This window comes from Ananas comosus, linkage group 11, assembly GCF_001540865.1.
Source record: "Ananas comosus cultivar F153 linkage group 11, ASM154086v1, whole genome shotgun sequence".
In the NCBI taxonomy this organism is placed as follows: Eukaryota; Viridiplantae; Streptophyta; class Magnoliopsida; order Poales; family Bromeliaceae; genus Ananas; species Ananas comosus.
In genome coordinates, this window is record NC_033631.1 from 6,951,605 (window position 1) to 7,023,693 (window position 72,089).

A 72,089-nucleotide genomic window follows, 5' to 3' on the forward strand; every position below is an offset into this window, starting at 1 on the left:
TTAAATGTCGACCCAGGGCCCTCAACTCGCCATTTGCCATCACTCGCCTCTATGAGTATGTCATGCATGCGTGCGAATGATCTACTGATAAATGAATGCGTGGCTCCTGTATCAAACATAGCCCTGGAGCGAACTCCGTTAATTAAAACCATACCTGTCACAAGACGATGCTCATCCGCCTCCGTAGGCTCCTCGGTTTGAACCTGAGGGGCAAATACCCGTCCGCTTGGGGCTGATCGCGCCATCTCGGGCTGGCGCGGCATCATCGCATGTCCCGCCGACACGGCCGTCGGTGGAACTCCTCTATAGTGGGCCGGAATCGTCGGCGCCAATGCAGTGGATGGGTTAGGTGAGGCTCCTCCTCCCGGACAATCACGTATGAAGTGCCCTGGTTGCCCGCACTTGTAGCACTTGCCTTGGCGCTGCTCACAACGCGACACCAAGTGGTCTCCACCATATATGACGCACCGTCGCGCTCCACTGCCCTTTGGCTGAGTCCGCGGATACTTCGGGGGCTTTTTGGAACCTGCTTGTCCTCCCGAACCGCCGCCTTGACGCTTCTTGCCTTTGTCCTTGGACTCGGCCAACATCTCGTGCTTCTCCCGAACATGGGCGTCACCGTGTTCCGCCCAAAGTGCTCGGTCGAAGACCTCCGCGAAGATCATGAGCTTGAGTATCTGCACGGCCTTGTAGATCCCCGGCCGAAGTCCTCGCAAGAACCAATCGGCCCGGTCCCGGTCATCCCATACCATATCTGGGACACAGTCAATGATGTGGGAGAACTCCTGCTCATACTCCGCCACTGAGCGGTCCCCCTGCTCCAACTTGCGGAACTTCTCCTGGAGCTTCCACTTTAATGTGTCGGGGAAATAATTGGTGAACATCGCCCTCTTGAATTCCTCCCACAACATCGGCGGAAGGCCGGGAAGTCGATCCCGTTTGACGCGCTTCCACCAGACCTTCACCGCTTTCTCCAAGTAGTGGGTGGCTAGATACACCCTATCTCTCTCCAAAGTACGCAGATCTTTAAAGAGAGTTTCCATCGAGTCGATCCATGACTCGACCATCGCCGGCTCCACCTTCTCCCCCTCGAAGATGGGCGGGTTGAACTTCTTGAACTTGATAAGAACCGCCAACGCGTGCTCTCCTTCCATGTCTTCGGCCATCACATCAGGTGTCGCTGATCCCGACGCCGCCTGAGGAACAACTGCCGGCGGTGGACGTGCCGTCATCGAAACCGCCGCTATACCCTCACCCTCTGTCGCTTCGGGTACACGAGTCGAGGGTGCGGGTACCTCACGTCCGTCCGTTGCCGTTGCGGCCGCCACCGTTGTAAGGGAAGTGAATTCTCGAAATCCGAGGATTAGACTTCGCTAAGAATCGACTGATTGTCGAGCGTGTAAGCTTCGAAAAGTCCGAAGGTGATCACAATGCATAAGGTGCATTGAGGAGGTGTCCGCGAGAGCACCAGTGCAAAAGCTGCACTGGAGCAGAAATGCTCTCTGGGATCGGTCCTTGGTAGGGAGGGACCGGTCCCATCAGGCTGGGCTGCGGGGGTCTCTGATGAGACCGGTCCCTGGCAGGCAGGGACCGGTTCCCGAATGTTGGCCCAGCGGGAGAAGCCGAAATTTGGCTAAGTCCCGAAAGTGTTGCTCTCGGGAATCGGTCTCTCGGACAAGGACCGGTCTCCCGGGGACCGGTCTCTTAGGCAAGGACCGGTTCCCGAACGCGAAATCCCCTCTGCCTAATTGTGCAGCTCTCGAGGACCGGTCTCCCCGACCTGGGACCGGTCCCTCACTGCGAAAATGCCCAGTAAGAGGCTGTGTAATAAGTGGAAAGTTGAGGGGTTTATTTGCAAAGTGGCGTATAAGAGAGGCTAGGGGACCCCTCTCCCTCTCAGTTGCTCTCTTTCCTCTCTCACACTCTTTCTCTCTCTCTCTCTAGAAAGGAAAAGAAGGAGAAGGAGAAGAAGAAGAAGGAGAGGAAGGAAAAGAAGAAGAAAGAGAAAGAGAAGACTAAGAAGAAGAAGAAGATCATCTTCTTCTCTCCCTCTTCAAGCTTGGAGCTTGGTCTTGAGGTAAACCTCAAACCCTTTAATGGTGGATTTTGGAAGCTAGTGTTTTATAGCTTGGAATTGGATCAAATGGAACCTATTGAAGCTAGGGAGAAGGTTCGAGCTCGAAATCGAAGCTCGCACCGCGGATTTCTCCAGTATCGAGATCTAGGGCTTCGATTTGGGATTTTGGCAAATCTAGGGTTTTGATCTAATTTGAATGGTCGCAAACCTAATTGCTAGGTCCCTGAGCGCGTAGGCGGAGACGGTTCGTCGATCCGTCGAGTAGGTGCGATGTTATCGCCAAGAAGACCTTCGGAGCTTCGTTTTCGCTTAGAAGGCCAACGAGGCGTCGAAAAGTTGGCGAATCGCATACAAAGAGTCGCGGCATTACCACGAGGTGGGGGAGTGCCATCCCGAAGCAGTCGGGCTACTCTTTATGTCTGAGTAACACTATCGATTATTTACATATTGTGATATAGTATTATAGGGTGTTACATGTGATTGTGCATATCCTTGCATGCTAGTGATGTATAGGTTGTGGATACCATGAATAAAAACCTAGTATGCATGAGTTAAATACTATGAGATAGTCGCCCTATATATGATGAATATGTTATGTGAATATGAACCTAGTGTATTGGAAACTAGTGTATCAGGAACTTGTCAAGAGAACGAGTGGCATCTAGTTAACCCTAAACATTGAACGAGTGGCATTAAGTAGTGCAAGAGCGGCATGAGAACAATAGTATAGTTGAGATACTATATTGCTATCACCCCTGGTTGAGTAGGGTATTCCCAGTTCATGAGATTTGATCGAGCTCACTTAGCCTGTCTGCACCTGTGGAGGTAGCTCCTCACAAGTAGTGCACTCCGGAGTTTGGCACGCGAGGGGGCCAGTGTAGTGCCCTTGGACCAGTGTAGTGTCCGCAGGCGGTCTCGGGGTAGGTAAATAGCTAGCCACCTCCCCTATGAGACTTAGAGATGTGAGACTGTGAGCGAACCTTGCGTTCGCCGAGAGATTGGGTAATCAGATAGATGACCTTGTTGTTGAACATGGTAGTATGATAGCCAGCCTTTCTATTATGAGTTCCATGCATGCATTCCACTGGATTGAGGCATTGATAGATCGTAGTTGTTCATTACCGTTTCTGTTTTCAGTTTTATACATCTATCTATCTGCATATCTATCTGTGCCTGCTTAAGACCTAGTGGGGAGATCGGCGGAGTCGGCGGCCGAACCCACTGGGAACTATTAGTAGTTCTCACTCCACCACATTGCAGGTCCGAGCTCGAGCGTCCCCGGTGAGGATCGCGGCAAGGGCGTAGCGCCCTAGTGACATTGGTAGAGGCTACTTCCTTTATGCATTAGTTACACCCTGTACTTATTTTGAGAGTAGACGATGTATAGGGTGAGGTTTGAGTGGATTGTACCTACGTTTTGTATAAATGTGAAGAATGAATAATTGTAAAGTTAAATGGATCATAGATAAGTACATCTCTCTTTTGTCACTTGTATGCTTTACATGTATTGCTTGCTCTTGTTTGTTTAGCACTGTTTGTGCTCTCGCTATCATTGTATGATCATGTATGTAAACGAGTGTGTTTCCTGGGAACTTGTGTACATGATCTCGTCGTTTGAGCCTTGGCGGACAGGGGAGACTCTGTCCGTTCGGCGTCCGTTCGCCGCGCTCGATCCGGACCAAATTGGTAGCGGGCTCGGGGCGGGGGCGTGACAACCGTAGCCTGCCGCTCCAAAAGCTCCTGGAGTCGCTCAAAACGGCTCTCCTGGCGCTGCACCACATTGGTTAATGCGGTCACTTGCGCCTGCAACCGATCCATCACACTCGATTCAGCCTGCTCAGGCACCTCAGGAGACGGTGCCGGGGCGGATCTACGTGTGTAGCGTCTTGGAGACATTAGTCCCTGAAACGCAAATACTTGGTCAGTCATCTTAACCAATTACCTCGTCGCGACTATGACTCAAACTGATCCAACAGCGAAATCGGGCGGAAGCACACAAGTGCACTCATTCTAGACTCTTGGCATCATGTCGTCAGCCGCCGACACAACCACCTCGAGCCAAGAACTAATACCACTTGAATCCATCTCTAGCATCTACTAGAGATATATCACAAACTTCAACCCAATCGAATCACTTCCGCCACCGGTATGGGTTCACGTTCCACTCACACACCTATAGCCTTAGGGTTTACCAACCTAGGGTCTTCTAGGTCATTCTAGACTTTCTCTCTTTACTTGCTCTTATTGCTCTGATACCACGTCCTGTCACGCCCCCGCCCCGAAACCCCTACCAATTTGGCACGGTTCGGGCTCGACGAACGGACGCCGAACGGAGAGCACCTCCCCTGTCTGCCCAAGGCTCAACAATAGATTGAGTATAAGAATTAACCCAGGATTTTAAATTCTATACGTACACAATCAACAGGGCACAAACAGTGCCAACAACAAAGAGCAAGTAATCCACAAGATACACAAGTGAAATAAAGAGAGTTTTTACTAGCTATTACATTAATTGCATTTTGTATACAATTACATTCTTTTCCTCAAAATGAATACATAGTTTCATCAAGTACATAGCTCCCCAAAGTCCTCACCTACATAAATCTCTCTCAAATAACATAGGTGTGCTAATGCAAAAGGAAAGCTACTACTCTACCAATAATCCTCACTGGTCGAGTGCAATGCCCTTGCTGTGGTCTTCGTGCGGCAAACCTGTACCTAGCCCTGGAAATAGAGTGGGGTGAGAACTATCTTCCATAGTTCTAAGTGGGCTCGGCCGCCGACTCCGCCGATCTCCCCACTAGGTCCAAGTGGGCACAAGTAACAACGAGATAGATAGATATATATATTAAAGCTGTAAAGACATAATAGGAAAACTAGGCTACTATGCCCATAATCATGTGAAATGAATGCATGCATCATTTAGTAAAAGTTTACTATCATGCTAACAAGTTCGATCCATGTTCGATAAGCAATGTTCGATGACAATGTTAACTTTTCATTTACCCAATCTGTGGCGAAACCCTTGGATTTGCCTACGCCTCACATATCCATCCCATTGGGTAAGGAGGCTCTATATGCCCCTGAACCCCGGACTGTCTGCGGACATCAACTCTGTCCTAATCGTCCGACACTCCGGAGTACTCGACAACAATCCTCTCCATGTAAGGATATGGAAGGCTTTACCATCCCGAATAACAGACCGTGAGCTTGATCTATCCTCTCCACGTGAGGATGCCCAACGAACTAGGGCCAACATTTCTCTCGGAACTCACCTATTCCGATATTTATGCATATTTACTTAGCTCTACTAAGTTCATTGTTCACGAGTCATTTTCTAGGGAATCAACCTATCCCTAAGTTCACGAATCTCTAGTGTCAAATACACTACATAATGCCACTCGTTCTGTTCTTTAAACATTTAGATGCCACTCTCTATATCACTAAATAACCATCGAGTTTAACTCTTTCCTTTAGCATTATAGGATCCATGTTCTGACCCAATCCTTACCTATCTATTTCACCAAGTATTCCATATACACTAGGTTAACATTTAGAAGCATAAGGAAAAGGTACTACAATGCAATCCTACAATGTAACATGCAAGAGATAAAAATCATGTATTTCTAAGGCATAGAAAAGAGTTCGGTTGCTTCGGGATGACACCCCCCACCTTTTGAGGTATGAAGGTTCTAGAAATGCTTCCCAACGAACGTTACGACGAGGTCTTGACCTCCTTGGTCCAAAACGGCGCTCAATCGGCTATATTTCACCGATAGCTTTTCACCCATTTGACGAACCGAAAATCCGACTTCACTCCCGCGTTTAGACACCTATCAATTAGGTTTACAAGCCACTAAATGAGATCAATCTCATCATTTATCAAAAACTCCTATTTGGGTGCCCTAGGGTTCACATCTTGCAATTAGCACTATAGAACCCTAGCTTCTAGCTCTCTTCCACTATTAATGGTGCTAGAGATTCATTTGACCTCATCTCAAAAGCCAAAAACCCAAAAACCCTAAGTTCTACCATTAGGGTTCAAGAGCTTACCTCTAGGTTAGCTCTAAAGGGATGAAGAGGGAGAGAGGAAGGTGGTGGAGATGATCTTCTCCAAGCCCTCCTCCTTCTTCTTCTTCTCTTTTCCTTCTTCTCCTTCCTCTCCTTCTTCTCCTTCTACTTTGCTTCAAGAGAGGGAGAGAAAGAAAGAGCTTAGAGTGAGAGAGAGAGAGAGAGAGAGTGAGGGGAGTGTTTGGGAGTAGATGAGAGAAAGAGAGAGAGCTTTTTTCTCTAATACCCTCCATCTAATGTGACAAATGCGAATAAACCCCTCCACTTTGCACCTCTCAGCCTAGACTGCCTGGGCAGATTTCGCGCGGAGGGACCGGTCCTCCCGATGAGGGACCGGTCCCCGAGAGCCTTCAGCCGAGGTTGCGCTCACGGGAAACCGGTCCTTCAGTCGGGGGACTCGTTGCATTGCGCGTTCGCTGCAACCCCAGCTACGGGGACCGATCCTTCCCTGCCAAGGACCGGTCCCCGAGAGCAAACTCTGCGCAGACTCTTCTCTGCCAGAATTCTTGCTTACGGGAACTGGTCCCCACCGCCAGGGACCGGTCCCGAGAGCAGAACTTGCCAAATGCATATTTTTGAATCTTTGCTCTCGCGGACTCGACTCCAAAACACTTTTTGTGTTTTGGACATTTTTAGCTTTTTCGAAGCCTACCCACTCGACAATTAGTCAATCCTGGACGAAGTATAAATTTCGGATTTCGAGAATTCACTTCCTTACACTCCTATTCTCCTCTGTGGTTTTACTCTCTACCTTACAACTCTTCATCTCTCTCTAGAGACCCACTTGTAGTTGGCTAGTAAGAGAAAAGGAGAACCCAGTTGCCAAAATTAATCTGTTAGAGGACTGAGAAGGCAGCGGTGGTGGCGCGGCTCCCATGGAGGATGGAATCATCGTTGAGTGCGAGAGCTGTGGCCGTTCGTTCTTTTCCCCCTTCTACACGATGGGAATCTGCAGAATGTAAGGCGGAGAGGCGGAGGGGTTGTTAGCAGAGAGAGGTGAGGAGGGCGTGCGTTGGCGCGAAGCCTAGGAGGGAGGAGAGGTGGCAGGCTAGGAAGGGAATATGGAAAGGAGGACCGCGGCAAGGCTAACAGGCAGACGTGAGAGAGAGGGAGAGGGAGGCGAGCAGGCGAAAGAAGGAAAAAAAAAAGAAATATTGAGAGAGAGGAGATGGAGGGGCAGATAGGATGGAGGGAAGGGGAATCGATAGAAAGCAGCAGTTCATCACAGTTAAGAAGAGAGAGAAATTTGATCCCATTAAAAAAATTATTCTGTAAATTTATAAAGAAGGTGGGTCCCATTTTCTCCTTGAAATAAGGAGAGAGCTTGAATTCCATGGAAATTCATAATAGTTTATAGAAGAGAGCTTGAATTCCATAAAAATTCATAATAGTTTATAGATATTTAATTAATTAATTAATTATATTTAATAGATAGTTAATAGATTTTGGTTTCTACTTACTGGTCCCATTCAGAGCGGATCGGGGCCAACCCGGCTCCGTTTGCATCCAGTACCCTTTTCATCTCGTTTCTCCTTCTATTTGCACGGGACGGAAGCGCGACTCGCAGCGAAAAGGACTCTAATAAAGCCCTAGACTAGACTAGAAGAAGAACAGCATCGGAAATGGCGAGGCTGGGCGCCCTCTTCTTGGCCGTGATCGCCGTCCTCCCTCTCATCTGCAGCTGCTTCTCTGCCGACAGCCCCACCGACCGCCGCGTCCTCGTTCTCGTCGACGACCTCGCCCTCCGATCCTCGCACTCCCTCTTCTTCAATTCCCTCCAGTCCCGCGGCTTCGATCTCGACTTCAAACTTGCCGACGATCCCAAGCTCTCCCTCCAGAGATATGGACAGTACCTGTACGACGCCCTTATCCTCTTCGCTCCTTCCACTCAACGTAAGATGCCATTCATTTAGTTCTTTATTTTTCATTTTCGTTCCTTTAAGGGCGCGTTTGGTTCACGCTATAATAGATTACTACGAATAAAAGGATGTCCAAGGATTTGATTCCCACTCATCCTATTACTAGGAATGTAGCATTTCGATGTTTGGTTCGCGTAGTCATGTTATCTGAGATTACCAGTAAGATAGATTAATCTGTTTGTTTCATTAGTTAATTTAAGTAATTTTAGTAGTAATATAAACAAAAATTGCATTATACTCAATATACTAAACAAAAATAACATGCTAATATACCTTTTTCTATACATACAAATTGATTACTAGTACGAACAAACCAAACTGCTGATATGAAGTAGTACAAATTGGCAAGTTAACAACAATAGCAAAAAATTAAATAAAAATTAACAAATCTAATACTTTTAAACAAAAAATAACATTTGAAAATTAACAAGCCTACAAATACTTCAAGTTAATAGCAAAACTCTATATAAAATTAAAACTAACCAGTTCAAACAAATTCGACACATTTATTGCAAATTAACTACAAAATTTGCATCACAATATTCAAACAAGCTCAAAAATTATAATATTGAAACAGTAATAGCTTCATCATTAACAAAGACAATTGTTAAAAAATAAAAATTTTTAAGTATCATCAAATATCCATAACAAGTCCAAACAAGAAAGCAACATCTAGCGTAGAAAGTAAATAACAAATAAGTTCAACACTTCATAGACATTGAGAATATAAACAAAATACCAAAGTTTGATATCCTCTAGTCATTGCAACAACTTTATCTATGTGTAGTTAGAATATACTCAATATATTCCTTTCTAAACTCCGTCGGAATTCCGTAAAATCCATTCAGTTTGGTTATATCAGATGTTAAGATATCGTAAGCAACCATACGATCCTTATTGACAAGCCCCTCAACCTTCAAAAGCTCTTCAAACAACTTTTCCTTTCGAATTGCATCAGTTGCCATAAATTGGAAACAACCGGTTAACTTAGAGATACTTTCGCTAGCAGTTCCAAACACGCTGTCAATGGAGTGTAATGTCGCATTAAAAGATTCATTGATCGAGTCATCGGTAGCTTAGGATCTTCTTTTTCTTGTTTTTCTCGATTGACCAGCACTTGTATTGGTTGGTCCTAAACCGCTGCTTTCATCTGCGATTGCCATCTCCACATTAGGATTTTGAGCAGATGCTCTTTGATTGGTTTCTTCGCCTTCAATATTTGCGACGGCATCTGCAGGAGATTCTGCTACAATACCGGTTGTTCGATCCTTTCCAAACACTATCGATAACTCCTCGAAATAGGGAAAAGACTTGCCTCTCAACCCGCCAGCATTCGGATGACTCTACAGCAATATTCAAGATGTTAGACTTTAACTTGAAAAAAGAGGATGTATTTATTTTAACATCTTAAAGCTATTGAAGTATAAGAATAAAACCAAAAGAAAAGAAAAAAAAAAATTACATACCTTAACCTAGTTATCATAAACATTCTTATCACATTCAAGTATTCAACACATTTGTTCTTATCGCTCCAGCCGAAACCACTTGCGCTCGGTCCAAGCATCTCAAAAATTGCATTGTATTGTCTCTTCCATAACTTAAATCGAGATTCAATATAAGGCACTCCTTTGAGCTCACAATTTGGAATCTTCTCATGCATCCATCTTTCCAATTGCTGTAGATAACCATTTCTAAATGTTCCATTGTCAGCCCTCCGTTGTCCCGAATTAGCAAGATCTAGTAGGCACTCAATTAGTTTTTCGTCCTCGTGCTTTGTCCACTGGTGCTTAATTCCTTTATTTTTTGATTTTGATGTTTGTTGTGACGACACTTCCTCCATCCTAATAAAGATTTGATCATATAGATATATAAGAAAAGATAAGGCAAAATAGATAAATCAAAATTAAATAGGAAGTATCTAAAGAGTAAGATTTAATTATAGTATCAAAGTAAAAAGGAGTATAAGTAAATAGATAAACAAAAAGTACATGAAGATGACAAGTACATCAAAAAGAGTGCCTCGTATTTATTCTAACATCTAATACTAAAGGGTACATTTAACTCCTCCATTCATTCCATATTTGTAATGCTAATTCATCTCGCTGGGTATTCCAAGTATCAGAAGTTTCAATATATGTTATGTTGTCTCCTTGTATTCCATTGGTTGGGTCAATTTCACCAAGCTCATTCTCATATGGATCAATTGGCATCTCCCTACGAATATGATTGTGAAGAAGAACACATGCTGATATAATTCTACATGCAACCTTTAGGTAGCGTTTGGTTCGGGAACAGGGGGGAATAAGCCCTTGTTCCCCCTTTTGTTCCCAAACACCGCATTTGGTTCCCGGGAACAGTAGTTCCCGGATTTCTGGAATAAGCTGGTATAAGGCTTATACCACTGCTGTTCCACTCTTTTACCGGAACAAGCTTGTTCTCGAATGAGAACAAGCTTAATTAAAGTCTAAATTTAATTTTAATGACAGTAAATCATTAATTAATCTAATAATAAATATATTTAAATTATTATTTATTGCTTAAATAATAAAATAATTAATTAATTTATTATTTATAATAATTAGATAATCGATATTATTATTAATTTATTATTTATAATTAATTATTATTAATTTTTAATAATAATTATTATTAATAATTTTATTAATAATTATTCATTATTATATCTAATAGATTAATAATTCTTATTATTAATAATCATTAATTAATATTTAATTATTTAATTATTATTAATTAATATTTATTATTAATAATAATTATTAATTAATATTTAATAATAATAATAATAATTAATATTTATTATTTTATTATTATAGCTAATCGGNCTCATTTGAGCTCACAATTTGGAATCTTCTCATGCATCCATCTTTCCAATTGCTGTAGATAACCATTTCTAAATGTTCCATTGTCAGCCCTCCATTGTCCCGAATTAGCAAGATCTAGTAGGCACTCAATTAGTTTTTCGTCCTCGTGCTTTGTCCACTGGTGCTTAATTCCTTTATTTTTTGATTTTGATGTTTGTTGTGACGACACTTCCTCCATCCTAATAAGGATTTGTTTATATAGATATATAACAAAAGATAAGGCAAAATAGATAAATCAAAATTAAATAGGAAGTATCTAAAAGAGTAAGATTTAATTATAGTATCAAAGTAAAAAGGAGTATAAGTAAATAGATAAACAAAAAGTACATGAAGATGACAAGTACATCAAAAAGAGTGCCTCGTATTTATTCTAACATCTTTATTCTAACATCTAATACTAAAGGGTACATTTAACCCCTCCATTCATTCCACATTTGTAATGCTAATTTATCTCGCCGGGTATTCTAAGTATCAGAAGTTTCAATATATGTTATGTTGTCTCCTTGTATTCCATTGGTTGGGTCAATTTCACCAAGCTCATTCTCGTATGGATCAATTGGCATCTCCTTACGAATATGATTGTGAAGAAGAACACATGCTGATATAATTCTACATGCAACCTTTAGGTAGCGTTTGGTTCGGGAACAGGGGGAATAAGCCCTTGTTCCCCCTTTTGTTCCCAAACACCGCATTTGGTTCCCGGGAGCAGTAGTTCCGGGATTTCTGGAATAAGCTGGTATGAGGCTTATACCAGGAACTGCTGTTCCACCCTTTTACTAGAACAAGTGAGAACAAGCTTAATTAAAGTCTAAATTTAATTTTAATGACAGTAAATCATTAATTAATCTAATAATAAATATATTTAAATTATTATTTATTGCTTAAATAATAAAATAATTAATTAATTTATTATTTATAATAATTAGATAATCGATATTATTATTAATTTATTATTTATAATTAATTATTATTAATTTTTAATAATAATTATTATTAATAATTAGCTAATCGATATTATTATTTTATTATTTATAATTAATAATAATAATAATAATTTATTTAGAATTAATTATTAATAATTATTAATAATAATTATTCTTAATAATTAGATAATCGATATTATTATTAATTTATTATTTATAATTTAATATTATTAATTTTTAATAATAATTATTACTTATTAATAATTATTAATAATTATTACTAATAATTAGATAAGCAATAATTAATTATTAATAATTAATAATAATTATTATTATTTATAATTAATTATTAATAATTTATTTATTATTTATTTTAAGTAATGTATTGATGTTAATTAATTAGATAATATGATTTTAATTTCAAATTATAACTCTTATTCCTCTTGTTCCAATCTAACCATCCAAACATTATTACTTTATTCCTAGGAACAATCTAATTTTCATCCAAACGCAAAATTGGTCTAATTCCTGCTTATACCTGAACTTGTACCTATCCCTGGAATAAGCAGTTCTTACTTATATCCGAACCAAACGCAGCCTTAAAGGGTAATAAGACTTTCCTCTAAGTATTGCCCATCGTCTTTTTAGTAATCCAAAACATCTCTCAATGACATTTCGAGTGGACGAATGTTTGTAATTGTAGAATTCTTGTGGAGTTTGCGTCTCCTTATTTTGCCTCCGCTCACTCAGATGATACCGTTGACCTCTATAAGGCGTGAGAAACCTTTCACCATTTGGATAACCAGCATCACAAAGATAATAATAACTTACATTGCATTAAATAAATTAAATGATTGTAGATATAAATAATTCTATGAACACCCTATTAGACACTTACCTTGGGAACCGTTAGCCCATTTGATCTTGAGATAGCATCTCTAAGCACCCTAGAGTCTAAGGCTGAACCCTCCCAACTAGGCAAGATATAGATAAATTGCATATCTTGTGAGCACACTCCTAACACATTCGTCGTAAGATCTTTGTTTCTATTTCGATATCTAGCCCTATCAANTCGATATTATTATTAATTAATAATTATTAATAATTATTACTGATAATTAGATAATCTATATTATTATTTTATTATTTATAATTAATTATTAATAATTAATAATATAATTTATTTATTATTTATTTTAAGTAATATTTTGATGTTAATTAATTAGATAATATGATTTTAATTTCAAATTATAACTCTTATTTCTCTTGTTCCAATCTAACCATCCAAACACTATTACCTTATTCCTAGGAACAATCTAATTTTCATCCAAACGTAAAATTGGTCTAATTCCTGCTTATACCTGAACTTGTACCTATCTCTGGAATAAGCAGTTCTTACTTATACTCGAACCAAACGCAACCTTAAAGGATAATAAGACTTTCCTCTAAGTATTGCCCATCGTCTTTTTAGTAATCCAAAACATCTCTCAATGACATTTCGTGTGGACGAATGTTTGTAATTGTAGAATTCTTGTGGAGTTTGCGTCTTCTTATTTTGCCTCCGCTCACTCAGATGATACCGTTGACCTCTATAAGGCGTGAGAAACCTTTCGCCATTTGAATAACCAGCATCACAAAGATAATAATAACTTACATTGCATTAAATAAATTAAATGATTGTAGATATAAATAATTCTATGAACACCCTATTAGACACTTGCCTTGGGAACCGTTAGCCCATTTGGTCTTGAGATAGCATCTCTAAGCACCCTAGAGTCTAAGGCTGAACCCTCCCAACTAGGCAAGATATAGATAAATTGCATATCTTGTGAGCACACTCCTAACACATTCGTCGTAAGATCTTTGTTTTTATTTCGATATCTAGCCCTATCAACTATAGGGACATGAACAAGGATATGAGTTCTATCTAGTGCACCAAGACAATTCTGCATATTAAAATTGTGTGTTGTTATTTGCGTATTAAAACTAGCCATATAATTTTCAATTGATTTATGAAAAAAAAGAGTTAATACCTTAAACCACTTCTGCCTTTCATCAGTTGAGTTCTCAGAAATTGGTTCAGACTTTCTTAGTAAAATTCCATGGCATCGCAAGATAGCAATTAAAACAATACTAAAATGTCTACTTATTGTTTCCCCCGATCTGACAAATTGCCTTTTAATTACCCTATTCTTCACATCATGTGCAATAATATGTAGAAAGAAAGAAACCATTTCCTCTATTGCTATATTTCGGGTCCCGCTTAATCTCCTAGTGGTCGATAGAAGGTCACAAAGTGCATGAAATGCCCTTCGATCCATACGATTGTTCTCATAACATGCCAGATCATTGTCATAGATTATTCTCCTAATATTTATATGTCTTATGAAGTGCCTTTGTAATGTTTGTCTTCCTCCCCAACGGTGTCTCATGTGTTGTCTAACATAAAAGAGTACCACCACTAATTTTAAAAGTAGCAATAATCTAATCATCTCCATGTATATCATTATAATGCTCACGACCACGGGCATGAATTCATTTGAAGTTAGATCCATCTTCAACACAACTAAAATAAAGCAAATAGAAAAAAAAAAATTCAGTCAAACTAAATTAAAAAGCAATTAAATAGTACTTTTTAACTCAACTTTCTTTTGTTACTATCAGAGAATTAACTTATTCATCTGTTCAAATTAACTAAAGTAAATACTTTTCTAGCATATTCAAAAGCATGATGTCAATTACCTAGGAATATCAAATATGCTCAAAGGATACTGAATCTTATAGATAAAAGATCAATTAGCTACCTATGTGTATGAAAGCTTCTACAACTTGACCACTCAACCTAGACAAACTACTTATATAAAAGTACTCCTCTTTCTCTCTCTCTTTATATATATATATATATATATATATATACATAGCCATGTATTGAAGTATGTATAAATGTATTTTTTTATGTAGTATTATTTCCATAGACATAAGTTAGCCATAAGAAAAACTTTTTCAATTCAATTGGCTTAATGCCATAATTTTATTGGGACCAGAATATAGGATAATCCACTGATTAACTATCTTAATATAGCGACTGGGTCCATGCATAGTCGTTACTAAAATATTTAATCAACTTTCACATTTGTACATTGCATACGATTGCTTCACATGTTTGGCTAAGTTCATTTCTGGAAAATGAACGAAAGAGATACCTTGCTATCTTTCTCTTAAAAACAAAAAAATCTAGTTTGATATTTATACTAAAGTAAGTATGCCATCTTAGAGAAAGGAATAAAATGATTATTTTATGATTAAAAAAATTAGATGTTTGATGACTGAAATACAACTTATGTGAAAGTTCAAGAACTAATTTAGTAAAAAGTACAAGAAACTACTCACAAATCCCGAAAATACGGGATCTGCGTACGTATACATTTACGTAATTATATATATATATTTGCAAATGGTATCTTAGATAGCCTTTCGAAAATCAGGAAGAGGTTTGGACAATAAATATTATAGTGACAAAATATTTTGAGAAATGGAAATGTTCAATCTAAGAAACTAAATAGACAGCAAAATCTATATCATAAAACATATCATTGACATTTACTACTGTGACCCTCTGATTTTACCTCATGTTATTCCCAATTAGTGATTGCGAGCAAACAGAAGGAAGGAAATTACAGTAAACTAAACAATTAATACATGCATTTTCAGAATTACAGTATAAATCTAAACTAATTAACCAATAAACCTATCCAAATCAAAACTAATAGAATATAAACTCATTTAAACAATAAATCCCTTCAAAATCAAAGCAAATAATGCACTAAACCAACTTAAACAACATTTTATAGCATCAATACAAACTAGAAAAATTTTGCTCATGGCATAACAATAAATCCATAAAAAAATAAAAAAAAAAGAATTGAGATCTGAAATGGGAAAAGCAAATGGAGAAGAAATTACCTCACGAACCTTGTTCTGGAGCAAGGAAACCTCAGAAATGGCGAGCAATGCCCCTGCGATTGGTGGAGGTGATCATGGCATGGTGCCCTAGGTCGAGATAAGAGGTCGGGGAGAGTCTTGCATGGTGTGAGAGGAGATCAGGGACGGGTTGGTGACAGGTTGGTGGGAGGGAGGAAATAATAGGTCAGGTTAAAAAAATTTAACATTACCCCAATAATTACTGTGAGATACCTACCCTCTCCCAAGGGAATAGGATTAGCACCTTTGGATTAATCTCATTACCAAGTGAATTTAAGATTACCGAATAGATTACTTAATGTATTTAGCCAAACACCGTCATATTTTCTCATTCCGATTGGATTACTGGGTATCTTAAAAACATAATGCGAACCAAATGCGTAACCAGATCTCTGCTCGCTAGATCTGTAGGATCTGCTACGGTGTTGTAAGGTTGATATGTATATATATATATTTTGGGAGCTCTTTGTAGGTTTGGGTGGCTCGCTGGACCAAAATGCGGTTTTGGAGTTCGTGGATTCTGGGCGTGATTTGATTCTGGCAGCAGACTCATCTGCCTCTGATGTTATCCGAGGCATTGCCACGGAATGTGGTGTAGATTTCGATGAGGCAAGAGGAGTTTTTTCCTCTTCTCCTTTTTTGATTTGGCTGTTGATTTGTTCTCTTCTTAGTAGTGTTTTTTATTTATTAACATTTTAATGTTTTCTTGGTTGGACCAAGGATCTGGAAGCGCTGGTTATTGACCACACCAGCTACGCAGTCTCGGAGACCGAAGGGGATCACACTCTCATTGCCAGTGATGCCCTCATCCACTCAGATGTGATTTTGGGGGACAAAAAGATTGAAGTAAGTTGATTTTACTATTTCGTCTGATTTTCAATCTCTATGAAATCAAAAGCTTGTTATTGCCATGTATGGTAATATGGATATATCAAGCGAGTCATTAATGCTTCGTTTGAATGGAGAGGCTAGCAGAGAAAAGAAGAGAAACTAAAGGAGAGAAAATGAAGAAAAGTAAGTAATTTTCTCTCATGTTATTTGGATGAAGGGAAGGAAAGAAGAGAAAATAACTCTCTCCCTTTCTCTCCACTTTGGAGAGAAAAGAGATTCACTGTTGTGGAAGGTCATTTGCTCTTCATTTCTCTTCTTTTCTCGCCTCGTATTTCAATCCAAATGAGAGTGATTTTTTCTACTGACTTTTCGCTCTTTTTTTTCTTTTTTTTTTAAACTTCTTTTCTCTCCATCCAAATGGAACGTACCAGCAAATTATAGCATCCTGAGGCCAAATTTGGGACTGCGGTGTCTAAAAGCACCGGCTTTTATGTGTTGGAAGCCCCAGAAAAAGGCGAAAATGCTTTCAATCTTGCCTTCTTTAATGCTACAAAATGATGGTGGGACCACTACTGGAGAAGCATGTAACTGCTTGCTTCTCTAGCCAGCCTTTGTGTCACACAACCCTATATTGGTTGAACCAACCATCGTCTCGTCCTCACCTTGGGACTTTTGTCCCGCACGAAACCACCTTAATCTAGCTCATGTAACCATAGACAAACCCTGCTTTGTCTCCAACGTCCTCTTCGATGGAACATAGATGAGATTATATTACTAGTGCAATTCCTCTCATGCGATTATTATTATTGCCAATACAATTATATTTTTGTGTTGCTTTTTAATTCTCCACAGCTAATGGCAAAATATTGCATAATGTGCAATCCTTAGTTGGAAAATGCATATATATGTCATCTAATTGTTACGGAATAAAAAAGGGTATGATTACTGTTGTATGTTACCCTAATTAGTACTACAAATTTCATATGCGAAATATGTGTTCACGTCTCTTAAGAATCTTGGATTCTTATTGAAGAAAATTTTTGAATCTAGTGTGCTGTTGACATCTGATTCTCTATTGTTAAATCATGTTTTGTGACCATACATTATCGTTTAGAAACTAGACTAGCGATTGTATACTTCTTTTCTCTTTAAGACAACACATTTTCAAAGAGTTCTCCTACAATTTGTGTTATGTATGTTGTTTCATTTCACTCCTTTAGGCGTGCCTTTTGTGCTGCTTTTTCTCTCTTTCTGATAGAAATATACTGTGAACAGGCTCCTATACTATCTTTGGAGAATTATTATGTATTTTGTTTCATTCCTTGCCTTTAAGCATGCCTTTTAAGCCGCATTTTTCCTCTTTCTTATTGAAAATATACTGTTAACAGGCTCCTATACTATTCCGAGGAACTGGGCATTCTGTTAATCCTGCTAATAGTTTGGTAAGTTCCAAGCCGCATTTTTCCTCTTTATGCACTTCATGTTATTTGGTAATTTATTTGCTTGTTCTTAATGACCATTTGCGTTTTTCCTTCTTTATTCTCTAAATCAGGTTCTGAAAGTTTTGTCTGCCTCACCTTCAGCATATTCAGCAAATCCAAAGACTAAGTTGTCAAGTCCTCCATCTCTCACTGGATCGGCAATATCTCTGGTTTCAATCATGCAGGTAACTCATTGTTTTGTTTACTTCTGGACACCTAAAGGTTCTCTCACGCAATGCTGTTTCCATTCTTCGTGCACTTGCTTTTAGTCTCAATGTTTTGGGATCATCTATTTGAATTTTGTTCCTTCATCCAGTCCAAAATGTTTACATGATATTCTAACCAGTCCAAGTACTGATAAATTAGAAAATTTGCTTTAGTTAATTGACTTTAGGGTTGTGGTAAATAGCTGGTTGTCTTACCTCTATAATATGACGAGTGTGATCCCACTATATACTATACATCTCTCTTGTTTAATTTTCATAATAGTTGTTTACTTCCCTTGGTCCTTTGCTTTGAACCATTACAGGTTAAAGCTTAGCATTACTTTCAATTTTCAGGGATACTTTGTATGATTTTATTTCCAGTTTCCAAGGCATCATGTTCTAATATTCATTACTGCAAGTTGGATGGCCATAGATTTTATGTTGAACTTAACCTTTTAATCTACTTACGTAAGAATGCTTTCCTTTGGGTAGATCAGGTATAGTCCTTTGGGTAGATTTGGTGTAATTTGTCTTTCATAAAATGTTAACTATAAATTTGGGACCTAAAATTCACAATAAGGGCATGTTTGGTTCAAAATGGGAATCGAAAGCGGAAGAGGAATTGAAATGGACCAGTATCGAAAACGGAATGATAAAAACTCTAATTTGTTTGGTTCGTAAGGGGAATTTGAATTGGAATCATGTTCAATTAAAAGTCAAAAAATTTTTTTAGTTAAAATTTAAATTTACTATTGAAATTCGTAATCAAAATTTGAATCCAAATTTGAACTCATAATTTGAACTTAAAATTTGAATTTACAACTCAAATTCAAGTTCAAAGTTAAAATTTAAATTTATAACTTAATTCAAATATCAAACTTAATAATTTTGGGTGTGGAAAAAGGGGAATGGACTTAAAAAAAAAGAAATTTAATTTTGAATCCATTATTTAAATTCAAATATAAAATTCTAATCTAAAATTAAATATAGATTTATATTTGAATTAGAATAATTGTTAGTGCAAAAAAAAGTTCTCTTCTCAATCCCTTCCGGAATCAAAGTTGAATCCCACCTCAATGGGGGGGAATCATTTTTGGAGGATTTGATTTCCGCCAGAATGGGAATTGGAATGTCCATCCCTCAAAACAAACACCAGCAATTGGATTGGACCATTCCGATTCACATTCCAAGCATTAAATCCTTCAAACTGGACGTGCCCTAGAAGTTACTAATCAAGCAATTTTTCTCCAATTCCTCTATCTTGAACTAGTTAGAGAAGTTGAGCTGTTTATTTACGGTACAAATTAGTTTTGATGCTGTCAGTAGTTGATGCAACTCGTTCTATTTGCTATCTATCAAGCTGCAAGCATGTATATTGATATGAGGCATATGTATATTGATATGAGGCATATATATATGCATTAAAATTTGGATTTTGGATAACGCATACCTTTGGAAAGTTAGGGTTGTCTGTTAGTGAATATACATTTGGCATGTACTGTATATGTACGAAATGATAGGAGTGGATGGATGGGTTTATTTATTGTGTATATGCTTTTACAAGTAAATGAGTAAAACATATAATGATGTTTCACAGCATTGATAATGATTTTTTACATTAACTGTAATGCAAGATATTGACTATAATATAAAGAAAGAACAACATAAGAGATTGTGATCTACAAATAATAGCTGTAATAGTTGAATGAAATTAAAAACTTTGTCCTGTTTTTCAAGTCTACAGATCATGATAATAGCAAAATCAATACCTATCAGAATATCGAATTTCCTGCCTTAGCCAGAGCTCTTGATGTATATTTGTAGAATCCTTCTATATACCTTGGCCTTTGTGTACACCGGTTGCTGTAACACAAAAAGTATTTGAGCCAAATCTGTCCTTTAGCATTTATCTTTAATAGTTTGGATAATTGAAAGAAGTATCAAGCACATACATTGAAATTTGTCAAGTAAATTATTGTTCCATTCTTATTACATACAATCTGTTTTATCTTTAATAGTTGGATAATTAAAAGAAGTATCAGGCACATACAATTGAATTATTCAAGTAAATTATTCAATAAATAACCTTCTAGAACAGGCCAAACTGCGTGAATTTGTATAGAATTTTTTTTGACTATTTCGATAACGTTTGACAACTCTGATTTTCATTTGCAGAAGCTTAACCTATAGTTTCACAAGGTTATTTGTTTTCAATTGTTCATTTTATGGCTCTTTGACGGACTTAATAGTGAATTTCAAAAATCACGAAATTCGATTTCTGGATATTTCAAATACTCTTAATTAAGTTCAACGGTGCTGATTATCAATTTGGAGTTTGGATCATCGAAATTATTTGATAGGAAGAGGCCTCTGTCCTCTTAAGAGGATAGTAACTCCTCTCTCTTTCTTTCTCTCTCTCTCTCTCGCTATATATATATATATATATATATATATATATATATATATATATATATTATAATTAAATCGTCCAACTAGTAACTTTCGTTAGCACAGAGCCCTTAGTGCTAACAAGTTGTTTTCGTTGATGAGACATCCGAATTGATGATCGACTCCATTAGACATGATCTACACTATTGGGTATAGAAACCAAATATCATGTTTTTGACATTATTTGACTGTAGAATGAAAAATGAACAGCTGAAAGCAAAAGTCTCATAAAAAGTAATGATAAAAGACTTAAATTTCAGATTAGAGGTGTTGATTTTATTCTAAATAGTGAAAAGAATTTTCTTTCAAAATTTTGTTAGATTTGGATTGTTCTACACCATTAAACTTACAAATGCGTCACATCGGCTTTTAAAATTATCAATTTTGGGACCTTTTGGTCATTACTCAAAGGATGGCCAAAGAACATAAAATTTGGTCTCTATATACCTCCAATAGTGTAGATCATGTCTAATGGAGGGCTCCGTGCTAACGAAAGAATGCTAGCTAGACTCTCTCTCTCTCTCTCTCTCTCTATATATATATATATATTTTAATCTGAAACATTACGACTTTCAAAAATAATCTTTAGTAGTATGACATTAGTTGTATCAAAACTAACGATCAAGCTGTATGTCTCAACTATCATGAGTTGACCGCATGAATCCTTTTTCTGCTGTTATGTTTTATGTGATACCGGATTGATATGTCTACTACAATAAGCATTAATTTGTTTGCTGCTTGGGTTAACTCAAGATAGACTAATGCATTATGGCACTTTAAGTGTATAAGTACTTGTAGTCAAGCAAGACGGTGTAAAGCACTAAAAATTTCTTCTAGATCGAATCTATGTTTCTTAATTATTATTTGAGACAAAACTATCACTTCTGAAGTATTTTATGTGTTGTTCTGCTTAGAATGCATGTTGAGAATCATAGTCAGAGAGACTAAGTGTAGCATTAGTTAGTCCGAAAGCTGTTGGAATGCCAATTTCATTAGTAAAATGAGTGTTGGACTTAGCAAGTAAACCATGTGGCGGCATAGATGTATGTGGACCTAAACATGTTAATGAATCTACTGGCATATGTTTAACTCAATGCTGCTTTTGCTGGGCTGATCGTCATAAGTTGAGAATAACTTGAGGAAAATCTAGTACTTAAATGAAAAGACCTAATGTGAGATACCTAGAAAGCAAAAGCTTGGGATCATTTGCTTGTTTAATAATAATTTATTCAATCTGGTCCTAGAGTGTAGCATATGCTTTGCATCAAGGATTAAAGTACCGGCCCGTGCCGTACCGTGCCCCTAAATAAGGGGCACAATACAACCCCTTTATCGCAGGGAGTAGAATACCGCGATACGTATCACGGTACCTTGCGATACATTCAGTTGGGCACGCGGGTGCCACGTTACGTACCGCGCGAGCTGACTATATCTTAATATTTGTTATTATTTTCCCCCTTTTTTATGTAGTTCATGAGTTTCTCTCTCTTTTTTGTTTTTTGGTTCATTTTGCTTCTATACCCTAACTTCTTCCCCCCTTATCATTTGATTTACATATAAAATCTATTTTTATATTAAGCTAATCTAAAATCTAATCAAATTTAAAATAACTTACCTAATCTAGGTAATTTAATCTAGTTATGGAATTGGAGTCTAATCTAATGTGCTGTAGATTTTAAATTATCAGATCCAATATCTAATCTAATCTTTTCTAATCTAGAATCATGTAGCCTAATCTAATTTAATCTAATTCAGAAGCCTAGATTACATTAAACTAGTTTAAATATAAATATTATGATTTAAAATTAGATTTGATTCGGTGATTTTATATTTTCTAAATTTACCTAATCTAGATTACTTACTCTAATCTAATATAATGTCTAACTTAATCTGATATAGAATTACTAAATTTAACGTAGTTTGTACTTATATTAACCTAATCCGATATCTCATATAATCTAATCTAATCTAGAATTACCTAACCTAAGGTAATATAATCTAGAATTGGCTAGATTAGATTAAATTATTTTAAAAATAAATATTTTTTATTTACTGTTCGCTTTGATTTTGTTCTTTCTATATTATCCAAATTACTCTAATCTACTATATATAAAATCTAATTTAGAATTACTTGATCTAATCCATATAAGCTAATCTACTCTAAACTTTAACTAATCTAGCTATATATAAATAGTTTCATATAGAATTAGCCAAGAATATATTAGGTAATTTTACCAAATATAGTCGTAAAATTAAAGCTCATTATGTAATTTTAGATTAGCAAATTGGTAAATCTGATATGAGATAATTATTACTCTGAACTTCTAAAATAACATCATAAGACCTTATTGGGACCAAAAAAAATAAAATAGGGCTATGCCAACGTGTGCCATTAGGAGGCCACGCGTGCTTTTCGGCACGCAAGCGTGCCATGTTGTTCGGCACAGAACCGTGCCAACTACCTACTGGCACGCCCCTGTGCCACGACACTTTAATCCTTGCTTTGCATGGTTATGCATGGTTAATTTTTAGTTGGACCAGTAAACAATTTATTTTGTATTGTACTTGGTTTAGGATGGAAAACTAATGAGCCGTGTATTTCATTCCTTCAGGCAAGAAACAATGCTCGAGTGTTGATATCGGGATCTTTGGATCTATTTAGCAATCGGTATGCATCTATAGCTTTTTCTTGGATTTGTATGGGCCTATTTGGCCTAGCTTTTGGAGAAGTGATTTCAATTGAACTTATTTTGGTTTGGAGAATTGCTTTCAGCTAAAAGTTGTAGAGCGACTAACCGAGTCTGGTAGAAAAGTGATTTTTTTGAAGTGATCTTGTAAAGTGTTTAGCAAATTTTCTAAAGGGATTATGTAAAATTTGAAATTTAAAATTTTAAAATATAAAATGTGAAATTTTAATTTTAAAATTTGCAAATTTAAAATTTAAAATTTTAAAATTTGAAATTTAAAAAGGCTTTTTACAAAAAGAAATCCAGTAGTCTTGCGGTTTTGCAAAAATGGGCCATATTTTTTATTTTTGCAGATTCGGACCAAATGAAAATAGACCAAAATACTCGTGCCCTAAAAATACGATCTCTCTTTCCTCTGCCCTCTCCTCAAGGGCCATGTCTCCGCCACTGGTGGTAGTCTTGAGCGCTCATCCTACCTCCACTGTCTCCACACCAACTCCTTCGTTGCGTTTGCGTCGTGAATGCCTTACGATTGAGAGAAACACAACGAACTTGACTCGCTCGTCGTCGTGGCTGCTCGGTGCTTTGCTGGAGACGGAGACGAAGGTGTCAGAAGAGGGCGACGATCGCTAGTTCAGAATGCTTTGGAGGCATGTTTGCAGCGAGTGTGAGTCGTGTGACTGACGACGACGAGGTGGTGGTGATAGTGAGAGGGAAAAATCTAGTCGACAACGCTATGTTGAACTATTAAAAAGTTACACTATTTGAATACATGTTGCATTGTTTAGCAAGAAAGTTACACCATTTTACAGTTTAATATACGCATCAAATAGTGCAATTTTCTTGCTAAATAGTAAAACATATATTCAAATAGTGCAACTTCACGTCATTGGCCAGATTTTTTCCTTGCTACTATTGTCACCACCTCGTCGCAGTCGGCTACGCTTGTGAAACCTGCTCGCGAACTTGCTTCAGGAGCATCCTCGACTAGTGATCAACGCCTTTTTCCTTTACCATCTCTGACTCCATTTTCGGTGATGCTTTGAGTTACGCCACCGCTGAGAATTGCCATGGTCATGAGTCAAGCTTCGTCATGGTTCTTTCCCTCATGTAGTCTTGTGCTAAGTAGAGGAGCGCAATAGCGACGTTGGGACGGTGTAGTGAGAGGAAGAAAGAGGATAAAGAGAGCAAAGAGAGATAATAGGGATATTTTGATCATTTTAAAAAAATTTTGGCTGAATCTGCAAGAAAGATAGGCCAATTTGAAATCTAAATTAAAATGAAATTTTGCAATTTGAAATTGAATATTAAAATTCAAAATTTTGAGGCCCTTTTGCAAAAAAAAAGCCTGCTAGTTTGCGATTTTGCAAAAGTGGGTCACATTTTTCGTTTTTTGCAGATCTGAATCGATTTTTTTTCTTTCAAACTGACAAAATATCCTTATTCTCTCTGTCTTTGCTCTCATTCTCCCCTTGTTTTTTCTCACTCCATTGTCCCTGTGTCGCCGCCGCACTCTCCTACCTCACTTACGAGTGAGAGGACAATGATGAAGCTTGACTCACTTGTGGCCGTGGCTGTCTTGGGGTGGTTTGACGAGGTCACCGTGGTAGAAACGACGGTGGCGCCGTTAGGAGCGTCACTGGAGATGGAAACGAAGGTGGCAGAGGTGGGGGGTGATGATCGTTGGTCAAGAATGCCCCTGAAGTAGATTCGTAAGTGGGTTCACGAGTGCGACCGACGATGATGAGGTGGTTGCGGTAATGAGAGAGAAAAATCTGGTAGACACGTGATGTTGCACTATTTGGAAAAAGTTGCACTATTTAGCAAGAAGGTTGCACTATTTGTTTCGTATGATAAAATGTAAAATAGTGTAACTTTCTTGCTACGTAGTGCAATATATGTTCAGTAGTGCAACTTTTTTTTTTCAAATAGAGTAATATCGTGTCATTCGTAAGATTTTTCTCTGTTATTACCACCACCATTTTGCCGCCGTCGGTCACGCTCGCGTAGCAAACACGCTTCGGAAGCATTCTCTACTAGCGACCATTGTCCTCCTTTGCTACCTTCGTCTTCGTCTCTAGCAAGGTCTGAGTAGTCACGATGACGAGCGGGTCAAGTTTGTTATCTTCCTCTTGCCTGTGAGGAACACCATGACGCAAATGCGATGGTGTGTGGAGACGGCGGAGGAGGGATTAGTGCCTGTGGCTACCGTCAGTGGTGAAAAAATAGGGCTACCAATAGGGAGCAAAGGAAGGAGAGATAAGATGTTTAAGGGATCGAGATATTTTGGTCCATTTTCAAAAATTTTGGTTCGAATCTACAAAAACGAAAAATGTGGTCCAGTTATGCAAAAATGCAAAACTAGTGTATTTTTTTGTGCAAAAGACCAAATTTTAAATCTGAACAAGAATTTTAACTTTTAAAATTTGAAATTTGCAATTTGACGTTTAAAATTTGAAAATAGAAATTTAAAAATTTTAAATGTTTAAAATTTAAGTTTTTCTTAAGTTTAAAGTTTGAAATTTAAAATTTTGAAATTTAAATTTTAAATTGGAAATTTGAAATTTCAAATTCAAAATTTGAAAGTTGAAATTGAAATTTTGAAAATTTGAAATTAAAAAATTTAAACTTATTATTTTGAATTTAAAATTTGAAATTTAAAATTCAAATCCGAAATCAAAATTTAAATTTGAAACTTGAACTCAAAAAGCAGAATTAGATGTTAGGAAGCAGGTTTTAGCTGCTTCTAATTTTGAGGCCTCTAAAATAAAAAAATTGATTCTGAAAATCAGAATTAGATTTTAGAAAAAACGTTTCCAAATGCTCTATTAAAAAAAAAAAAAATCACTTTTCACTCTAGAATCGCTTACTAAAAGTTCTAACCTAGTTATCTTTCCAATTTTTAGATTTTCGAAGTCTGTTGTGCAGAAGGCTGGGAGTAAGATAAAGTAAGTACTTAACCTTGTATCATTTGCAGATTATCTATTTGTGCAATTATCATTCTTTGTTGAAATCATGGGCTCGAAATTAAGATTTGATATCAAGTTAGCTCTCTATTGTTTTATACTGCTTGAGATGAAGTTAGCTCTCTATTGGTTTTCACCTGGCATTGTTTTGGTACTTTTCTAATGCCATGTTTAAGTGGCATTTTGCCAATGCTTACATAAATGTAACTTGATGTTGCATATATTCTGTTCACTTGTAGAGCAGTTTTATAGACCTAGTTGAACTGGTTAGACTATTTAGTTTTTGAGATATTTTTAGTTGTATGGATGGCCATTTGTCATTAATAATTACACTATTGAAGACTAGAAGTTTATGATATTTGGATTTTAATGACGTAGTATGGGAGGAAAACAGAGAGCAAATAGTCAGATTTAGGCTAATAAGGACTATGAATAAAGATGGAATAGTTTGGATTTTAAGAAAACCACTAGTTTCTTAGATATATTGAAAACATGATATAAAACAGCCATAATCTGATTTGCATCCCTTCTATATTAGGGTTACAAGGTGCTATTCAATACCAGCCCGTGATTATGACTTATTGGCTAACTTTAAATCCTAACCATCAAAATATAATAATAAGTCACATGCTAGTCACACGACAACTAACTAAATAAAATAAATAAAACAATTGAAAAGTAAAACATAATATTAAAGCTCCTGTGTCAATCTCCTCAGCTTGGAAAACTCGACTTAGGCGAGAAAACCTTCACGACTTCATTATACATGTCCGAATCAATCTTCATTAATTTATCTTCAGTTATCCAAGTGCTCTCACTAGCTGGTTTTCCCAACCATTTCACTAGAAATCTTCTATACTGGTTGCCCCTTTGAGATTTGACTTCTTTAACATCTAAAACATCTTCAATAACCTCGGATTGAACATTTGGATACTGCTGAAACTCATTTGAAATTTTAGCCACTTCTCTATCAAAACCCTCAAATGAATTTAGATCGGAAACATTAAAAATGGGATGGATGTGTAAATCTTATGGTAGCTTAATTAAATAAGCATTTGAGCTTATTTTCTTCAACACTTTGCATGGTCCAAATTTCCTTGACTTGAGCTTGTGGTATGTGCATTTAGGAAACCTTTCCTTCCTCAAGTGCACAAGGACCAAATCCTCCCTCTCTTCAAATTCCTTGAAACGACAATGTAGATTGGCCGCATTTGCATGAATTTCATTGTTGGTTTTCAAGACAGCCTTAACTTCCTTGTGAACTCGTCGGATATGATCTGCAAATGCCTCTCCATCATCACTAACTCTAGCTCCCAGAGGCGAAGGAACTAAGTCAAGTACATGTTGCGGTTTGAGTCCATATGCAGCTTCAAATGGCGTCTTCTTGATTGTCCTATTCACTGAATTGTTGTAAGCAAATTCAGCCTGAGGAATAATCAAGTCCCAACTCTTTGCATGATTCCCAACAACACATCTCAACATATTTTCCAAACTTCGATTAACAGCTTCGGTTTGTTCATTCGTTTGTGGATGACAAGTATTAGAATATTTTAAATGAGTCCCCATTTTTCTTCATAAGGTCCTCCAAAGTGTCCCACAAATTTGACATCTCTATCCGAAACAATGGAAGATGGAACAGCATGGAGTCTCACCACTTCTTTGAAGAATAATTCAGCAATATCTGTAGCATCAGAAGTTTTCGAACAAGGAATGAAATGCTCCATTTTCGAAAATCGATCCACTACAACAAAGATAGAATCATTTCCTTTGGCAGTCTTTGGAAGTCCCAAGATAAAATCCATGTTCAAATGAATCCATGGTGCATCTGGTATAGGTAATGGAGTATACAATCTGGTATTTTGTGAACTACCTTTACCAAATTGGCAAGCTGAACACCTTTTTCCGAACCTATCCACATCCTTGAACATTTTTGGCCAAAAATAGCGATCTGCAACCATTGCTCCCAAGCCATTTCCATGAAGTTCTCTAACAATTTGCTCTCCCAAAGATCCCTCTTGGGATGCACAGTTGGTTGCCTTTGAGGTGATATCCGTCGTGTAAATGATAAGGCAAAGTTTCAAGCCTTGCTGGCCCTTCCAATTCAGCAATTATTTTACTGAAATATGGATCAGTTTTGTATTGATTTTTTAGCTCTTCGAAACCTGTTACTTGATTACTCATCACCTTTAGTAGAGTAGATCGCCTACTAAGTGCACCTGCCACAATGTTAAACTCCCCCGACTTGTATTTTAATGAAAAACTAGTGTAGGCCCGCGCTTCGCGACGGGTAATTTATTTTCCATAATTTTTTAATATTATTAATTTTAAGTTAAAATGTATGGAATTTATCTAAACTATGAACCATCTTGAATCGGCTATTCAACCTTAATTTTGATTTTACTGCCAACCTTTCAATTGTTCAATTTGAGTCACTTAACGTTACTTTGAATTTAAATTTTAAGCTATTTACTTACTGTAATGAATTTATAGTTGCGGAAATTGTATAAAGTATATTAACTAAACATTTAAAGACAAACAATACATTCAAATTTGAAGTTTAAATGCTGTTGGCTGACTTAAATCAAACAATATTGAATGAGTAGTAAAATTAAAATTTTAAAATGTTGGGTGGCTGATTCAAAATGGTTCATAGTTCATATCAGTATGTTTTTTACCCTAATTAAAATAGGAACTAAAATTTTAAACACTAAATCCTTAACTCTAGCTCTAAACTCTACATTAATTTACATAATAAAGCGTATCATAAAGATTAAATGCAATGTCTGCGGATTCTTCCACTGACAAAAGGGGAAAAGAAAATACAAAACAATATAATAAAGCTTAAGATATATAAAAAAAGAAAAAAATACTACAGAAACATAAAATTAGTTTCATTTATATTATGAAATATAAAATGAGAAATCAGGGACATGCCTTTTGAAGCTTGATCCATAACGGTAGAAATGTACTAAATTTAGACATAATTTTCCTCTAACATTAAATAAATAAAAAAATAATTGACAAAATATTTTTGAAAGTATAAAATTTTAAAATTAAAATTTTCAAAGTTAAGACCCAACAAAAAATATAATTGAAAAAATCAAAACCAGTAGCAGTGCAATACACTCATTTCTGAAAAGATACGGATGCCAGGCTGGAGCACATACTCTCCTTTCTCTCTCTCTCCAACTCCCATCACCTTTATCTCTACCCTCATTTCTTCGTCCTAGAGTCTTTCTCCTCCGATGCCTCCACTTTCCAACCCACCTCAAATCTTTCTCACTCCAAAGCCAACGAAGCTTTCGTCGCTACCTCCACCATTGCCTACCTTGCTTTTTTTTTTGGATCTGGTGTGTGTGGTAGTGGATCGTGGGTGGTGTATGGTTGTGGGGTTTGTGAGGGCGCTTCGTTGTGTCCTCCGATCGGCTTCTCCCACCTTTATTATAGACCTCCAGAAAGGACCAAATTCTAGATCTGCACCGGTGATCGGCAATGCAGCATGTGACGGTGCAGGACATCAGGATTTGGGGCGCCAGCTTTGAGATTTGTGGTACGGTCAACGAGATCTCCAGGATTGCGAGATCGGCGGGATGTGACGTTGCGACAGCATGGATCGCGGTAGATCCCCAAATCTCGAAGGATCCTGTCAAGATTGAGAGAGAGAGAGAGAGAGAGCGAGAGAGAGAGAGAGAGAGAGAGCCTGTAACCGGAGGAAAATAGCACTCGAAGAGCTGAGGAGTCAACACGTCATAGGTAGAAGACTCGACATTCATGTATTTGTTTGATTGAACTCATCAAGGTAAGAACTCCACTTGGCATGACGTGCATTAACTTTCTTCTTAGAACTCAAGTACCTTAAAGCTTGATGATCGGAATAAACCACAAACTCCTGATAAGCCAAATAATGCTCCCAATGCTGAATAGCTCTCACCAAAGCATAAAACTTTATGTCATAGGTGGAATAACGTCGTTTAGCATCAGATAGCTTCTCGCTGAAAAACTCTATGGGCTTCCCATCTTGACTAAGAACTGTCCTGATTCTAGTATGAGATGCATCACACTCCAGAATACATAGTTTTTCAAAATCAGGTAATGAAAGAATCGTGCTTTAGTCATCATAGTCTTAATGTGTTCAAAGGGTCTTTGGGCTGATTTCAACCATTCGAAACTATCCTTCTTCAAACATTCAGTTATAGGACTCATAACGGAGCTGAAATTCTTATGAACCTCCTATAAAAAGAAGCTAACCCATGGAAGCTTCGATCTTCTTTAATGGTTCGTGGTATAGGCCACTCCCTAATGGCCCGTACCTTTCCCAGATCAAGTTTTATGCCTTAAGCTGAAATAATAAACCCCAAAAATACAACTTTATGGTACATGAAAGAACATAAACATATATAATCGATTCCAATATTGTAAGCGGCCGTTTGGTTGGGGGATGGAGGGGATAAGGGGTTATCCCCCCTTCTTCCCAAACACAAAAAAAAGGGTGGGATAGCTATCCTATTCCTTGTGTGGGAATAGGGGTGGGAAAAATTTATAATTTGTAATCTTAAAGTTAAAATTTTATAATTTTAAATTTTAAATTGATATTTTAAATTTTTTAAATTTAAAATTTGATATTTTAGATATTTAAATTTAGATTTAATCTTAAACTTAAAGTTTAAAATTTAAAATTTAGAACTTTGAATTTTCGAATTTGAGATTTAAAAATTTAAATTTAAATTTTGAAATTTGAAATTTAAAAGTTATATATTTAAATTTAAAAATTTAAATATAAAATTTAAAAATTTAAATTCAAATATAATATAAGGGGCAATATCATTATTTTCTATTTATAACTACCCACTATTTTTCTTATTCTGTTTTATCTATCCAAACGCTATTTTTCTTATTTCCGTAAACAACTCAATTTTCATCCAAACGCAAAATTGGTCTATTCTAGGCTTATACCTGAATTTATAGCTATCCCTAGAATAAAAAGTTCTTGCTTATACCCGAACCAAATGAAGCCTAAAGAAGTAAGAATCACTATGAAAATGTTTAGATAATACCTATGCATCGTGAACTCAACTGGTGAAAAATTTGAGCCTTCGCTTTGAGTTTTCTTTCGATTTCTTTGCAGAATCTTCTAGTCTTCAGATATCAAAATCATGAACTGAACCCTTTTAAAGACTTCGATTCAAACCACGAAATATGCTAATATAAAATCTGTAATAAAAAGGATTAATATGGCTGATTTTATATGATCAGGCTACAAGTCATATAACATTGGCCTTTTTGCATAAAAAATCCTCCGATTTTACATTCTTTCAAAAATAGACAACCATTTGGATTTTGCATGTTTGGCCCGAATATTTAGTAAATTGATCAAAATGCCCTTATTTTCTCTCATTTTTTTTTCTTTTATTCATTTTTCTTCTCTTGCTCCCGATTTGCCTCCCTCGTTCTCGCCGTTTCTTACTCTTCCACTCTCACTTCCTCTCCCTTCTCTTTCGCCATTGCCCCCACATTGACACCATGCTTCGCTCTCTTACATCGCCCACATCTCCGACGTTTGCACGTTTGCTCGAATATGGCACAGATCGCGACTGTGCGACAGCAATGTTGACGAGAGCACCGTAGGATTTGAGGATGATGAGGAAGGAGAGCACGTCGGGGCGGGGTCGGCAGCTATAGCACAAGACGAGAGAGGGGGTGTGATAGCTGGAAAAGATGTAGATGGTGAAAGAAAAAGAAAAAGAAAGAATAAAAAATAAAAAAATTAATTTTCTTCGTTTGTAAAGATCATCATCTGTCGTGAGTCGTGGCCGCTACAAAAAAAGTCAAGAAGTAGAGAAGAAAGAGAAAGAAGACGAAATGGCATTGTTTGAGATGAAATTGCACTCGTTGAGCCAAAAGTTGCACCATTTAAATTATTTGAGACTAAGTTGCACTATATAAAATAGAAGTTGTACTGTTTGAGATTTAAGTTGCACTGTTTGAGACTTTAGTTGCACTATTTAAGACCAAGTCTCAAACAGTGCCACTTAGACCAATTTGCATAAAATGGTGCAACTTAAAGTCTAAAATAATGCAACTGCTTTATGTGGTGCAATTCAGTCTCAAATAGTTTTAAATGGTGCAACTTTCGCTTCAAGGAGTTAAACTTTTGTTTCAAAGAGTGCAACTTTCGTCTCAAATAGTGCAACTTCGTCTTCTTCTTTCTTCTCTGCTTCTTGGCCTTTTCTGTAGCAGTTACGACACATGATGGTCTTCCCAGGAGAAGAAAAATATAATTTTCTTTAATTTTTTTTTACCTTTGAAATCATTTTTCCCTGTCGTGCCCTTGTTCTCTTACGGTGCACCCGCTGCCTCTGCCCCGGCGTGCTCTCTCTCCCCGTCGCTCTCAAATCCTGCGGCACCTTCGCAATCTATGCCATGCGCTTTGCCGCCAGCTCACCTCCGCAATCTCGGCCATGTTCGAACCAATGTCGGCGGCGGTGTAAACGAGATAAGAGAGCAGAGCGTGGCATTGATGTAGAGGCAGTGGAGGAGGAGGAGGAGGAGGAGAGGGAGAGGATGCAAGAGAAGGAGAGGAAAAAATGGCGAGGAAGAGGTAGACGAAGCAGGAGCGAGAGGAGAAAGACGAATGAGAGAAAAAAAGGAGAAAAAAAGGAATAAGAGTATTTTGGTTAGTTTTTAAAAATTCGTGCCGTATCTGTAAAATCTAAAATGCTGGCTCGGTTTTGCAAAAAGGCAAAACTGGTGGATGTTTTATGCAAAAAGGCATATAACTTTCAATGGTATGATGCTCTCTTTCCGCTCTTCAGGCAATCTTCTTAATGATAGAAACAATTATAAAAAAATTCTCTTGTATTAGTGTAGTAATATTAACATACTCTTGCCTTATATGATGGAGATGATTTGTAAAAGTTGTTTTGACTACTACCATATGTGGAACAGAGTTGGTATACCTATTTTTTGATAATTCTTCTGCCAGTACAGTGCTACTAAGGCCTAACAGAGTCCAACTTAACCTTCCTGATTTTTCCGCTTGGTTCTTTCGGGGTCCATGCTCATAACAGGGGTGCAGCATGACTTCTTTGGGACTTTAGAATTTAACACCCCAGATCTCACATAAAAAGAAGAATGTCTTTGAGAATGTTGCATTTTAAGCGTGTTATCTCACATGGTGAGAGCATTTTAATTGCTTGCTAACAGCCTAACCGATAAGAACACATTTGCTGCTGTGTGTTTATAGTGCTATCAATGATATAAGGGCCCAACGGCATGGGCCATGCCCATCGTGATGTACTGTGCTAATCAGTGATATGACCTCTGTGCCAATGGCACAGCTAAAGATCTCTTTTTTTTTTCATAATTAGTTAGTAATTACATGAGTGTAGTATAAGATATTTGATAAGAGATATATTAAGAGCAAGAAGAATTTACTGGTGCCAAAGAAAATGAATCTTGTTCATGCCAAAATGGATGACACATAAGAGTTATGTCAACGGCACACATTGGCATGGTGGGATATGATTCCAAAGAAATTTAACTTTTTCCTGCTGAAGTGTGACAAGGCACAAGTATTTTGTCAATGGCCCACATGCATGTTGAACTGTGACGACAAGTGCCTAGTACAAACTCGTTCCGTGGCACTTTGTATGGTCGTCAACAAATTGCTTTTTAAGTTGCTGCTAATGAAATTAAATCATCTTTTAAATTTATCAGGTGCCTAAGTAAATTGGCAAGGTTTAATCCCTTGTAAGAGAAACTTGAATGCTTAAATAATACGTTTCTTGCAAGTTTAAGAAAAGAAAAGTATTAATGTGTAGCTTCTTTTAATTGCTTACTGATGTGGTAAGGGACACGAAAAAAAGATCATGGGAGGACAATAGGCAAATGAAAATCACTAGAGAATCAAACAATCAAGTAGTAACTACTGAAGTATAACAAATGATTGCATGTTAGCAGAAATGATTTTTGCTTACACTCTATACAAAAATAAGACGTTAACTGCCTGATGTACACATTTTTTTATCTGTTAATCTTATGTTTGACATAGTTTCTCTAATCAAAGATGTTTGTATATTCTGATACGAATTTGCAGATACGAGAAATCTGGAAACGAACAATTTGTGACTGAAATCAGCAAATGGGTCTTCCACGAAAGGGGCCATCTCAAGGTGAAACATTTAACATGACAATAACTCGTCGGTTATCCGTTTTGTTTTTGTCCCCTTATGTGTATCTTGTCCCCCCTAGATTGACTGTATGCTAATTAAAATCGTGCCAGACAAAATCGTACACTTGGGAGTTTTCTACCAATTGACAATTGCAAAATTAATCAAGGACATTGCTGGAACCTAGGCACCTTTAATTGCATAAAACTTGAGAAAAACAAATAACATTATGACAAATGACAAGAGTACAGCTTGCTTTTGATCTCTTATAATTTTGTGGTAAATATCTTCAATTATTAGTTTCCAATTGATCGATGAATGTTACATTTATGGTTTTTCAGGCTGTCAATGTCAGCCATCGCAAAGTTGGAGAAATGACAGAACCTGCAATGTACCGTATAAATGATGATTTGGTAAATGTCATAATAATGGTCGTGACAAATGATATCATGAAAAAAAGAAGATATTTTCTTCTCTCTTATTTGATTCCTAACTTTGATATTTGTTTTAGGAATACTCTGTTGAAATCTATGAATGGTCTGGAACAAGCTGGGAACCTTATGTTGCTGATGATGTTCAAGTTCAATTCTACATGATGAGTCCCTATGTTTTAAAAACATTGTCGAATAACCAGAAGGTATGTTTCAGTGACACTAACACGTGTATTTGGAGAATGATTGACCTTCTCGTAGTAACACACTCATGATATTTTTTTATAGGGTCTTTATTCGACATCCTTTAAAGTTCCAGATGTCTACGGAGTTTTCCAATTTAAGGTTGAGTACCAAAGGCTTGGATATACCAGTCTCCGTCTCGCAAAGCAGGTTAGCTATGCTTTTGAAGTTTTTACTTTTCAGCTTAAAAAAAGTTGGTTTTGCAGCATTTAGCTGTGGTTTCTCTGCATAGGTCGTAATTGTAGGATGAAATGGCATAGTTTTCAGATGCTGGAATTTGGTTTCAGCATATGCCTTCATGCAAGAACTAATTGGGCACTGATTATTCTTTTTACATGTTTTACATCCTGTCTTGAGAGGTAGAAGGATGCACATGAATGAAGATTTTTGTTGGTCACTTTGTAATACGAAAATGGAATAGATATGGTTGATGCTGTTTTTTTAGCAAGTTAATCTAAACCACGGGCCCCTCTATTTTAACTTGACTCACTGGTATTTCTCTCAAATTTAGGGTTTCTGAGTATGGAACCCCTCTTCAGCATTTAAATTCCTTCTACAAGAATAAATCTGAAAAAAGGCTTTCAAAGTATGTATATAGAAGATTAATCAACACTTCTTGCTATTATGTGATTAGGTTTCTGATCTTCATGATGAGATCAGGGTTTCTGACGTTGACATAGAAATTTTAGATATTTACATCCATTTCTTTTGAGTGCAAATGGGCTTTTTGCTGATATAATGGTAATTCTGTTATCTGAAGTAACATTTCGGACATTAAATATTTAAAATTCATTACTAGATATTTTGCCATAAAAGGGGTTTAACAATCTTCTATCTGGATGATTGCATTACTACGAGGCAGGAAGATGGTCTATATGTGTTATGCCCTGGGCATTTTTGGAAAGTATTTTCGAAAAATCCTTCCATTTTGAAAATAAAGTCTTGCGGAAAAACGTATAATTTTTTTTTCGTTTTTTACACCTTGCCTGAGACGTACATAAACTCACCATACGCGCAGAGTTTTCTCTATCCACACGGATAGTCTTTCTTGTACATGCACGGCGTAGGAGCACAGGTACACAACCACAAGTGACCAGAATAAAGAGGAATTAACAACAGATACAACTACTACAATTCAAAACCATACCTAGGAATTTACTAAACCACTACAATAGGAAAAACCCAAGTAAAACTATCTCAAAACTAAGTCACATAAACAAATGATAACAATAAGAAAGTAAATCAGGGACGAGTAACAAGGTCCACAGCACGAGTCAAGGATTAAAGTGTCATGGCACGGAAGCGTGTCTGTTGTAGCCTGGCATGGTATGGCACAGGCATGCCTCGGTGCTGACACGTGGCACGCTTGCGTGTCGATGGATACGCATAACCTCCTAGTGGCACGTTTTGGCACAATTTTTTTTAGTTTTTTTTTGTTTCCAATAAACTCTTATACTATTTTGAAAGATTTAGAAAAATAATTATAAATATTGGCTATGTATAGTTTATTAGTTATCACACTCAGCAATTAATATAGTAATAGATATTTTATATATGTAAAGTAAAATATAATTAGAGAAAATTATTTATTAAAAAATTGATTAACTTTGAAAATATTTTGATTTTACCTTTTTTCAAAAATTTAAAAACTTTAAAATACAAAATTAGAGAAAATTATTTTTTCTTAAAGTTTTCATGGGATTTGCAAGATTCAATAACATTGATTCGATGAGAGATCGCATGATGACTAGATTAACTAAAATAGCACTATTGCTCCAATAATTTCTTTTAATTTTGAATCTATTAAAAATATTTATTAAAATTTTGAAGAAAATTTATTTTTTATTAAAATTTTTAAGAAAAATTGTGAGATCTATCAATAAAAATTAATAATAAATCATATGACGAATAATTAAGCAAATTCAAATATCAATTGCTTAAATTTTTTTATTTTATTTTATTAATATTTTCCATCTTCTAAATCCAAAAATAGATTTCTCGAAGTTAAAAAAATTTTGTCGTAAGTCTCATACCCATTGCTAGATTTATTGAAAATAATTAAAAATCGGACTACATAATAACTTAATCAAGTAGATCTATTTTTAAAATTATGTAAACTATAAATAAAAATTTACATAATTTTAAATTTCTCCAAAACAGGAACTGTACAAGTTAGAAATATTCAAAATCTATGAACAAATTTTAAAATTGTAAATTTTTTATTTATCTAATAAGTACATCTTCAACTTGAAAGTAGAAATAGAAGGAAATAAAAGAAGAAATTAGAGAAAAAATTATAATAAGGGAGGAAAAATAGAAAGAAAAAAAACGAGAGGAAGAGATAGTGAGAAGAAAAGAAAGGAAAAGACTAAAAGAGAGAGTTGAAGGGAAGAAAAGATAGAATAGAATGAGAGAGAGGGATAAAAATAAATCCAAAAGTAGGCACAAAGCAAAAAAAATGGTTAAAACTTAAAACGCTGCTGCGTGCCCATATAGGCACGCAGTGGCATTGTGCCGCGATACCCTTTGGGTATCATGCTGTCTCGCAAGATACCTTTTGGGTATCGTGGCACGAGAGGTCTAAGAAAGACCACCCCTGTATCATGCCCCTTAATTGCTGGCACGATACGTATCGTTCTGTGCCGACCGGTATAGTAGATACTTTAACCCTTAGCACGAGCTATCTAGCCGCTAACTATCCACGTCCTCACACCCACGGTAGATACTTTAATCCTTGGCACGAGCTATCTAGGCGCTAACTATCCACGTCTTCACACCGCGCCTCGACTCACACTGTCAGCAACACCTGTAAAAAGTGGGGTGAAAAACATATAAATATGTTTTCAAGTGAGGGCAACTAGCCGGCAAGGGTAAGCCGAACTCACCGTTCAACAAAGGAGTACGATAAACGAATAACTGCAGATATAGTGTAATCAACTATAGTAGCATTGTGGGTAGATAGATAAATATCATAAAGTGGTATACAACATAATGCCGCTACTGTAACCATAAATCAAGATACTAAACATGATGGATACAACCAACCACACTAATAAGAGAATCATCGAATAACTGCCATGAACAAATAAATCAAGAGATACTGCTACTGTAAACAAAGTGGTATACAAATGCAATAGGAACACCAACTACGGTAGTAAGATGATAAACTACGAAATATCATCAATCACTAAACGAGGAATGCCACTACTGTAATCCAAATAACTACATGAACACCATGCATAACTCATTAGACATTTGCTATGCATCAGTTGGATATGTGATTACTTTGCATCAACTGGATATGTGAGAAGTCCAAGGTATACCCAATCATCATGATCTGCCATAATGACCAGGCCTAAGCTTGCACGCTAGGTCGCAAAGACCAACAAATCAAGTATCACTCCGGAGGGACAATCACCTGCACCCATAGTCGCTAATTCTGTCTAAACGCAGTGTATATCAAATCTGGGGGTGAAGAAGTCAGGGTGGCGAACCCTGTCTATGAAACAACACCCCCAACTAGGCTGGCAACTGAAGAACCCAAGGTTGTGAACCCTGTGTAAGACTCTTACAGTGCCGTCACAAGCTATTGTTACATGTGTATGCTCAAAGCTCCAATAACCGAGACTCAACAGTCAGACCAATGTCCGTAGGCAACAATAGGAGCCAAAAGGTAATCTCAAGAGATGTCAACGAAGACAATAAAGTCCATACTCTCCAAGTCGATTAGCATGCTACACTACACGAGTATATAGGAAAGTGACAATAATGCAGGTAACCAAGGTGAAGCATGCTGAGACCCAATCATGACAGGAATAGTCATTCGACCCCTAGGGTCAATTGTGGAAATAAACATCGATCAACTAGGTCAATCTCACAGAGCAAATCGCCGACCATATGGTCAAGTCTCACAGGAGATAAATCAACCAACTAACATAGTCATAACCCGACGAGGAGTAAACACCGACGTATCAGATCCTATCATGTACAGGTGGATAGTCCACTAGATCACAGTCTACTATACATGCTGTATAATATTCATCGATGGGAATCAGTCATGAAACAAATAGATAGCATGATACAGGCATGTACAATAAGAGCACATACAAGCATAGCACCATGGTAAGTTGTACTACTCAACCGCTATATAGTATAGATCAAGCATAGAGGAAACAGAGTAAGATATAATTTTACCGACTTAGGAATGGAGCACCCACCTCACCAAGTATCCGAGTTCTCGACTCGACCGATGTATCTAACCGTCACTTGTACAGAAGATACAATCACCAAATATCATATAATTAGAACCCTACGTGCCATCTATACTAACCAATACGTTCAATCCACACCAATGTGCACCACGACACAACCGGAACTCTAATTTCGCAGACCGGGTTATCGAACTAAGCCCAAGGATTAACCGATTCAACAAAGAGTCATAACAATGCTATTACTGTCCTTAGAGGCACAACTTTAGGTGTTGGAATGACCGCATGCCAAGTGCTTAACGAACTGGATAACAACTACTGAGCAAAGCCACGATGGGGCCTAAAGTCACTACAATAATCTGAACACCACTATCCAGCACTCCCCATGACACATCAAGCATCGAAAAGCTAAGTACATAGTGTAATCGCACATCACATCAAATAAAGCAATGAAAAGGAGATTTCGGGTAATTTACTAAACTTCCACAATCCGAAAGTGGACCAACAGTGCACGCCTGCACGGGGATCGATGATGTGCCGCTGGCTGCAACAAAATAGAACCAAAATCACGACGATGATCCACAATGATTGGAGAACGAGAACAAGCCGTGCGGAGCCGACTTGGGTACACCACGTTTGCAACTCCTCAGGTTGTCCGAAACACACCAGCGAGGTGAGCACAACGTATAGGAATGCTAGACGATCAACATCCTCACAAGGACCGCGATCCCCTGCCACCGAGTTGACCGGAAAGCCAACTGCTAAAAACAAGTCAATTAATCGAGCATTTTGTGAGCGACATGGAAAATAGTAATCCGAAACACATTTACTTGAATTTGGGGGAGCGTGGCACCACATAGAAGTCGAGGGATGATGTGCTCACAAGCGGAGGGTCGCTGGAGGCCCCGATTGGTCGAAATAGTGCCCACGGCCGAGAGCAAGGCCCAAGCAAGCAAGTCGGGGCAGTAGCAACAGTAGCTACATACAGGGGGTTTTGCAAGCTTAATAGAGAACTGGGGGAGGTAAGCCTGGAGGAGGGGAGGCCGGAGCGCACGCTGGCCGGCGGTGGCCATGACGGCGGCGGTTGGAGGAGCAAGCTCAACCACCACAAGAGCCAATAATGGCCACAACAGCAAAATAAATCAAAGGAGTTGCAGGCTTGGTCCAGGAAGCATTGAGGGAGGTGGAGAGAGAAGGCTGGATGGCAATGGAGGAGCGCCGGCGATAGCGACAGGAGAAGCAATGGCCCCAGATCGGGCCGCACACTGTTGTGCGTGCGCGGCGTGGTTGGGAAGGGTGGTCGCTGGGGTTTTCCGGCCTGGATGCGGCGGCGGCGACCACGGCCTTAACCCAAGTGGAAGGGTCAACTCTCTCTCTCTCTCTCTCTCTCTCTCTCTCTCTATATATATATATATATATATATATATATATGTATGTATTTGTATATGTATGTATGTATGTATAGAGAGAGAGAGAAGAGAAAGAGATGGGCGAAGGGAGGAGGTTTGTTGCAGTGCAGCGTTGGAGCAAGGAGGGGGTGGTGGCTGAGGCTTGAAGAGAGGGAGGGGATTAGGTTATAGGGTTAAATATAATATATACACACACGCACAATACATATATATATATCCCACTTTGTGCAACAATTGCAGCTTTCACCTCTGACTGTTCCCCCTATGCGCCCTGCTCCAGAGCACAGCACATTTTGCAGAGGAACCCCTCCTATAGTAAAATTTCACTGTTTCACATTTAAATTGTCAGGCATTTTGTGAAGTGATCCCTCGTTCAAATTTCTCTCTTCTACTTCCCTTTAGTGCCATTTTGCACAAAAATGTCAGAATTTCATGAAACTTGAATCCACCTATTCCTCTTTGGGTCTATTTTCACATTAGTCCTGCTTGTGGAAATTTCAGTATTTCTTCCATGAATTGATAACCCCTTCGCGCATTGCCCCTTTTTCACAAGTTGCAAAAATTGCAATTTAATCCCTCATGTTCATAGTTTCATATCCAAAACTCACCGATAGGTGTGTTTTGCTCATAAGTTCCCCCACCTCAAAAATTGCCCACTTTGACACATGAAATGTCTCGCTTTTTGAATGGAAACTCTGTTTCAATTATTTTGCACGCATTCAATTTATATCCTCAGAACATCAGTTTATCACATGAAATTTCACCGAGGCCCCCACATGACCTACAGCACTGGAAATCCATGAAAGTGACCATTTTCGTTTTGATGCAAACTGCTCTGAAATCTGTGATAATACACTCTCTTTTAAGAAACTCACTGTTAGATGGCCTGGGTTCTACGATGTGTTAATTTGAAATCTCCCTTATTAAGCTTTTTCTGTTTATGTTGAAGATGTTATAACAAACTCAATGGAGGAGAACAGGTCATGCTAAGGAAATTTATCAGGCTGCAAGTCAAAGTTATCATGCAATCTCTCTTAAGCCTCGTTTGGCATCATTGTTGTTTTTCTTTTGATTTTTTAAACACCAATTCTATATACGTCGATATACCAATAAAAAGGCTTTCTTGTTTTTGTTATTGGTTAGATTGCAACACACCTAGCCAAGTCATGGATGACACGCGCACACACAAATCTTGGTAACTAAGAAAGTTCCTTCCATGTTTTTCCTTTTTGTTGTCAAACAAACACCATGGATGTAAGGATTGCAAGCGTTCTACCATCCCCTCCTACGGTACTTCATATCGAAATTATATTTGAAAGAAAAAAAATAAAAAAAACAACAACGATGCTAACTGAGGCCTTATATTGTTGTTTCTTAATCAGTGATTCATGAACAAAATCAATTAAAGAGATTCATTTGTACGTCATAGTTAAACTTAATTGGTCAGGGTATGTGCTGCTTGCTGTACTGAAGAATATCCACATAAGCAAATTGTTGCTAAAAATGAAGAAAAAGATCCGTAAGAAACCATTAGGCCATTAGAGAATTTTTTAAATTTAGAGCATTACTTGATTCTTGAACTAGAGAAGACTCCATGGAATGCTTTGTTCGTATCTTGTGAGAAGTTACCAATCTAGTTGCTAATCTATTCTATGGGAGCCATTTATATATCTAAAGAACTCAAGCGAGGTATCTGAGGAGCTATTTGGTTGCAATAATACTGGCAGACTGTAGTATGTGGGTATGGGCTGATCGGACCAAGATTTGATTAGATTGGATAGCCCTCAAATTTGTCACCACATATTGTAGGTGAAAACTGAGAAGCTTTAAAGAAGACCTATCTCTCAGCATATCATGTTTTTAGACGAAGTCGTATGCAGGTGGTAAAAGTTACCAATTATTGTGATGCAGTAAGGAAGCTCTCAGTAATTTTATTCTATCTAGTTTAGTTTTGGTCTGGACTCATCATCATTGGTGGTCAATGATAATTAATCATCACTTCTAGGTTATTTTTCCTTTTGTTTTCCTAGATGGCTGCCCTTCCCCTGATTCCTTTCATTGTGCGACTCTTTCATATATGGATTTCTTGCTTCCTTATTTGTTTTGACTTGCTTGTTCATTATGGGTTTTATTCGTAGTGATTGCTTTGGGTTTAATATTAATCTCCAGCTAGCGTTGATTTTAGGCATCTTTTAGCTTGGCAGCATTTTTGTGGCTTTTGGAAATCTTTCTTGCTGTCCTTGTCTTCTCTCTCTCACTTAACTTTGAACTGGGTGTTCTCTTCTCTATATTTCCCGTATCTTTTTCACCATATTCTCCTTCACTTTTTCCTTTTTTTTCTTTTTGGTTGCAGTGTGGCCCTTCCTCTATTTTGGGTTTGTTTCCAATGCTGTTTTTCTTCTGTCCAACCTACCTGTGAACAGGATTTTATGTGCCGTGGCACGGGGTCGTGCCGGAAACTTGCTCGGCACGGTGTACCTACTCCATGCAAGCCCGGTCGTCCGCAGCACGGTCCGCAGATGTCTCTTTATATTCACGAGCCGCCATAGCACCTGTGCTGCTAGCCGTAACTCTCCGATGCGTGTGGCCGGTTTAAAAAATTCTTTGTGTGCCGACACATAATAGCATTATTCTTTCATTAAAATATTCTAACTATTTATTATGTCTTTTTTATCACATCTTTTAACTTTATTGAGGAAATTACTTACTAATTTAAAAAATAGAGGGTTTTGAGCTGTCTGCATTGGTACGAGATCTGTATCGTACCGGTATCTTATTGGGACGGTACGGTACGGTAGATACGGTCGTACCGACGGGGCACTTAAAACCTTGCCTGTGAAGGCCCACTTCCCAGGGTCATCTATTCTAAAAGCATGCTTAGCCCTCTTAACAAGGTTTTAAGTGCCGGGCGTGCCGTACGGCACGCCCCGTGCCGGTTACAGGGGGGGTATCGCACCCCCCCGTGTGTCGGCGGCACGCTGGTGCGTGCCGCTGGAGACAAAGCGGCACGTACCAGCGTGCCGCCGGCACGTACCGGCGTGCCACCGGGTTTTTTTTTTTTGACTTTTTGGCTTTTTTTTTTTTTTTGTTCTCTGGGATACAACCCCCAGGCCATCTATATTGTATTTTTTCCTTTTATCTTATATATTTGACATCGTGATGCCTTTTTGTCAACTCTTTTTTTTTTTTTTTTTTTTTTGCCTTTGGCTTTTTTTGGTTTTTCTTTTATTAAATTAAAAACTTATAATTTAACTTATTATTTATCTGATCCATATGTCGGCCCTGAGCCCTCCGCTTCCACCACTGATATCCATTTTTTCTTCACAAAATATTTTATCAAAATTTGTCGCACGCGAAACTTTCGATGAATCAAAGAAACAAAAATCGATTTCCTAAACAAATTTTGATCAATATTTTTAATAAGAACAAAAAAAAAAAAATATAGATGTAATATTGGGAATATATGAATTTCTCACAATGCCAGCAATACTTGTATCAATATTGTCAAATAAATCTTGTATCCGCAGATAACAATATGACATATGATCCAGCGCGACGATCTATGTGAAATTAAGCAGTCATCTCTATGTAAAGATGTAAATTTAAATAATTATTGTACTGTGAATTTTATTATTATATTTTAATTTCTATTCTATATCAGGTATAGCTGTATTTTACTTACAAAAAGCTTTCATGCATGTTATTTGATGAGTATAGTAAGATGTACATAATAAATATTCATATTATTTTGTTTAAATCTTTCAAAATAATATTATAAGAGTTTACTGGAACCAAAAAAGCTAAAATAAGTCCGTGCCAAAGCGTGCCAGCAGGAGGTCGTGCGTATCTGTCGGCACGCAAGCGTGCCACGTGTCGGCACGCAAGCGTGCCCGTGCCGTACCGTGCCAGGGACGTAACGGCACGCCCCCGTGCCACGGCACTTTAAACCTTGCTCTTAACCTCTTTGGCCCAACTACTGTCCAAAATGCTATAGCAGGGTTAAAAAGTTTAGTCCTATTATATCCTATATATAGGGCTTCTAAATTTTAGGGGTGTTACATTCCTCTTCCCTTTAAGCTTGGATGTTCTTGTCAGGCTCAAGCAAACTCACAAGTATTAGACGATGTGAGTTTCGTCTCACGTGCCTTAGTCGACCTTGTGGGGAGTCGCTCTTTACCAATAATGATCGCCAACCGGGAAGCCACTCTCTACCCGCTGTATAATCATGGCTCAGCCGAGATTCATTTCACACTTCCGACTGATGATTGGTTCTGATACCAACTGTGATTCCCCACTTCCTAGGGGGTCACTCATTCTAGAACTACTCGAGCCCTTGTATGCTTAATCTCTTAACCCGAGGAGCCTAGCCATCGCCCAAAATGCTTTAGCTAGATTAAGAGGATTAGCCATATTATATTATATATGTAGTTATATTTCAAATCTTGGGGGTGTCATCCTGCAACAAAGATTGGACTATTTTCTCGAATTTGTAAGCTACTTTCAAGTAATTTGGTGGTGATTTTTGCTTTTCCATTGATCGATTAATGTAAATAAGATCATAATATAGCACCAAGGATTGACGTGCCAGCCTGCCAGGCATTGTCTGGGACGACTACCCCATGCTGATAAGCTTGCACCGCCAAAATATAAAATAGGGTGTGCTGAGGCATGCCGGCATGCCATGCCACTGATAAACAAACACGCTCCATCACAGTGGAACGGCTATCTTTAATAGGAGATAACTAGAGTAATATGACATCTCTCTTAGACGTTTCTATTCATGAGTCACACTTTCTGAGACCCGTTGTAAGCATGAACAGAAGGGTGACTACATAACATTGGAACCTTAGCATAAATCTGGCATCTTCTAGTTAATCAGTGCTATGAATCTCTTTATGTTTTGGACTAGGAGTAGCGAGATTTTTCTGATTATAGATAAGTTAGGCATCCTTGGAAAGAAACACATGTACTAAGTATACAAATGCACGTGTGCGTGCTCACACACTTTTCTGCACTTGCGTGGGTGTGCATATTTGCTTCTAAGCTCCACTTTCTAAAATCAGACGTACATGAAAATATTTCTTTTATATTCAAGATAATCATGAAATTTTTATAATCTGAAATAAATACCCAAAAGCATATATTGATATGAGATGTACTTATGGTAACAAAGTATGTTTGAATGATGGAAATATTCTTTATGGACATCATAAAAGTGATATCAATGAACTCTTTTGGGCAATATTTCAGTTATTTTGTTGCTTTGATCGTGTTCTTTTAGCTAGTGGTACATCAGCATATTGTCTAGGGAAAAATACGTGTATAGGAATGACATTACCATTAACAAGAAACATGTGCATACTTAACTATATTCTTAAAGGATACAATAGTATGTTGGTGGCTAAGAACCGTGTAGTGGCTGTGTAATATGTGGGTGCATCTGTACTTAGCAAGTTACATATGAAACAGTCCCCTAACAATACAGCTAAATGTTTTTGGTAGAGCAATATAAGAATATGTAGCATATGGAAGGGGGCAAACAAAATAAAATATAAGAATAAAGAAGATAAAGAACATCTAAAGACCTGCACATTGATGGTCAATTGATTGTTTTGTTTATCAGCATAACAACAATGCTTCATTTCCCTTGACCTTTAAGTGCACGTTTGGGTGTACGTTTTGGATGACTTGCAGGGCCTCCAACCCAAAAACCCAACATGCACTCCTTTTTGAATGTGGATGCTGACAAATTTCTTGTCGGCACATTGAAAACCTATGCAAATGGAGTTGAAGAGAACTACATGGTCTACAAGTTGCTACCATGTTTTTGTGAGGCAATACAAAAGATGTCCGAGAGAGAGGGAGAGAGGGAGGGAGGGTATCCAAATTACGCTAGAGGAGATTGCCTCTGAATTTATGGCTAACACTCGGGAGATAACTTCCGTTAGTTCATGGCCAAAGTTCTTTATCAGGAGGCTGCTTTAACTTTAACTTTTAGTTCTTTATGGCTTTTATCTACAGGTTGCGGCTATAGAAATTTGTATACTTGATATTTTGGAATGAATGTTTAATAGTGAAAAGTTAACCTCTTGTTACTTTAGACTAATGTGTTTCTTGGTTACTTAATTATTGTCTCGTATATCATGATAATTGTTCTTCTATTTGATTGAACAAGATTATCTTGTTTGTTTTTTTATTTCATCGAATAAGATTGCGTGACTTCTTGGCCTTAAATTGCTGTACCTGTGCGCAACGCAGATTCCTGTTCGTCCTTTCAGACACAATGAGTATGAGAGATTCATAACAGCAGCATATCCATATTACGGGGCATCATTTTCTACTGTAAGTACTTTTGTTAATCTTTTTTATTCTTATTCTGCATCATTTATCTGGCATCATTGCTTGATGTTATCTAACCATGTCAATGCTGTATAAGGACCTTGCTCAACTGTCGATCTTTAATATCAGACTACGCCGCAGATCTGTAGGATCCTTATTTTAATCTGTATGTAATTTTGAAATATTGGATGATAAAATGAAACTAAAAGTCAGGCTTATTCTTCGCTGAATAAACTTTCTTGTAGATCCTTCTCACTGGATAAATGGAGCTGGCAAAATGTAAAATTAATTTGTGTACTCAATAAATAGATTTAAAATAATTGGTGAACTTGACTATGATGGTGTGTGTAAACTAACATGCGTGCAACTATATGAATTCTAATTGTTGTTTCCATCATCAATATTTTAAGCTTTTAAATTTATGTGTCTATTTTCTCATCTTAGTGCATAAATTGTAAATTTGCTCAACAATGCATGCTTTATCTTTTCAATCTTTGCTATGAAGTTGGTCCAACAGATGACAGTCTTATCAATAGTTGTTAGATATTGGCGTGGCTTTTCCTCTTAAAATTTTTTAAATTTTCTTCTTTGCGTTTACTAGTTCAAAGCAGTTGGCATATTGTTATGTGAGCTTGAGGGTTTATTGGCTGCTGTCTTCCTAATATGCAAAATTTGAGGAATCAAATGCTGCAATTGATATAATAATATGGTATAAATGAAAATTTTGTTCAACATTCAGTTAGACATTGCAATCTAAGCCTAGTTTCGAATCCAAGGTTTGAGTGTATTTTCTTCTCATGTGATTCAGATCGAATGATAGAATCAGATTTTCTTTTCCTTTTGGGTTTTGACCTAAGGATGTGATGTTCAAATCATTAGTTGGAGGATTTGTACACAACTATCCCAAAATACCGGCACCATTATTTGGGCAGTATTATGTATCTTGATATTGTTTTGAATTTATGCAAATTAGAAAGGGTCCATGCTGATGAAATTCCTTTTGACTTTTTTGTTGCAGATGGCGGGATTCTTCATCTTCTCCATTGTCTATCTTTATCATAAGTAGATGGTATCAGGAGAAGATCCGGTTGCGGCCGCTGCTTTTTCCCAGTGTTGGTCATATTTTGACTGCAATGGGATAGGTGGCTTTTTAAGTTATTCAAGCTTTTAGCTTTAGCTCATTTAACATGCGCTCCATCATTATCTCTAGTACTAGTGTAGTGTTTGTTTTAGATCAGTTTTTAAATTTTATATGCTACAATCCGTTCGTTTTTCCCCCCTTCCCCAGTGCTATGCAAAATACAAAGGGACTAGAAAAGGTTGGAGCTGCGGAATGCCAACAACATTACTAGGTTAACAAACATACGATTATTGTTCGATGTTTTTGTCTATTTGTTCACATTTCTGCTACTATTTTAGCAAAATTGTATTTTTTCTATTTGAAATAACTAGATCGCCTTTGGGTGGTGAAAGGGCGTTGCACTTGGTTCGTATTGTAAAAGATTCTAGGAGTTGCTAAATTAAAGGAATGTCATTCAAACAAGATTTACTAGGGAATATAATATTTTTGTGTTTGGTTTGATTGATGATTTTTCGTAGATTACTAAAGGGATAATTTCCTTAGTACACCTGATATTTACATAAATATCCCTTTAAAAATTGAAATATCGTAAATACCCCTCTATATATGAAAAACATTCAAAAATAGCCTTTAAAATAATTTTCTGTGAAAATGTTAACTAGCGGACCTATATACCAATTTTAACCTTATCACAATTGCCCTTATAAAATTTTCAAAGGTCACTGACTTATTATAAATTTCATAAATGCTCTTCAAATTTAAAAATTTCACATCGAACTTAGTTTGGCTCAACGGTCACTCTTTCAGAAATGCCCTCCTAAAATTAGTACATAATCCTTCTTTCATGCCTTTAAAGAAGACCAAGCGATTGAGTAAAGAATCTCACGCCTTGAATGCAAAGTCATATTTTATTTAAAAATGTTGATCTTCGTTGTAAGACTTATATTGTGTAAGACACTTCGTTAGAGAAAAATTATAAGTTTTTAATATAATGATTTAGATCTAGATATGAAACCTATATAAGTCATTTCATCAGAATTTCTCTATCGATCAGCTATTCAAATAAGATAATATTTTCATCATGTTAAATATTTTCAAATGTTTTATTGTGCATCTTGTCTTTTAAAATAAGCTTGATGTCCCTAAACTTTTATAAATATGCCAAAATAGCCCACCATGTCATCTAATGTTTATTTGTTGGTAGAATTTAAAATCTATAGAGATAAAAAGCATTATAATTAAGAGAATTGGCTAATATAATCTATATCATAGCAAATTAACACACAAACAGACTAATATAGATGTATGAAGAAATTGATGCCACTAAAATACAAAATAAAATAGTGCAAGCCACCAACATACATTAGTTTTATATTTATCCAAATACATTTTGTTTCACATTTACATCACATTTTTCTTTTTAAACACTTCTTAAGAATCTATAATAACCAAAAAGTGCTAAAAAGTATTTGAAACTATCCACAACCAAAATAGCCAAAAAGTATGTTAAGAGCTATGCATCACTAAAATATCACTTCGAAGTTTGTGCTAGAAAATGACATCAACAAAAAAGTAGTTTTTGAGATACAAATGAGTGTGTTGAGATGCAGTTGAAGGTTCAATATTGGAGAATATGGAAAAAGAAAGGCTATCAAAGAATGGATCATGCATTGGGTCATCCATTACTTCTGTTGTTCGTTGGGGTCCTTCACTGTTGGTCGATTCTCTAGTGCATTGTGGCATGGAAGAGAGCCTCTTTCAGATTTTTTAGTGCAATAGCCCTTCCCTAAAATTTTATTATAAAAATAGACTCGTTAAATTTTTATTTATAAATATGGTCCTATAAAAGCGGTGAATGATTCACTGCTTTTAAAAGCGGTGAATCATTCACCGCTTTCTTTCTTTTTCTCACTTTTTTTTTTTTTTATATTTCTGATGAATCATTCACCGTATTTAGAGGTCTTTTTATAATTATTTTTTTAAAAAATTATTTTTATAATTATAAAAATCGATAGGTTTATTTATAAAANCTTTCAGATTTTTTAGTGCAATAGCCCTTCCCTAAAATTTTATTATAAAAATAGACTCGTTAAATTTTTATTTATAAATATGGTCCTATAAAAGCGGTTTATATTTCTACGATGGTAAAAGCGGTGAATGGTTCACCACTTTTATTCTTTTTCTATTTCTAAAGAAGAGTTATGAATGCGATGAATCATTCACCGTATTTAGAGGTCTTTTTATAATTATTTTTTTAAAAAATTATTTTTATAATTATAAAAATCGATAGGTTTATTTATAAAAAAAATTCGCCTCTGTCCCTTCTTTTTGGGCCTTTCATTTTTGGGATTATATTTGGCGCTGTACATGTAAAATATGTACCGGTCTTTTGTCTCTTTCTATTTTTGGCTTGGCTACTACAATATGCAATAATTAATAATCGGATTAGATAGATGCAAAATGTGCACTTTAAATAGATGCTCGAATTCAATTAGTAATATGAATGCAACTCAATTACCTAGATCCAAAAGGCGTATCAGAGGTGGATGCTTGAGTTCCACATTGAGGTACTTCTAATGGTACTGTTGTACCCATATACATTGGATTCTTGCATTTTTTTACTATAACGCCCAAACTGTCCACATCTTTTACACTTATGCATCATTTTTGTTGGCTCATCAAGTGCTCTTAATTCTTTTTTTTTTTAGGTCTAACAGCTGGCCTAGACATATTTGGTGGCAATAAATTATAGCTAAGAGCAGATTTTACCCAACCTTCCTTATTTGGCATTGGTGCTACCTCAAAGGCATAAGCTTCTTTGAGTTTGTGTGCGGTAAAAATTGAGTCCACATATTTCTCTATTTCTATACCTCTAAGACTGCCTATGAAGGCAAAAGCACGCGCACACGGTAGCCCCGTTACCTGTTATAATTAAATTATATTATGAAACAGCTAAAAGTAATCCAATCTAAAATATTTAGTTAAAATATGTTAATATTGTTTAGAGTTACTGCTCTAAAGAGCCTATTTGACTAGAAAAGTAGCAAAAAGAATCCAATAATACTAATATTAAATGAGTTACCTTCTAGACCCTGCATGTACAACTACTTTGATCCAATAGAACCTCACATCGGTAATTGGGACCAATTATTTCTGCCCTATTGTCTACACTTCTGCATATTTTGTATGATCCCAGTCCCTTGCAATAATTAAAAAAAAAAATGAATGAGTTAATAATATATTAGAATAAAGAATGAATTATTCTATAGTAACATTTGTGTGCATACTATGCTTGCACTTCTAATGTATTTCAAGAAACTGAAGAATTGCGAAATAAACTAAAATTCTAGATACTTCAAGCTCGTTACCTTAGAATATTTGAGCCCTTAAATCCTTTTAAAATTAGACCCAGGGCAAGGATTTTATAAAATAGAGATTTCAAATATTTTCTTGTGAGAAATAAGGAGTGTTCAAAATAGAGATTTTACTTGATGTATACTTGTTGGAGAATAAGATAAAACTTCATCCTGTTTATCACATTATTTAGGAAAAACTTCAAATACCCATCTTGTGGTTTCACTCTTTCTCACTTTACTACCCGGTCGTTTAAAGTGTATCAAGTTAGTACCCTGTGGTTTTGTACTTTTTCACCTTAGTACCCCGTAGTTTAAAGTGTATCAAGTTAATCACACTTTCTCACTTTAGTACCCTGTGGTTTAAAAATCATAGGGTACTAACTTGATACAAAAATAAAATCACAGAGTACTAACTTGATACACTTTAAACCACAGAGTACTAAAATGAGAAAGTGCGAAACCACATGGTACTAACTTGATATACTTTAAACCATAGGATACTAAAATAAAAAAAAGTGAAACCACAGGGAGGGTTTTTGAAGTTTTCCCCATTATTTATTATCTTCACGTTTCGAATGTTGTTTTAGATTGAATGTTTTGTTGTTATTGATAAGCTTGTATGGCTTTGATTGTATTATAACATGATATCGTGTATATATAAAAAAGACTCTATTCGTATAGACAAAAAATCTTTTATATATATATATATATATATATGTGACGGAACTGTTCACGCCTTTGTCAGATTTCTACAAACTTTGATTTTCAATAAAAAAATTGAGCCCTTCCGATAAAAACTCTTTTTAAATTAGGCCCGGGGCATGATACGCTTGTTCATACATACATCAGATTTGTTTGGCAACAACAGCCAGAGAGATAATACTAACTTTCACTTTGAACTTTCTTAAAAAATAACAAACAAAAAAACCTTTTGCAATCAAGTCAAACTGTACTGCAAGCTACCAACAATAACAAAAATAACAAACTCCACCTATTAGCACATCCAATTACATAAAATTTTCATTTATTAAAGTATAAAATGGCAACATTACAAATAAAGCCTTAAAGTTCAGCTACCTATTTCATGTTGTGCTACAGTTCAGGTAAGGTTGATACTTAGTTTACCAATAATATTATCAGCATATTCCCATTAGGAAATGTAAGAAAAAAAGAAAAAAAGAAAAAAAATACAGCACTGCTTCAGACATTTTTCTTTCTAGTAAAAGATCATAATCTTGGATTAAGAAACTGTGGCCATCTGATATTCAGGTAAATGTGTGTGTTCTTTCACACAAAACATTATCCGTAAATTCGATAGGATAAATCAGATCTTCCTGAGCAAGGCCTTGAGATGCGGCTGCAGGCTTGTCATAGTAGTAGCCATCTGAACCACATAAGATAGTTCTCCATCAACCACTTTAAAATTTCTTGTGATTTCCTTCACCTGTCGAGATAAATTAACATGAATAAACGACGATCTTATTTAAAAATTGAACACCATTGAAGAATTCCTAATAGAAAAATTAATTTTGGAAGATTAGCATCTAATTGTTTTGATAGTATTCTAACTCAATTCTGTACAATTAACGCAAAATTACTGATAACATTAAAAAGATTCTAGTTTAGAAGCATCAATACAACAACGTCCTTATAATTTATAACAACTCGATTAGTTGCTTCTATATAATGCAACAAAGTTGCTTTGCTGTTAAAATATTTTGCACCTATTATTAGTCAATAACAGTTACTTATGCCTAAATACTAGTGTATATCTATGCTATTTTCCTGATTAAGTATTACTACCTGAAAATTGTTTGATACTTAGGAGTTGACTCAAATTTCCAAATTACAATTATTGGCACAGATGGTATTTCACCGGCCAATAAAAGAACTTACTGGCACTGTTAATATAAAGCAATTGCACATCATATGGTAAACTGCAAAAGATTTTGAATATGCCTATAAAAGTAATTATATTAATCAGGATAGCAGTACTGTAGGTATCCATATCAAATATTACTGCGATATTTTTAGTATCCATATGTTTGCAATTACACTCATAAAAGAGTAAATGAAACATTACATCGTATTCGCCGCTAAGCTGTTAAATGGAAAAGTTAATAATTGACGAAGTGAGAGCATGAGAACCAAATAGAACAAAAAAAAAAAAGTTAAAGAACTGCAATTGCACACATAAGAAGCGTAAGGTCATTTTGGAGCTGTCCCTTCTTTGTATGTGTATTCTTAAATAGGTGCCTTGGTCAGTGATGCTGGTTTTTTGCATTTCTGCTAGTTAACTAGCAGAAATAGTTTCAATTGCATATCCACAAAAGTGCTATGTTCTTAAACTTAGATAATCACTAGATATAGCCAGGAAAAAAGGCGAAGATAAATACATGACTTCTAAGAACTAGAAATCATGTGTTTGTAGATGTTAACAAAGTTGTAGATTGTTGTGAAAAATCGATGGCTCAGGATCGATTATTTTGCACAGTGAGTGTATCTCCCATGCATCGTGCACTTGCTAAACATGTTTCACTCAATCTGCTTCGTGTGTTCTGATGGATAGCAGATAGAGGTTACTAAGAAAATTTCACATTAGTGTTTGCTTTTGCTTGGAGGTTGCAACAAAAATCTGCCCAAGGCCTATTGGACCATCACTGCACACTATCATATCAAACTATCAAACTTTAAGACTACATGCCGCATGTTCTACTATCCCATAATGAGTTATTACTACATTGGAGCTTATGCATGTATGTATTTATAGCAGATAAAAGCAAGGATTTAAGTGCCGTGGCACGGGGTCGTGCCGGAAACTTGCAGGCATGGTACGGCATGGTGCATGTCGGACCGTGCCAATGCGTGCCGGTCACAAAAAATATGTGTGCCGACACGTAATGGTATGAAATATTTATTTTATTTAGCAACAAAATATGCCAATTATTTATTATATATTTTTATAAAATCTTTTGAACTTTATTGAGAAAATTACTTACTAATTTCAAGAATAGAGGGTTTTGAGTTGTGCCATCGGCACGGGGCTGTATCGTGCCGATATCTTGCTGGCACGATACGGCAACGGTAGATATGGCACGTGCGATGGACACTTTAATCTTTGGATAAAAGCATGTGAAACACAAAAGTATGGAATAGGCTAAATTCTTTATCTTTCTCGACTTAAGTGGGCAATCGAACGAAATGCAGTAGGGCAGTTTGCATGATGCAAGCAATTCTAGTTTTTCTGAATCCAATGTAAAGAACAGGAAAAACATAATATAGTTAAAATGATGTCTATCAACTGAGAGTACCTTTGATGCATTTCCAACAAGCTCGCTTTGAAGTGTTACAATTTTATTGGCAGCATCATAGGAGCCTTTCTGCATATTGGTGAACCAAAAACTGGTCAAAGACATAATACTTTTCATATAATGATGGACAATCTAAATGACAGAAAGAAACCACTTAGCAAGGTCATGAAGTATAGACCTCAATCAATAAAATCAAATAGATTAAACCTAATACTTAGGCTCAGGGCCTCCTAAAATTTTTTAACACTAACCATTACATATCTCCTCTATAGTGTTGACAACAGGAATAGGAGGTGGCCATTGTTTAGCAATAATGCTAACTGAAATGGTTGCTTGTTTGTCCCACAAATCATAGGCAAGTTAATAATGGACCCTAATGGACCAACCAACTTCTTCGTCCTTGACTGAAATTCCCAAACTTAAATTACCTCACAGAACAAACTTTATCCGTCAGACTAGGTGCATTTTTCAAGTTATGTTCGAGTCACCTTATCCATCTTATTTTTGTGAGATGTAACAGACCAAGTCAAGACAAGGCAAGTTGGTGAGGACAAGGAATGCAACCTAGAGTCCAATCAGAAAAACTCCGTCAATCTGTCCCTCCACAAGAACTACCAACTTTCAAATTTATCCAAAGTCACCACTCTCTGGTTTAAAAAGCAATATTAGTTCACTACCCTATGTGCCATTTAATCAATTAGATCATGTTCAAAAAAGATCTTTTGGAAACAACATCGACCACCAAATCTTTGTGATCTATGATTTTCCAGATTTTTCCTTCCCAACTGATCGTAGGCTATGCGTGAGGGCTTTGATATTCTGTTTGACTATTATATTGTATAAGATACCCACTTGAATATGTCATGAATATGTACTTTGATAATTATTTTACATATTTGATTTTTAAAAATGAGTAAACTATGGAGATACTGCTTGGAAAATTCTGGGTACTTATTGTTTACTTTGATAGAAGGCTCATTAAGATGAAAACCCTGCAAAATAATCTAAAACAGATTTCCAGCTTTTATTGGCTAATTAGGTAAAGATGATTGCTTAGTTATAAAATCATAGGTTGCAAGACAAATTTCTCGCATACAAAACACAAAAGCAAAGAAGTGAAACATATTATCGATACGTTCATATATGCGTGCTCATGTCCTCAAATAATTATGTATTTTTAATGCTCTCTCTATCTGTTTCTATCACATGTGTATATATAGGGATGTATGTACTTTATTTTCATAAAATCTGTATCCCTGTATATTTCAGTCACATTCCTATTGTTATCTCTGTCCAATGCAGAACAAAAAGGGCCCAAACCAAACCCTTCCTTATATACTGTCATGGGACTCGAATTTAAGTGATAAGCAAATACGGAAGCTTTATTGGTATTCTTAATGGATTTCTGAATAATATGCTGGATTTTGATATTTTCTCTATGTAGGGTGTGCCAAGATTTTTATATTCAGATTAATGTGTCAGTTTGTCTAACTTTAGAACTAACGTTGTCTAGAATTTTCCACCCGCAACATCAGTTTCATCTGTAATGATGATTTCTATAGAATGCGGTTATCTAGGGTCCATTATGAAGGAAATAATTTCGTAGACGCTCTCTGAGCATAGTAATTTAACAGTTGATATTAGACCTCCACTGGAGTGCAAGGCAAGCTTCCTGAATTAAATATTTGTCGCACTGGTACATGAAGTCTTGAAGACTAAGAATCCCCTGTAAAAATGGAATAAATCATTCATTGGATATCCTCTTCTGACATCCAAATAGGGTACTTTGACACTCCATATAGTAAAACCATTGAGGGAGTAGCATCCAAACAGGGACTTTAAACCTTGACACTCCATATAACAAAACCATTGAGGGAGTAACATATTTGAAATTAAAAGGCCTCAAAGCTCATAATATTCTCCAGACAAGAAGATAAAGAAATAAAGGCGCTTAGTGATTAGTAGACTAGCATCATTTTTGTTTTATGTTTATATCATTCGCCATTCGACGGTACTAAAAGAGAGAACCTCATTTTAAAATATGTTCTTTGTCCCCAAACTGAAAAAGGAAAAAAAGGCAGTTAAGTATTAAGGTTCTCTTTTGTCTTAACCAAGGTGTTCAAGGTGGAGATAGCAAACTATGATCGCCTCTACGTGCCTCCCATCTAATTCAAATCAAAAAGGCATACTAATCCCCAATCAGTCATTTCAAGTTTTAATATTTTTCGCTTAATCACAGTCTAGTGACCTTTAAAGGTATTTTCATCTTAGAGAGTATAATACCCCTTCTGCCAAACAATATCATTTTATAGTTTTGTTAACAACCAATAGCTTATAATAGATGTGGTTAATAGCAGTTTACATGCGGCTAATAATTAATCATCGTCCATTCAAGTCGCCTTTAGAAGGAGAAAGTGGGAAAATCCTTAATCTAAACTAGAAAACGTTTCGGATTTCGAACTCTATGGTAATTTCAATAGCAAATCTCGCGAGGGAGTGACACCCACAAAAAAAGGGCGGGCTTTGAATGGTGCTCACGTCAAATTAAACCTAATTATTTTAACTTAGCTTGTCTATTTTTCTGACACACATGAAACTGTTCTCTTCTTCCCTTCTTACTGTCTCTACTTCCTCTTCTCATCTCTATAGATTACTTTCTCTTTTTACGCCACCATACAATGCTTCAATGTTAACTTTAACAATGTAAATAAAAACTAGCAACAGGTAACAAAATAATTGGCCAGATCATGCGAAGAGAGCATATATAGAGAGTGGCGTCAAATTGTTGTTTACCTGGACCTCGACGATGCCGGTGCTTTGCGCGAGGACGACTTCGAGGGAGCCGTCGGGTTTGGGGCGCCAGTAGCCGCTCTCCGCGTGCATCGGCTCCCCCGACGGCAGCTTCCACGTCTTCTGGCTGTACGCTATCACCGGCTACTTGGGAACGAAAATTAGAAATTAATAAAAATCAACAAATACCCAAAAGAGAAAGAAAAAGAAACAGGTCAGAAGAAAGAGAGAGCACCTTTCCGGAGTGGGAGAAGAGGAGCTCCTCGCCGTAGCGGAAGGAGTTGATGGTGGGGAAGCCGCCCTCGCCCTCGCCTCGCCAGCGACCCAAGAGGTGGGAGAGGGGGACGAGGGCCGGGTGCAGCGGCAGAGAAGCGGATTCTGCACCTGCGCTTTCCATGATTTCCCGGCAGCTTCTTCAAACTGTCGGACGGACTCTCTCCGGTGTTTACTAGTCTTGCGAGGCTTCAGCTGATGGAGGAAGCCGTCGCTCTACCATGGGCATCGGGACGACCGCCGTTGCAGCGAACTCTTATCTCCGAATTCATCGCTGTCTCCTTTGCAGATGTCGCACGCAGTTCTTGGAGGGCTTTTTTATAAAACAACCCTCTAAAATTTTAAAATTTGCGAAATAACCCGCTCAAAATTTTATTTGTAAAACTAACCCTCTTTTCGCCACGTCGGCGCCACGTTAGAATTTTTTTTAAAGGCGGTGAATCGTTCACCGCGTTTTCCCATTTCTTTTAAAGACGGTGAATCGTTCACCGTCTTCTCCTATTTCTTTTAAAGGCGGTGAATCATTCACTGCTTTCTCCCATAACTTATTTACTGTTATTTTCTATATTCCATATATAATCCTAACAATCACATAAAAATTCTAACAAATTACATATAATCTTAACAACTTTTAAATCCTAATAATTTATCTATATAATTTCATATAATCTTAACTGCCTTCATACGAAATTATATGGATAAATTATTAGGATTTAAAAGTTGTTAAGATTATATGAGATATAGAAAGAAACAGTAAATAAATGAAAGGCGGTGAATGATTTACCGTTTTAAAAGAAATAGGAGAAGACGGTGAACGATTCACCGCCTTTAAAAGAAATAAGAGAAAACGGCGAACGATTCACCGTCTTTATAAGAAAACCCTGACGTGGCGCCTATGTGGCGAAAGGAGGGTTAGTTTTACAAATAAAATTTTCACATGGTTATTTTGCCAATTACAATTTTTCAGAAGGTCATTTTATAAAAAAGCCCGTTCTTGGACCAGCATGTAATGTTCGAACACTAGCGTAGCGTTTGGTTTGGGTATAAGCAACAACTAGTTATTATATTATAAATTGGTACAAATATGGGGATAAAAAAAATATCGTTAGGATAAAAATTAGATTTTTTCTAAGATTAAAAAAAAATAGTATTTAGATAAATAATATGGAATAAAAAAAATAGTGAATTGTTTTATATAAAAAATGAAGGTGTTGATGGAAATAGTTATACCCGGTTATTATAGATAACCGAGAACTACTATTCTCTGGTTAAAAAATTAGCGTTTGGATATAAAAAGGGATTATCTCTATCCCTATCCCCTATCCAAATGTTGCCTAGGGGTGTGGGTCGTTCTCGTTCGCCAATGGATGAATGCATTTGTCCCAATTTCATATGCCAGGTTTTCATTTCAATTTTAATTTTAATTTTTAGGTGAATAAAATTTTCTCTAATTTATTTTTCTTTTCAATCCGACTTGGAAGGGCTGGATTGAAAATTAAATTCAGACAGAATAAATTTATTCTGATTAAATTTAATTTTTTTAAGCTTATTGTTTTAATTAAAATATAAATTTACGTTTAAAAATTATATTTATAAATTTTAATTTTAATTTGATCTAAAATTAAAATTTAAAATTCAATCAAGTATTTCGAATCTAATTTATAAATTTAAATTTAAATTTAAAATCCAAAGTTTTATTCAAATTTTATTTAAATATAAAATAAATTAACGGATTCAAATTGAAATTGAAATTATAATTTTAAGTTTGAATTTGAATAAATCGAAATTTAGTTTTATTATTTTGAATTATCCGTTCAATTTCAAATTTTATATTTTTTAAAAAAATATTTAAAATTTTGACAAAAAATTTTAATATTTAATTTTCAATTTGAATTTCAACTAATATATTATAAAGATAAAATTGATATATTAATTTGATTACGTTTCTCTGAACCAAACACTGAGAGTGAGAATGATTTATTCTGATTCCGATTCAGATAGTGAACCAAACAGAATGAGATAATGAATCATTCAAATTTCATTTCTAGTTTATTCTCATTCTGACTCCAATATCAATTCCGACTTCGAACCAAACACACCATAATATTCAAGGGTTAATTTCATACAGCACCCCTAAAACATATTGAATAGAAAATATATTTATACAAAATTTAACTTTTTATAGTTATTCGTTCAAAAATTCAGTGATATTCATATTATTCCAAAAACATAAAGAAGTTAGTACTTCCGACTTTTTGACCTATAAATTAAGAATTATTGATTTGAACGATAATGATCCCCTAAATCTTTAGTGATTCCCCTAAATTAGAAGCACTATGAGTGGTGCTTCCAAAAGTATTATAGTAGGACTCAAATTTCTATAGGTATAATCAAATTTAGTACCTATTTTGGCCCTGCTTTTTTTGGTTCCAAAAGTCCAGTTAACTACAAAAATTCGTTTGGCATTTATGTATTGCGTTGGTAGGCTGCAAAAACTTGCTTTTTAACATCCTAACAGCATAAGCTCCGAAGCTTTTGTGTTGGGATGTAAATGGATACGAATACCTGAATTTTATTCGAATCCAAATTCGAATAAAGCAGATTTTATCCGATATAAATGGATATGAATTCGGATATTGATATTAAAAAAAAAAAAATCTGACGGATTCAAGTTTGGATATGAATATTTTAAAAAAACACGAACCCGATCCGAAATCAAATCCGAACCGAATCTGAATCCGAACAAATTTAATTTGACATAATATATAAAAGAACTCAAACTACTAGATCTGAACCTAATGATCTGAAATCAACAACCATTTGTTGGGCTATAGAACTATCATTTCTTTTTTAATTTTTTAAAAATCTTTTGTTTTGTTTCTTTTCTTTATTACTATTTTTAATTTTTTTTGAGAATAGGTAGCAAGCGACCTGCTTCATTCATTAAATGTACGAATTAAGCTACAGGGGTGAGACAACCCGGGCCTCAAAAAAAAAAAAAAAAAAAAAAAAAAACTCAAAGAAGGGCTTTCCAAGAATCAATCAACAGCTTGAGCCTTCTCACCACTAAAATGGGGTCTATCTATATGCCACGAAAGATAAGATTGTTCCTGGCCTTCCAAATGATCCACCAGTATGCAGCCAATTCAGCCAGTCCGTTTCTTCTTCCGTGTCCATCATACCGTCCCTTCCACCTATCCCAGACATCAAGAACATCGTCACCCAACTCCCCCGCCTGGACGTCCTCGATTCCTGTAACCATGATAAACTTGATAAAGATGCATTGGGTTAACAGGTGGTCCTCCGACTCATCATAAACCCTGCACAGCGCACAAGCCGTGTCTCCAGACCACCCTTTCTTGTTGAGGTTGTCCGCTGTAAGTAATCTTTTCTTAAGAACTAGCCAGCAGAACACTTTGATCTTAAGTGGTATACGGAGCCTCCAAAGCAAGATACCACGTCTGTCCCTTGTACCCCCATCATTCATCATTCGATAGGCCGATTTGACTGAGAATAAACCATTGCAGAATAAACCATTGTTGTCCCATCTCCAACCTATCATGTCCTCTCCGTGGCCAACGTTAAATCTGGTAACCCTCTCTATGAGGTCCGAAGCGATAGTATTCAGGTCCCGACGTATCATGGGACTCGTCACCCAGGATCCTAGTCCAATTCTAGCCATCACTTCCGGCGCACTTCGAAACCATGATTGGTTTACGCTCCAGCCGCTCATACACTTCCGGAAAAGATGCTTGAAGTGTGGTATCCCCACACCATCTGTCCAGCCAAAATTCAATGGATCTCCCGTTGCCCACGGTAAAGTTGGTCCCCCATTTAAAAATAACGTTGGTGGTTAGCACCCCTTTCCACCAATGTGAGAGAGGCCTAAAGCCTCTACCCTCCCGTAGAGGCCTTCTTCTGCGATAATATAATGCCCGAATAATCTTGGCCCACTGTAGCTGGGGTGCAGTGTGAAATCTCCACCACCATTTGACTAGTAACGCCTTATTCATGCCCGCTACATCTAAAATGCCTAATCCGCCTGCCAATTTGCTCAAGCAAACGTTCTTCCAAGCAACTACCCTTTGCCAGGGGAGTTACTTTGACCCCTCCAGAAGAAATCCCTGCGTAGAGCTTCGATTCGCTTGATCACCCACCTGGGTGCCTTAAACACCAATAGAAAGTAAAGTAGTATGTTGGTGAGCACCGCGTTGACCAGCGTAAGTCTACCCCCTCTTGAGAGTAGTTTGGCTTGCCATCCATCGATTCTGTACTGCAGTTTTTGAACAACTCCTCTCCATACCTCCTTTGTGGGGGGTTTAGGTGAGAGGGAGAACCCTAAGTAAGTTGTGGGGAGTGAGCCAACTTTACAGTCGAGTAAATGAGCAAGTCTTGCCGCCCTCCTTTTGTCCCAGATAATAGAGCTGAGACTTTTTCTCTGTTGATTTTCAATCCAGAAGCCCACTCAAATAGATGCCACAACAGTCTAAGATTTCTCATATAGCATTTTCTGGCCACCGAGAAAAAGAAAGTATCATCCACAAACTGAGAAAGAGTCGTTATACTCTCCTCCGAAGGCCCAATATCCTTAAAAAGGTTGTTTGAAGTGGCTTCGCCGGTCAACTTGGCAAGGCACTCAGCCACCAACAAAAATAGGAATGGTGAGAGTGGGTCCCCTTGGCATACACCTCTCTTAGTTTTGATCCAGTTAGTCGTCTCACCGTTGACCAAAACAGCTACTTTAGCGTTACAGACACATTGTTCGACCCAGCCACACCATCTCGCGTCGAAACCCCACCATTGTAGAATACTGAATAGGAAAGGCCAGTAGATTCTATCATAAGCCTTTTCGAAGGCCACTTTAATGCCTACCCCCTCAATAGCCTTCTTACAACCCCATCCAATTAGTTCGGAGACGGTGACATACGCTTCGATTATGTTTCTCCCTTGCAAGAAAGCGGATTGAGAGGAAGAGATTAGATCATTCATGCAAGCCGCAAGGCGATTCGCGAGGACCTTCGAGATGATCTTTTGGATCTCATTAATGAGGCTGATAGGTCGATAATCCTTAGCTCTTTCCGCCCCTTCTTTCTTCGGGATTAGGCATATGAAGGAATAGTCTAAAGGAGCAGTGGAGACCCTGCCCTCATACAACTCCTGGAACAAGTTGAGAAGGTCCCCTTTTATGGTATCCCAGAAAGTTTGATAAAATCTAAGCAGGAACCCATCCGGTCCCGGAGCTTTATCGCTACCCAGTTGAAAAGCCGCTTCTTTTAATTCGTCGACACAGAACTCCTCCGTAAGCCGCCCCAACATAGGTGCCGAGACCCGTTTGGAGGAAAAAAGCCTACTCTAGTCTCCGAACGAGTGAGGGGCCGACACATCAGCCGAAAAAAGCTCCTTAAAGTATCGAAAAAAATATAACTTCTTATCCTCCTCAGATTGGTAGACACGCCCGTTATCGGTAACGACTCCGATTCCATTGGCACGTCTTCTCCCATTGGCAATATTGTGGAAGTATTTTGTGTTATTGTCCCCGTCGCGTAACCAGTGCTAATTAGCTCTGGATCTCCACATGGAGGCTTCATCGTTTAAGACACCCCTTAGCTTGACTTTCAACTCCTCTCTTCTCGCTCCACACTCTTCAGTCAATGCTCCCTGTTCCTCCGCTAAATCGATCAGGTGAATTTCCTCCATCAGGTACTTCTTATGATCCCGAATGCTATAGAACTCACTGTTGCACCACTCTTTGATCCTTTCTCTGCAGTGTCTCATTTTCGCTGTGAAAGTGAGCACCGCTGAACCTTTAGACGCTCCCTCCGCCCACCACCCCGGTACTTTTGTTAAGAATCCCTCATGATTGAGCCACGCTTCCTCAAATCGAAAGAATTTATGCCAGCCCTTGGTGCCTCGTTCAACCGTTAACAAAATAGTACAGTGATCCGACGTGACGCAGGGTAGCGCAACAACCTTGGAAAAGGGAAAATCTTGATCCTACTCTGTTGAGAATAGGAATCGGTCGAGTCTCGCGAGAGTCGGGGTTTTTTGCATATTGGACCATGTGAAGTATTGATTCGTCATTGGTGGGTCAATTAGCGCAAGATCACTAATGAGATCGTTAAACAGCGTCATCGCTCGAACACTCCAGGTCTTCCCCCTCTGCTCATCTTGCTTTCAATACAATTGAAATCACCGCAAATAATCCATCTTTTCAGACAGTGCGTTTTCAATTGTGCCACTTCCGAGAAAAACTCCTCCTTCCCGTCCCACGTCGCAGGCCCATAAACGTTCGTGACATAAAAGTCAATACCGGATTTGACGTGCGATAGTAGGACGGTGATCGAAAACTTTCTCACAAGAACATCGCGACCGGTGAACACACGTGACTTCCAACACGTGATGACTCCCCCGGAGGACCCGTTAGATTCGAGGAAAACACACTTATTAAGAAAAGATCCACCGAAACTGCGCAGAAAGGAGCTAGACACATAGTTCACTTTAGACTCTTGCAAACATATTACCCTATTACAAAGCTTAGAGATAACCGCCCTAACGGCGTTACACTTCGAGGTGCTGTTAAGCCCTCTTACGTTCCAACTACACATACCTAACATAACATAAACAAGGATACCCAACAGCTAACACCCAAAATGTTAGTCTTCAAGTTCTTATGAGTTGATTCTTTAGATCTATATGTCTTTTTTAATTTTTATTTTTATCTTATAGTATGAATGTTTACAATTGTATTTGAATTTGTATTTTGAAACTTTAGTTTTTTGTATAATATGTTTCGAAATTTGGTAAATATTATTTTCGGATTCGGGTTTTCGAGTTTAGAATTAGGTTTTGGGTTTTTGGTCGGGTTCAGGTTTGTTCCGGATTCAGGTTCGGATTCGGGTTTCGAATCTTTGTCGAATTCGGGTTTGGATATGAATTTTTAAAATTCGTCGGGTTCGAATTCGGTTTCGGGTTCGAATTTCGGATTTGGTAGTCGGGTTCGGATTCCGGCTTTTAAAATTCCGTCCCGAATCCGACTGGTTGACATCCCTAGACGTCGGCAGTGGGAAAAATGAATCGCATATCAGTCCGTACATCCATTTTGCATCCAACGACTCTAAGACCATCGTACTCCAACCGCTCCTCGTGCCTCAAGATTGAGAAGGAAGTAAGTTAATTTTCTTTTAAATAGCGAAAATACTCGTAAATAAAAGTTGCAATTCAAAAGGAATACAAGCATTGCACTACATTGTTTATTTAAAATACTTTTTAATTCATAATCCTATTTTTTTTAAAAAAATAATAATATAAACACATGGCCATTTTTAAAATTTTAGTGCTTATTTTTAGATTGTAATCGAGCCCTATATTTTTAGTTTCTTTTCTAATTTTATCCTTTCGATTGAAAAATTGGATAATCAAGCGTGAAGTTTTTTAGGTTTCAAAAACGAAAAAAAAAAAAAAAATGTATANTCGCTTTTTATTTTACTTTTCATTGGGCGGGGCTTAGGCGGGGCGGGGCTATTCTTTACCTCGCCCTCCACCCCTTTGAGAGGGCGGGGGCCTAGGCGGGGCAAACGTAGGGATCGACTCAATTACGTTCAGGTCAAATCATCCTACCTCTTATTCTTACATGGCTATATCCTATTCTAATCTAGTCTAGGATTAAGTCACAGCTTGCGGAACGCGAACTTAGCCCACGCTCCACGAGGTAAGAGTATATGTTCCACTTACCGCTCCATTCGGGGCGGATCGGGGCGGGAGCCGGATTTTTGACGGATCGGGGCGGATTGAAGGAAGAAAAGAGTCTCCCACCTCCAGCTCCATTTACTTGGCGGATCGGGGGGGATTCGGGACGGATTATATTTTTTTATATTTTTTGTTCCCACTTACCACCCCATTAGGGGCGGATCGGGGCGGAGCTCCACCAACCCGGATCCATTTGCATCCCTAAACTCAGCGTGCTCTATTTAATCTCCATTCTACATAACACAGTACTCGCACTGTCATAAATAAACATGATTAAAAAGAATTTTGAACATTTTAGAATTAGTTTGGGTTGAATTAAATCGAATTCAGATCAAAACAGACTTCAGAGGTTCAAATATGATGGAACTGCAGAAATTAAACAAAGTACCAGAACTAAATAGCAGTACTACTACCCAGTTGCGCAGCGAGGAAATTAACCCCCATTTGGGTTTTGCAAAACTCTTTTCAAGTACCGGCATTAATATGCCGAGTACCGATACTGATTCGAGCGAGTATTGATACGCGGTAGAAAGTTGATGAAATCAACATTCGAGTTTTGCGAAACTGGACTGAGAGTGTTGGTACTGTTTGCCGTGTATCGATACTAGAACCCAAGTACCGGCACTCATTACTGTGAACAATAGCTTTTGAGGGATTGCAAATATGATTAAATTGGAGATTTAGGTGCTATCTTATAGGCCGATTTATGAAGATCCTAAAGTTTACTCAAAAGAAACAAGTTTAATCAAAACTGAAGCTTCTAAAATCGAAAATTTTTGTTGAAAGAATAACAGATGAAAAAAAGAAAAGAATTGTGCCGAATTGTCGGCCCATTTTGAAAGGACTAACCAACTTTAAACATCATTTGTTTTAACATTCTAATCATTCAATTAATTTGATAGAAATTACATAACTTAGATGTATGTTTTATTGGAGCAATTATCCGAGTGACAGAGCTTCTTTTGCAAATGTATCATGGAGAAACTTTTCATATTTTCTCAGATTCAGCATCCATCACCAAAGCTTTGCAACTCAGGAGTTATCACTCAGATTCGCTAACACCTGAAGCTTGGACAAGAATCACGGAGCTATAGTTGCGGATCGCTTAGCCACTTGGGGACTCGCACGCAAAAAGTTTTCTTTATGATCGTCTATTGGTGATTTTTCTCGGTCTATATTCATTGATTAATTAAATAAAATCGCCTTAGGGTATGTTTCCCTCAAAAAAATACAAAAATGTATGTTTTATTAAACAGGCATTTAGTCATCTCAGTTCCATTATTTATCTAATCAAACGGCATGTCTATATCCAATTATTGAAGAATCACTGCTCAAATCGGATAAAAGTTGAAACTTTTATATAGATTTAGTAATCATCCCAAATGGATCAAAAAGATTAGTTTCCTTTGTTTTCCAAAAATAAAAATACTAAAACAACAATTTGTTTTTCTTTTGTAGCTAGAAAGGCTAGTGGATAACATATCCTTCAAGAAATAAAAGAAGGACAATAAATCAGATAAATATAAGTGATTAAAGCCTAAATACTTCTCAAAATAAATCAGACAGTTAACATTTATGCTATTCGCATCGACACAACAACCAAATAAATAATCAAAATAGTTAAATACGATTCAGACTATTTGACCTTTTTAGAAATTATATTTAATGATATTTTTCGACCCAGTGTTTGAAAGAATAAAATCTCATTTCTTAAGATTGAAATTTAAAGGGAAAATTTCTTGACTACCCCTTCAAAAATCTGATATTTACATAAATACCTCTATAAAAATTGAAATATCGTAAATGCCCCTCTATATATGAAAAACTTTCAAATATAACCTTTAGAATAATTTTTCATTAAAATTTTCATTAACGGATGTACATACCAGTTTTCGCCTTATCATAATTGCCTTTATAAAAGTTTTAACGGTCATTGACTCATTATAATTTTCATAAATGCCCTCCAACTTATGTGGCTCAACGGTCACATTTTCAAAAATGCCCTCCTAAAACTAGTAATGTATTTCTTTCATGCCTTTAAATAAGAACATTCTCCTCTCCTCCAATAACTTATAGGAGTTGCTCCCACTTCATCAAAATGAGCACTTCGCCAAGTGCTCACTCTGTTTCTTCCTCTTATCAAGTTCCATCTTACCATTGCGACACACACTCTCGAGTTTGGGTATCAATGCAACCACATAGTAGAGGTAAACAATTTTATTGTGCTCACTATGTTTCTTCCTCTTATCAAGTTCCATCTTATTATTGCAATACACACTCTCGAGTTTGGGTGTCGATGCAATCACATAATAGAGATAAATGATTTTATCATTGTTCAAACTGGGAATAAGTCGAATTTGACCACTTTAGTTTCAAATAATTTTAATCTCTAAATAAACTAATATTTTGGCAACATGCATAACTTGAGGGAAAAAGGCATTGCAACCTTTTCTCATGGGTAGATGATGCTCAACATACAACAATTGAATTGAAGTACTAGATCGAAGGCTTGGAGGAAACGATTGAGTAAAGAATCACATGCCTTGAATGCAAAGTCATATTCTATCTAAAGATGTTGATCTTCATTGTAATACTCGTATTATGTAAGATATTTAGTTAGGGAAAAATTGTAGGTTTTTAACAAAACGACTTAGATCTAGATATGAAATCTCTATAAGTCATTTCATCAGAATTCCCTCTATTGACCATTGTAAGATCTGCATATTCAAATAAGATAATATTTATATTTTCAAATGTTTCACTTTGCATCTTGTCTTTAAAATAAGCTTGATCCCTAAACTTCTACAAATATACTACAATAGTCCACTTTGTCATTTATCGTTCTTTTTATTGAAAGAATTTAGAATCGATAGAGATAAAAAGCATCATAATTAAGAAAATTAGCTAATCTATTACTATATACTAAAGTCCGTGGAGGTAGGTTACTATACTGCCATGTGTCGTCGGGCTACTTTTGGTGCACCTAGTGCACCATGTGTTAGAAAATTGCGTACGAATAAGCATAGCGGAAAAAAAAAAATCAAACAAATTTGGTTTTTAAAACTCAAGATCCGATCTCAAAAACTACGTAATTAGGATCCCTTATGTTCTTTAAGATTAAAAGAGAAAAGAAAGATCCAATCTTAACCTTTGCGCTGGTAGATCTTCACCACAATTTGATGATCATGAAATTAGGTTCTCTTGAAGCCGCGTACACTTCTGGCCTCTATAGGTATACACACGAGACTGATGATTTGATCGATGTCCTCACCGGAATGCTAGCTCCCTTTCAAAGAGCGTCTTTTTTGCTAGACGAAAAGAGATAAAGAAAGCGAGAGGAAGAGAGATGACGGCTAAAATTTTCGAAAAACTCCCGTATATTAAATAGAGAGATATAATCCTCTTTTAATAATATAATAATCATTAAGGATAAGAACAAATTTAGATTTAATTTTTTTTTTTTAATTGGTTAGATCGATCAAATCCTAATTTGATTAGATTTGAACTTTATCCTAATTTGATCATATCAAATTAATAATGCAATATTTGCACATAAGTCATCTCATAATTTACTAACCGTTAGTAAGTCCTTTCTTGTAACATTTATACTTTGATACCACTAATTTGTAACAATTACAAATTAGTCAAATTATCAACATATTAACAATTAGGTCCTTTCGACGATTCAAAAATCATTATCTAGCTATCCGATCAGTCATAATTTCTTATGTGTGTGACTCCATAGGTTCGATTCTATTTGGTAGTTTGATATATTTTGATCACTATCAACAATATCACTAAAACTCCTTTCAGTGGATCAGAAAAATTCCAACTCAACCCAATGAAAATTATAAATCATCTAGATAATTCTTATGAGTCTCACAATCCACCAGTGACACCTAACAGCATATAGTGGCATTCCAATAGAATGGAATACTGAACTACTTGGTGCAGTTATCGTGTGATACAACCCTTCTATCATGAGTCCCGACTAGATGGAGATCATAGAATAACTCGTTAAACTCCATCGTCTGTCATGTGTCCAATTTATTCGACTCGAGTTTCTTATATCGAAACCCTTTTCCGCTATTAACTTTGCCTTGGCCAAGGTCTTCTAAACTTGGTCTCATAAATCACATAGGACTAATGCCTCTATCTATTAAAGGATATAGATTCTATATAAATGCACACCCTATTCCTATAATGAACCTAGTGCAGCCAACATGTACCACAAGGATCCGAATGGCTAGGGACCAAGTGTATGTACAGTCAAACTACAGTAACCTCATTGTGAATAGCCGAGGCACTACAGGTCAAAGGATCAGTCACACTATTGCAATATTAAGTAAGTCACTGACGAGTGAGTAAACATATAAGTGATTTCTCACGTTGGTCACACTCAGTACCCTTGTTCTTTAATAACCACCTGCATTTTTGCTCAGTGTTCCTATACTGTTGACTCGAGGCTCGTCTGTCGAAAATGAAAAACGACATATGCACCAATCTCACCGGATCAATCACCATTTCCGTGATGATCCATCGATCGGGAGCATTTAGGAACTAACCACCAATGTCTCAAATTCTCAACTCTTGAGAATACATGTCATCATCTTATTAATTTCCTGAACGATTCATGGATACATACATCTCCAAATTTATTCATAATATTTTTGTCACGCCCCAGATTCCTCGTTTTTTCGGGTACGCTAACAGACCCGCCGTGTACAAAATTTTTTTTCCTATATACGAAGTGAAGCTGTACATGTACTTGCAATCATACAATACTACAACCAGTAGGATAGAGCTGCTAGTAAGGAACAAAATATAAATAAAATAAGAAGTTCACTATACATACATAACATCCAGTTGTACAAAACGCTCGCTCCAGCGAGATACAACAAGTATGTATAAGAACTCAAAACTACCACTACCTGTAGCTGGTATACTCTAGATCAGCAGCAACTGGGAAGGGATCTAACTTGCGACTCCCTTTCCGCGGTCTGAATCAGCAGCAGCAGCAGCCACAGAAGAAGGCTCTGCAAAAGATTCCAACAACTGGGCGTGAGAACTACTACAAAAAGAAGTAGTCCTCAGTGGGTACCGCTACCGACCTCAACGGCTTGCCCACTAAGTCTACAGATGTATGCTCAAATGATAATAAGGAAACTAAAAACAATCTACAGCTACATGCCACTACACTATCATGATTCGACACTACTATCTGTAGAATAAAACAAGTTGACCCAAACTCACTAGGGATTGTAAATATACCCGTCCTAGGGACTGTGAGCACACCTGTCCCGCCTTTCAAAGCTATACAGCTACCTCCACACTAAACAGTCCGTAGAGAACAAGTCCAACAAGGACACAACGACGCCAATGCAAACGCACAAAGCCCGACTCCGGAGTGGCACTCGTGGGCGCTACCCAACCGAGTATGCAAGCGTATCTCTGTCGAGCTCAATCAGGCTCTCACAGGCTATAGTCAAGTAAAAAGGGTCTAAAGATCTAACTCATGTGCCTTCGGCACATTCTAATGCAAAAACAACAATCTGGGTCCACCGTCAATTCTGACGGCACCCGACAATCCGGAACAGCCTAAACACTGCTGTAAAACATAAGCTCGGCATCTCAGAATGAGTGTAATTACATTCTACACTATCCTGGGTATCCACCGCCCACAAACTGCGGTGATACAACCAAACTACGGCTTCTAGAGCTAAATATGGTAGTTTAAGCATATGACGGTGTAGAATCGTTGATTTTCTCCTAAGTCATATCCAAGTCCAACATGTATATATGTAGCTAACATACTAGGCTCCAATTCAGATTTTAATCATGCTAAATCAATGAATCGAGCAACTACAATATGCTAAACAAAACGACGAATACATGTCGACTATATCAACTTAGAAGGAAATTCGCAGAACAGAATTCAGTAAGCATCATATTTAACCCACCTCTCACGCAACTCCACGGCAGCGATAAGGTCACGAAAATACCAGGAGGCTCAGCCGAGATCACTCTGCAACAGCCACAATACTTCTCCAAGGCTCTACACATCAAGGATACTATAATTCCATCAATCATAAGAAATTTAGCACTTAAGCTTAACTTTTCCCCAATTACAATGCTAACTTTACCTTCCAAGCTCCAATTCAAGTGAGAAGAAGTTCCAACAGCAGTGTACTAAGATGGAATAATATCCTCTGGTCCAAAACCAATCTCCTCCCAAGATCTAAACACAAAAACATCAAAGTTG

At 37.0% G+C, this 72,089-nt stretch overlaps 2 protein-coding genes across 3 annotated transcripts; one reads left to right on the forward strand and one right to left on the reverse strand.

Annotated features, from left to right (window-relative positions):
• Nucleotides 7,690-48,832, forward strand: LOC109717397 (dolichyl-diphosphooligosaccharide--protein glycosyltransferase 48 kDa subunit). Of its 2 annotated transcripts, XR_002218178.1 has the most exons (14): nt 7,690-8,041; nt 16,326-16,462; nt 16,574-16,699; nt 18,073-18,126; nt 18,237-18,350; nt 23,432-23,487; nt 26,413-26,454; nt 34,568-34,643; nt 34,982-35,053; nt 35,152-35,277; nt 35,360-35,464; nt 47,190-47,273; nt 48,289-48,412; nt 48,559-48,832. XR_002218178.1 is itself a non-coding variant. In XM_020243167.1 (13 exons), exons 1-13 carry the CDS (start codon nt 7,771-7,773, stop codon nt 48,334-48,336), a joined length of 1,311 nt encoding a protein of 436 aa, XP_020098756.1. In that variant the 5' UTR covers nt 7,690-7,770; the 3' UTR covers nt 48,337-48,832. The 2 variants fall into 2 exon arrangements, 1 of the variants encoding a protein (XP_020098756.1); XM_020243167.1 differs by having other exon boundaries at nt 48,289-48,832.
• LOC109716929 (UPF0678 fatty acid-binding protein-like protein At1g79260) lies at nt 52,715-58,385 on the reverse strand. The gene is made up of 4 exons (XM_020242553.1): nt 58,044-58,385; nt 57,812-57,952; nt 55,019-55,087; nt 52,715-53,151 (listed from the first exon to the last, which is right to left on the reverse strand). Exons 1-4 carry the CDS (start codon nt 58,203-58,205, stop codon nt 53,032-53,034), a joined length of 492 nt encoding a protein of 163 aa, XP_020098142.1. The 5' UTR covers nt 58,206-58,385; the 3' UTR covers nt 52,715-53,031.

What these genes read in the sequence shown, in the direction of transcription:
- LOC109717397 (XM_020243167.1), top strand. Translation starts at nt 7,771, where the DNA reads ATGGCGAGGCTGGGCGCCCTCTTCTTGGCCGTGATCGCCGTCCTCCCT. An exon ending in TTAATCCTGCTAATAGTTTG is followed by an intron (nt 18,127 to 18,236) that starts GTAAGTTCCAAG and finishes TCTCTAAATCAG; the next exon opens with GTTCTGAAAGTTTTGTCTGC. An exon ending in ACGAAAGGGGCCATCTCAAG is followed by an intron (nt 34,644 to 34,981) that starts GTGAAACATTTA and finishes ATGGTTTTTCAG; the next exon opens with GCTGTCAATGTCAGCCATCG.
- LOC109716929 (XM_020242553.1), bottom strand. Translation starts at nt 58,205, where the DNA reads ATGGAAAGCGCAGGTGCAGAATCCGCTTCTCTGCCGCTGCACCCGGCC. An exon ending in TCTTCTCCCACTCCGGAAAG is followed by an intron (nt 57,953 to 58,043) that starts GTGCTCTCTCTT and finishes GTTCCCAAGTAG; the next exon opens with CCGGTGATAGCGTACAGCCA. An exon ending in CCGGCATCGTCGAGGTCCAG is followed by an intron (nt 55,088 to 57,811) that starts GTAAACAACAAT and finishes ACCAATATGCAG; the next exon opens with AAAGGCTCCTATGATGCTGC.